Source organism: Paramormyrops kingsleyae, chromosome 18, assembly GCF_048594095.1.
Source record: "Paramormyrops kingsleyae isolate MSU_618 chromosome 18, PKINGS_0.4, whole genome shotgun sequence".
NCBI classification, from domain to species: domain Eukaryota; kingdom Metazoa; phylum Chordata; class Actinopteri; order Osteoglossiformes; family Mormyridae; genus Paramormyrops; species Paramormyrops kingsleyae.
The window spans coordinates 12,334,311-12,388,567 of NC_132814.1; the positions used below are offsets into that span (position 1 = coordinate 12,334,311).

General features: G+C 42.4%; 4 protein-coding genes across 5 annotated transcripts; all 4 read left to right on the plus strand.

Moving 5' to 3' along the window:
• The first annotated feature begins 6,877 nt into the window (after positions 1-6,877).
• Positions 6,878-7,819, plus strand: LOC140579718 (olfactory receptor 52R1-like). The gene has a single exon (XM_072702391.1). It carries the CDS (start codon positions 6,878-6,880, stop codon positions 7,817-7,819), a length of 942 nt encoding a protein of 313 aa, XP_072558492.1.
• Positions 7,820-10,454: 2,635 nt separating this feature from the next.
• LOC111852178 (olfactory receptor 4D1-like) lies at positions 10,455-11,873 on the plus strand. The gene is made up of 3 exons (XM_072702128.1): positions 10,455-10,470; positions 10,591-10,984; positions 11,756-11,873. The coding sequence occupies exons 2-3, from the start codon at positions 10,626-10,628 to the stop codon at positions 11,772-11,774; spliced, it is 378 nt and encodes a 125-aa protein (XP_072558229.1). The 5' UTR covers positions 10,455-10,470; positions 10,591-10,625; the 3' UTR covers positions 11,775-11,873.
• A 2,824-nt stretch (positions 11,874-14,697) lies between these two features.
• Positions 14,698-17,260, plus strand: LOC140579508 (olfactory receptor 10J4-like). Of its 2 annotated transcripts, XM_072702126.1 has the most exons (3): positions 14,698-14,888; positions 15,005-15,133; positions 15,254-17,260. In XM_072702126.1, the coding sequence occupies exon 3, from the start codon at positions 15,287-15,289 to the stop codon at positions 16,316-16,318; it is 1,032 nt and encodes a 343-aa protein (XP_072558227.1). In that variant the 5' UTR covers positions 14,698-14,888; positions 15,005-15,133; positions 15,254-15,286; the 3' UTR covers positions 16,319-17,260. The 2 variants fall into 2 exon arrangements, with proteins under 2 accessions (XP_072558227.1, XP_072558228.1); XM_072702127.1 differs by lacking the exon at positions 14,698-14,888 and having other exon boundaries at positions 14,905-15,133.
• A 14,053-nt stretch (positions 17,261-31,313) lies between these two features.
• On the plus strand, positions 31,314-51,934 carry slco2b1 (solute carrier organic anion transporter family, member 2B1). Its single transcript, XM_023827746.2, has 15 exons — positions 31,314-31,405; positions 33,842-33,940; positions 35,824-35,961; positions 37,666-37,828; positions 39,153-39,383; positions 39,817-39,915; positions 41,669-41,799; positions 45,753-45,846; positions 46,467-46,631; positions 47,401-47,590; positions 48,311-48,455; positions 48,975-49,141; positions 49,364-49,428; positions 50,279-50,399; positions 50,550-51,934. Exons 2-15 carry the CDS (start codon positions 33,860-33,862, stop codon positions 50,749-50,751), a joined length of 1,992 nt encoding a protein of 663 aa, XP_023683514.1. The 5' UTR covers positions 31,314-31,405; positions 33,842-33,859; the 3' UTR covers positions 50,752-51,934.
• The last annotated feature ends 2,323 nt before the right edge of the window (positions 51,935-54,257 follow it).

Genomic DNA, 54,257 nt, shown 5'->3' on the forward strand with positions numbered 1-54,257 from the left:
CTCTTAAATAAAACAGAGAGATGCAATTCAACGAATCAAAGATTCCTTCCATCATCTCCATGGAACCTCTGGGCTTGTCTCCATCAGCAGTCTATCCAATGTTCCTTCTTGGACTGGCAACCTACTGCCTCATACTGGTCTTTAATCTCACCCTCATCCTCACCATCGCCCTAAACAGGCAGCTGCACAAGCCCATGTTCTTGCTGCTCATCAACCTGCCCATCAATGACATCATGGGAGCCACTGCCTTCTACCCTCAGCTGATCACCAGCATCCTGTCCCAGGATCGCACCATCTCCCAGCCAGCGTGTTTCCTCCAGGCACTGTTAGTGCACCTGTATGGAGGTGGTACCTTGCTCATTCTGACTATTATGGCATATGACAGGTATGTCGCCATCTGCCTTCCTCTGAGGTACAATGCAATCATGTCCCTGAATCTTGTGGCAAAGCTTATCACTGTTGCATGGCTTTATAACTTTGCCATGATTGGAATTGTTTTCATCCTGCTTGCACGATTCAGGTTCTGCCGGTCAGCCATCACAGACATGTACTGTAACAATCCTTCTTTGATGAAACTGGTCTGTGAGGATGTAAGCATTAATAACTACTATGGTTTATCCTTTGCTGTTTTAACTCAGAGTGTATCACTGTTTGCAGTGATGGTCACATATGTTCAGATTCTGCTTACTTGTCTTGTCAACAAACGTGCTGATGCCAAGAGTAAGGCCATCAGGACTTGTGCCACACATTTAGTGGTCTTTGTCCTTTATGAGCTCACCACCTTGTTTACTATTGTGTCACATAGATTCAATGAGGTGTCGGCTTTTCTGAGGAAATCTTTCGGAGTTTCATTTTTGGTTTTTCCTCCCATCCTTAACCCCCTTATATATGGCCTCAGCACAAGTGAAATTCGAATGAAAGTAATTAATTATATAAGAAAAAAAGGATCTATTTTACTCCCACAGAGACAAGTAAATGTTTCATAAGTACACACTTTTGCTAATTAATTGAAGCAAGTTGTCACGTCTATATGCAGACAGACTGTCCACAGTTAAGATGAGCGTCACTGTCACATTAATTCATACTTATTGCCTTTGGGTCTGGATTTAGGATCCAGTGGATTGATAAAAATTGTATGGGAATAACCCAGGATGGGGCACCAATCCATCACAGGCCACACACACCATTCATGCCTGTGGGGAATTTGGTGATTCCAATTAACCTTAACATGTTTTTGGACTGTGGGGGGAAACCAGAGAACCCGGAGGAAACCCCATGACAACATGGGGGGGGGGGGGGGGGCACCTGAACCCCGGAGGATTCACTTGATACATTCATGGACGACTGAAGCACAGTCATACCACCCAGCCCTAACCCCACCTGAGCAGGCCTGCCAGTCTGTGAGCGCAGTGCCTCCTCTGTCCATCCACTCAGCCCTAACCCCACCTGAGCAGGCCTGCCAGTCTGTGGGCACAGAGCCTCCTCTGTCCATCCACTCAGCCCTAACCCCACCTGAGCAGGCCTGCCAGTCTGTGGGCACAGTGCCTCCTCTGTCCATCCACTCAGCCCTAACCCCACCTGAGCAGGCCTGCCAGTATGTGAGCGCAGTGCCTCCTCTGTCCATCCACTCAGCTCTAACCCCACCTGAGCAGGCCTGCCATTACAGTATGTGGGCACAGTGCCTCCTCTGTCCATCCACGCAGCTCTAACCCACCTGAGCAGGCCTGCCAGTCTGTGGGCACAGTGCCTCCTCTGTCCATCCACCCAGCTCTAACCCCCCTGAGCAGGCCTGCCAGTCTGTGGGCAGAGTGCCTCCTCTGTCCATCCACGCAGCTCTAACCCACCTGAGCAGGCCTGCCAGTCTGTGGGCACAATGCCTCCTCTGTCCATCCACCCAGCTCTAACCCCCCTGAGCAGGCCTGCCAGTCTGTGGGCACAGTGCCTCCTTTGTCCATCCACGCAGCTCTAACCCCACCTGAGCAGGCCTGCCAGTCTGTGGGCACAGTGCCTCCTTTGTCCATCCACGCAGCTCTAACCCCCCTGAGCAGGCCTGCCAGTATGTGAGCGCAGTGCCTCCTTTGTCCATCCACGCAGCTCTAACCCCCCTGAGCAGGCCTGCCAGTCTGTGGGCACAGTGCCTCCTTTGTCCATCCACTCAGCATCCTCTCTGCCCTGTTGGTTGTGCAAACCAGCAGGTCCCAGGACATTACATGCATGTCTGTGTGACTTGTTTCAATTAATTTGCACAAGAGTGTACACTGTTTTTTCATTATTTGTAGCTAGATTTCAGTATGAATATGTTTATCTGAATGGATCTGGGTGTTATATTTTAAAGTCATACAAGATGTTTGGTAGATAAAGTTAATCTTCATTACAGTTACAGGTTAAGAAGAATGTGGTGATGATTGTTGTGGTGACAACTTTCAGAAATATTTTTCAAAAATACATATTTATAAAATGTACATAAAAATAGAATATTCATGCAATTGTGTTCTAGGTAATAATGTATTATATACAACATTTAGGAACAATTCTTTATAGAAAATTGTATGATGCAAAATGTAAAATATCTCTACTTTCTCTATGAGAAACACCATTAGCATACTGAAAGCTGTCAGTATACATCATTGCAGGTAAATGTATAATGAACCCATTAATTTCTTTCCAAATTACACTGATAATTGTGAGTTGTTTTACACTTTAACTGAATTGCAATGATAAAGTAAAATGTTTGTATTTACACCTGTTTTCGATTCTTGTGACAAACATACCGATTAAAGGTCTTCATTTGGAGATGTATGTCTCCAGCACTGCAGCCTCATGCCTGGGTTTGAATCCCATCTCTGCCGGTGTAAGGCGGAGTTTGTGTAACTTGTATGTTCTGGGTTTGCTTTTCTTCCACAGTCCTAAGTCGTGCTGTGCAGCTGTCTCTAGGTTACCCAAAGTGTGTGAGGGTGTTTGCTTGGCGCTGGACTGACATCCCATCCAGCATGTGCCCCTGTCTTGTTCCCTATGCTGCCTGTATTCGGAGGTGCTGATTCTTATCCTTGCTGGTTCACACTCAGCCACAAAACAAATCAATTTATGTACAGTATCATGTCACTTGACACTTGGTATAGTACAGGTAGAGTGAAAAACAGTGACAAAAAGTGCAAAATATGACTAGAATACATAAGTGATAAATATATAACTTACAGTAGTAATGATAGTTTCCAAATTAGAAACAGATGAATAAAAGAAATACAATGAAGAATAACAGAGCAATTACTTCTGTTGGATGCAGTGTATGACGATTGCAGTGTACAGTATGTCTGGGGGAGAGGGGTAAAACAAGCTCAGTTGAGGTCCATTTTTAGCGGAGGCCCCTGGGCTTCAGCCTGTCTTAGTCCATGCATTAAGGTGCCCCTGGTGGAGTATTTGGGTAGGATGCTCTGAATGGCACAGTTGTAAAATGACCTGAGGATGCAGGGACTCAATCAGAACTCTTTCAGTCACCGGAGGTAGAACAAACACTGCTTCATTTCCTTCACTGTTTTGTAGGTATGAACTGTCCACTAGTGCTAACTTAGGTGAAAAGTGATTGAAACAGTGGAGCAAAAATTGAGCAGATTGAATTATTTTTGCATCCCAGTTACAGTAAAAGTGTTAATGAATACCCTTTTTTGCCCGCCTCTTTCTGCATCAGAACCCTTAGTCGATTACTGACATACTTCTGTCTAACATTGCCATAATGAAGCCAAAGGCTTATGCTCTGTCAGACTAGGAGGCAGACAGTGGTTGAAGCTTTCTTGGGTTGATAAGAATCTGGAGCTGGTGGCTGAGTTTTGTTAGACCTCCGAAGTGGGTATTAGCAGGTGCCACTGTTCTCTGTACTACCAGGGGACTCTGGCAGTTTAAGGTTCTCTGCTTTGGTCTGTGCAATGCGCCTGCTACATTTGAGCATATCTGGATGATCTCCTTGTTCATGGGGCATCCTGGAGCGGCACAGCTGTCATGCCAAATGCTCCAGGTCTCTGAACTGGTGGAGTGGAGAGCTCAGCAATGGCAAGATGATGATCTTCAGCCTGTGATACAGTGCTGGGGAAGGGGCTGAAGGATGTGGTGGACTTTTGTTTTCACTGTGAAGTCTACACAGCCTATAAGGGTCTGCCTGATCAGTCATGGGCTCAGCTCCAACAACATCCTGTGGGGGCCCCTATGGAGAGAGTAGCGGTGGACATTATGGATCCCTTCCCCCGCATTGAGAGAGGCAACCGCTATGTCCTCACAGTAATGGATTAGTTTACCAAGCAACCAGACATGTATGCTCTGCCAGACAGACATGGTAACTGATGCTCTGGCACAGGGTCTGCTTGGTACATTTGGTGTGGCAGAGATGATCCACACAGCACTGTTACACCCACAAAGTAATGGGTCGGTGGAATGTTCAAACAGTACGCTAGTTAGCTATGATGACAGCAGACCATCAGCATGACTGTGACATGCAAGGGTGGTGAGTGACTCAGCAAACTAAGTCTCTGCGCCTGTGTGTGTCTGTTAGCCCTTGAGCAAACCCCTTAACCCCCAGCTCCAGAGGTGCCACATGTTGGCTGTAGAGAGTAAGATGAGGTAGGCAAAGAGAACAATTCCAACACAGTTGTGCAAATGGCAAATAAAAAGGTTTAAATATTTATTTACCCCTCTGTTGTGCTCTTGGCCTATAGGTCGACGGTGCAGGACTCAACACAATACACGCCTACTCTACTCATAGTGGGGCAAGAGCTCCAAACTCCGGCTGAGTTCGCATTTGGCTATTAACCGGACATACCTACTCTCCCACCTGGTCATGATTATGCCAGACAGTTGCAAGACAGCATTGAGTCGGCTCATGCTTCTGCCAGGGCTCAGCTAATGAAAGCTGGCATGAGGTAGAAGTGAAATTATGACCTGAGGAGTGGGGGGGGGGGGCACCTGAAGAGCTAGTCCAGGTATATAGCCCCAGGAGGAAGAATAGCTGCTGTTCCAAGCTGGAGTGCCAGTGGATGGGGCCATGCAGCGTATTGGAGAGGATGGGGAAGGTGGTATGCCAGGTGCAGCTGGTGCAAAAAGGAAGGAAGGTGGCACTGCATAAGGACAGGTAGCTTCATACCGGAATGAGATCACACTCCTCTATAGCCTCCCAGGCTGTGAGCCCTGGGCCACTGAACCCCCTCATCTACCCTCTCTATTGCCTGTTATCAACCTCTTAGTTTCCCCAGATTAGCCACATATGGCAATTTCGCCCCATCCAAGGCCCCCAAGACATTTCAGAGTCTTCTCCTCAAGCATTTCCTGGCATGCTTGTGAGCCATGTAAATAGCCGCTGTGTTTGTGTTATTACAGATACTTGTTGTGTTCCCAGTTGTCTTGTGTGCCTTTGCCTGTGTTATGGTTAATCCTGTCCAATCCTTGCGTGTCTCTATCCATTGCATAACTACCCATCATGTGTGTGCCTTACCGTCCAATGTTTCCCTGTTATATGTGTCGGTCTAGTGGTTAGTGTCTGTGTTTAGTCCTTGAAACCGTCTTGTATCGTTCCTGCCACTGCAACGCCTGGGTCTGCCAGTGTCAGAAGTGGGACACCAGCAGTGGTCCCGCTGGTATTGCTGAAGTGGGCTCTCCACAACATCATTCTGCAGGTCTGCTCCACCAGGCATGGTTTTGGCCAGAAGCCCAGACCAGGGCCGCCAAGATGAGTGGAGAGAGCTGCAGTAAAGGAAGCACCCCCCCCCCCCCCCCCGTCCTTCTGAAGCGCTCTGAACACATACAGTGCATCCTCAAATGGCTCCACATAGTATTTCCTGGCACGCTTGCAAGTTGCATGTCATTTCCGGTGTGAATCTTATGTGATCCTGGTGACTGTCTAGCAATTGTGTAACCGTGTGTGGGCCTTACCATCTGGCGTCTGACTTTCCTGTATTTCCCTGTTATATGTGTTGGTGTAGTGGCTGGTGTCTATGTTTAGTCTTTGTAAGGGCTACAATAAAAGAACCTGTGTTTTTGAACCTGTTTGAAATTGTCTCGCTTCTTCTGCCACTGCGATGCCTGGATCTGCAAAGTGCCACAATATATTATATATTAACGATTACTCAATTAATTGTCAAATTAGGCTACTCGATTATTAATATATTCAATAGTGACAGCCCTAATTTTGATATGCCTGAACCTGAGAAATATTACATAAGCAAGTAATGGTAGTCGTGGTATTGGTGGCTATGATAAGCACATAAAGAGATGTTAGAGCCCTGCTCTTCTGTGGCCTGCATCCATGTGACGGCTGAACAGCAAACAGCATGTAACAGCAGATTGCCTTTACATTGGAGAAGTGGCTATTCTTGCTTCAGGAAACTTCATGAAACACTGAGGTGCAAAAGTAACAATTACAGAAGCGCCAGTTATATAAACTACACTGCAAAACAAGCCTCCACCGAGAACAAAGATGATGCTACACTAGATTTTCATCTTTTCTCCCTGGAATATAGCAGATTGGCGTGTAACTAGGAACAGGAACATGTCAGTTCTCTATTGGCTCAAGTGCCCTCTTAGGATCAACGAGTGACGCTCTACTGTTGATGAGATGAAATATAAGACACTGCATCATCATCTAAACTTAGGAGATGAATCAGATCTTGTGGACATGTGTAACTGACTGAACAAACAGAGGGAGCCTCTCTAAATTTTTTGTGTTATTATAACTAGGTAATGTATTAATCACCAAATGTGGCTTACGAAAGCATGAGTGTTTATGTCTGCTTTTATGATATGTTACGGCATAATTAATACGTTAATTTTATTGATCTTCTTTGCAACAGGGGTAATCATTTACACTACATCAACAACTCTTAAATAAAACAGAGAGATGCAATTCAACGAATCAAAGATTCCTTCCATCATCTCCATGGAACCTCTGGGCTTGTCTCCATCAGCAGTCTATCCAATGTTCCTTCTTGGACTGGCAACCTACTGCCTCATACTGGTCTTCAATCTCACCCTCATCCTCACCATCGCCCTCAACAGGCAGCTGCACAAACCCATGTTCTTGCTGCTCATCAACCTGCCCATCAATGACATCATGGGAGCCACTGCCTTCTACCCTCAGTTGATTGACAGCATCCTCTCCCAGGATCGCACCATCTCCCAGCCAGCGTGTTTCCTCCAGGCAGTGATAGTGCACCTGTATGGAGGTGGTACCTTGCTCATTCTGACTATTATGGCATATGACAGGTATGTCGCCATCTGCCTTCCTCTGAGGTACAGTGCAATCATGTCCCTGAATCTTGTGGCAAAGCTTATCACTGTTGCATGGCTTTATAACTTTGCCACGATTGGAACTCTTTTCATCCTGCTTGCACGATTCAGGTTCTGCCGGTCAGCCATCACAGACATGTACTGCAACAACCCTTCTTTGATGAAACTGGTCTGTGAGGATGCAAGCATTAATAACTACTACGGTTTATTTCTTGCTGTTTTAATTCAGAGTGTGTCATTATTTGTAGTGATGGTCACTTATGTTCAGATTCTGCTTACCTGTCTTGTCAACAAACGTGCTGATGCCAAGAGTAAGGCCATCAGGACTTGTGCCACACATTTAGTGGTCTTTGTCCTTTATGGGCTCACCACCTTGTTTACTATTGTGTCGCATCGATTCAATGAGGTGTCGGCTTTTCTGAGGAGATCTTTCGGAGTTTCATTTTTGGTTTTTCCTCCCATCCTTAACCCCCTTATATATGGCCTCAGCACACGTGAAATTCGAACAAAAGTAATGAAAAAAATCTCCTACATTTCCACAGCTGAGGCATGACAAGTAAATGTTTGAAAAATTGATATTGATTTTATTATTTATATATGAATTGTGTTTATGTGAAGGGGTTTAGGGGACTTTTTTAAGTTATACATTTTGTAATAAAGTGAATCTATTACAGTTGTATTTCAGTAAAATTAAGGTGATGAATGCTGTGCTGACAACTTTCAGAAATGATTTTCAAAAATACATATTTATAAAATGCGAATAAACCTGAATAAATATGGCAAGAGTGTATATGAAATGTATATAAAATATTATAGAACAATTCTTTATACAATATTGTCTGAACCAATGGTAAAATATTAATGCTTTCTCTATGAGAAACACTATAAATATACTGAAATATCCTTCAGTATACATCCGGACTGTATAATCTATAATTTGGCCTCTTTTTTAACCTACTTCCCCTCAAATTTCACTAATAACTTTATTACATTTTCATTGCATTGCAGTCAAAGTTAAATTCTCGCATTATGAGACATTCAAAGGTTTATAAAAACTCCCTGTCCATTTATTCTGGAAACAAACATACACATTAAAGGTCATGAGTTTGAGATGTATGTCCCCCAGCACTGCTGCCTCATGCCTGCAGGGGTGGGGTTTGAATCTCGTCTCTGCCCCTGTATGTGGGGTTGATATGTTCTCTGCATGTCACAGATGTCCCCTCTGGATGTTCTGGTTTTCTTCTACAGCCCAAAGACATGCCGTTCGCTTGTCTTTATGATGCCTACAGTGTGAGTGTGTGTGCTCTGCAATGGACTGGCGTCCCCCCCAGGCTGTGCCTCTGCCTTTTGCCCTATGCTGCCTGGGATAAGCCCCAGTCACCTCTCCCCTCTCAGGACAAGATGTGCCCAGAACTGCTCTCTTGGCAGCTGACCAAGTTCCATCTCTTTAAGATTCCTGAATCAACTTGTCTGACTCCTTGAGCAGAGGCTCGATGCAAGATCCCTCCAGATCTCTCAGTGTCTCACCCAGTGAAGGAAGGTCAGCCTGCAACGTGTCCCTCTCGTACCAGGCTAGGCCTTGTCTCAGAACACCTGGAATTTAAGCTCTGTGATATGTGCATGTGTGATCCTACAGTCGTTACAAAAAAAATAACAGGTTGGCTATACAAAAATATTTAAAAATGAAGCGACCCTAGTCACAACACACGTCCAACAGGCAAAACACAACCAAGTGTTTAACGACATGCTATTTTGTTTGACGGATCCTTGGAAGGCATCCGACATTCACCAAACATAATTAAAGTTCATAGTCACATTACAAGCAAACACAACAATAACAACTTACCTGTTTCCTCCAAACTGGTCGCGGAGATCAATGCTCCAGTCACCTGGTTAGCAGGTCTGCTTCCAAACACCAAGTCCATGATATTTGTTTTTAGGACAGCCAGCACCATTTTTATTTAGCTCTCTTTTCAACTCTTTCATTAAAAAAAATCTTGTTTGCAACTTGCTCTGTTATTCTGATAACCCCTGTCTTCTCCAATTCACTCCGCATTTCCGCTCTGACGACTCTAACTCCGTCTCCTGACGTCACACACTCTTAATTCTGGCCCAGCAGTCTTTTGGGGCTGGAAGAATGAGCCCCAGCCCAGATATATCAGCCCAGCGCCGCTGTTCCTTTTGGTGTGAATGCAAAGCCCGGCTTATGAGTCCTAGCAGTCCTGACTGTCCTAGCAGTGCACTTCACACCACTTAATGTTTCCCATTATTTTTGAAGGTCACTTGAGGTCATCCTCCGATTCATGAGGCACTGCCGGATAAGTTAACAATCATCTCTGGCATTAGAAAGTTGCTTCTGCCCTCTACCTGGCTGGTTTTAGTCATTGCCAGTGTCTCCTGCTTCACCTTGTTTTTATGTGCTGCTGTCTTAGAAACTTTGAGCCTGAAAGCAACCTGCCTCACAGCTCAGCCTTCTGCCAGCAGAACCAGGATTGGACCAGAATTTAAGAATGCAGATTCTTAAAATATATATTGTGGTCTCTTAATTTATTCCAGAGCTGCAGTTTAGAGCACAGGTAATGTGGATGCGTTGTGGGGCTCAGTGGGTTAGGATGCAGTCCCTGTGATGGGAAGGTTGCCAGTTCAAATCCCTGGGTTGGTGGAGTGGTTTCACCATCGAGCCCCTGAATGAGGCCCTTGATCCTTGATGGCTTCAGGGGTAGCTAATTAAAATGTAGATTGTTGTAAAGAAAACTATCTGCTAACAAAGTCTGATGTAAATAATCAAGGTGAATATGATGACAGCATGACTTTGAAATGGTCTGTTGTGGAGAATTACTGTGATGAAAGAGTCAGGCTTTTGTATGACTTCCATTCATGTGCCTGCAGGCCAGCTATGGTGACGATACAGTTCTGTACAACAGGTATAGAGAAATAACTTCAGCAAACACATAGTGCCAAGATTCAGACAATTACACAACTGTGAGCTGAGTAAACAACACTGGGTACGGCAGTAATGCAGGACTGCGTGTAGCTTGTTCTCTGTTTACCTGAGCACCCTCTAAGACCAGTGAGTGACACTCCACTGCTGAGGAGATGAAATAAAAGACACTGTCCTCTGCAGTGAGGAGACACTGAGTGTAGACGCATCTTGCATTTGATGGAAGGAATGGAATCTTTTCTAATATTTCCTTTTTATTAAGAGTGGGTGATGTATTCAGCAGTGAAACATGTTTTGTGTAGAATAATGTGAAGATTGTCATATTATATATTATGATAAAAGTTTTCTTGCTTATCATTTATTATTCTTTGTCTCTGTTTCAGCAAGGCATTAGCAGAACTGAAATATATCTGGACAGATGCAGTTTAATGGGCCAAAACTACCGTTCTTCTTGACCATGGAACCTCTGGGCTTGTCTCCTGTCTATCCAATGTTCCTTCTTGGACTAGCAACCTACTGCCTGATACTGGTCTTCAATCTCACCCTCATCCTCACCATCGCCCTCAACAGGCAGCTGCACAAGCCCATGTTCTTGCTGCTCATCAACCTGCCCATCTATGATGTCATGGGAGCCACTGCCTTCTACCCTCAGCTGATCACCAGCCTCCTCTCCCAGGATGGCACCATCTCCCAGCCAGCGTGTTTCCTCCAGGCACTGTTAGTGCACCTGTATGGAGGTGGTACCTTGCTCATTCTGACTGCCATGGCATACGACAGGTATGTCGCCCTCTGCTGTCCGTTCAGGTACAGTGTGATCATGTCTTCTGGTAAAGTGGCCAGGATCATTGCTGCTGTGTGGCTGACAGATATTATTGTGATTGGAACTATCTTCTGTTTGTTTGTGAAGTTAAGGTTCTGCCGGTCAGCCATTACAGACATGTACTGCAACAATCCCTCTTTGATGAAACTGATGTGTGAGGACCTAAGTGTCAATAACTATTATAGCTGTTCAGTGCCTTTTTCTAGCAGGGAATAGAGCTGTTTGCCACGTTTTTCCCACATACTCATATGACCGTTTGTGTAAATAAATACGTCGATGCTAAGAGCCAGACATTTCCTGGTTTTTATTCTCTATGAGCTGCCTGCCTTATTCTCTGTCATCCCACAGCGACTCACCAGTGTGTCACCTTTTCTGAAGAAATCACTCGGGTCACAGATTTTACGTTCCCTCCCATCCTTAATCCTCTAATATAGGGTGTCAACACAAATGAGATTAGGAGCACAGTAATTTTGAGGTGTCCTGGGAAGTAAATATTTGACTTGCACTTTAATATTTAGATTTTCAATTTATTTTAACAAGGTATACATATGGTGTCTACACTGACATATTTGGAAGATGTTATAATCAGAACACTGTACAAAAAATTAGTTCCTTCACTTGATTAAACCAGAACAACATGATGATGTGTCGGACTGTTGCTTCACACTTGCTGGGGTTTCCTGTTCTCCCCATGTTAAATGGGTCTCCTCTGGCTGCTCTGCCCACAGTCCAAAGCCATGCAGTTAGGTGACACACGGAACCAGGACCGCAAGACATTAACACAACCGAGGAAACTGGAAAGACAAGGACAAGACTTCGACCCATAGGGGAAACAGAACCGATCAGTGGAACATAAGACACCATGACAGGGCAGACAGAAAAGGGAACATAACAGAGGACAGGACCAGAGGACTGGGACAGTACAGAGTACTGATAGGGAACCAGGGAGAACGAACCACGGGGATTCCACTAGGGGAAGTGATTGGAGACATGGAGAACGTAAGATTGACACGGGTAAGGGAAGGAAAGAGGTATGAAGGGATATCGAGACATAAACCCTGGAACAAAAGAAGGGGGTGCAGAACCAAAAGATTGTCCACAGACGCTCAGGAAGCAAACGAAGGCCAGAGAGTGCGTGCCACTGTGGGTCAAACAAGTGTGGACGGTAGGAGGTGGATGGAGTAGATGATACTGGTACCTTTGCGTCCTTTAAAGGACTAGCAGATGTGGATGAGCTGGACCAAAGGGAGCTGGAGGGAACCATGAACGAGGTCTGGGTCTCTGACGAGTTCCCTTGGGTACAGAGAGCCTTCTCTATCCTCTCTGACACCATCCCCGAGGCTGCTGGCTGCCCCTGGACCGGGTGATGTGGGACTTGAGCAGGGTTATGTGTCCAAGGTAGCTGTTGGTGAGATAGGTGCTGACGAAGAGGCCAGGGTACCAGGGTCCGGAAATACTGCGGGAAACCAGGTTCTGGAGATGCTGCAGGGTAACTGAGTTCTGGCAAGCCAGCCAGAGAACCAGGCTCTGGCAAAGCAAGTGGGACAACAGAAACTAGGGACCTGGGCTCTGGAGACCCCAGAGCTGGCAAAGTGGCAGCAGGCAGGACAGGCGCTGGTCAGTCTGGCACTGGAGGCTCGGAGACCAGGGAGTCAAGAACCATGGACAAGACGACAGGAGACCCAGGAAGCCAGGGGCTGGCAGATCAGCCAGGAATTCAGTGGGGTGCCAGGGGATTCTGGTGCTGGTTTACCAGGCACTGGACAAGTGACTGGTGTGGTAGGTGCTGAAGAAAAGGCTAGTGGAGCAGGAGTTGGAGAAGCAACCTCCTCTGGACTGGGTGCTGGAGACTCAGTCAATGAGACCACCTTGGGGCCTGGAGTTTGGGACTCTGGCGAGACTCACTCTGGGCGTAGAACTTTGGACTCAAGTGAGGCCTCTGCTGAGGAGTTACATGTTTTTGATATGGCAGCCAAAGAGGAGGACACTGATGGCAGAGCGGCAGTGGACGAATCAGACGCTGGCAACAGAGCAGCCTCGAAGACAGGTACTGGAGAAGAGGCCTCTTATACACCTAAGAATATAAACACAGATGGGATGAGACACGGACGAAGCTTCCTAGGCACCTGGAGCAAGTGACGCAGCCTCCTCAGGACCTGGAGTGGACAACGCAGCAGCAGAGTCAGACGCTGGTAGTGGGGCAGCAGCGGATGGGTCTGATGCTGGAGGTAGAGAGGCAGTGGAAGGGTCTGATGCTGTTAGTGCAGCAACAACAGACGAGGCTGAAGCTCACGCCAGAGCAGCAGCAGGTAGGAAAGAAGCTGTTTGCTTGGCGGCAGCAGGCAAGTCAGGCACTAGCTGCAGAGCGGCAGCTAACGAGACAATCGCACAGGTGGGTACTTGTATAGAGGGAAAAAGTTGGGGCACATGGGGCTCAGTGGGCTAAGCGTCTGGGCCTCTGACCAGATGATGGCTGGTTCAGGCCCGACCTTAGCACATCTGCAGTTTCTTGAGCAAGGCCCTTCGCAGCCAGCTTGTTCTCACTTACAGAGAGTAAGTCAGGGGAGGCATAACAGAGAATTTCCCCAATGCGGATCAATGAAGTATCAATTATTATTATAACGAGGACCAGAAGAGGGACTGATGTGAGTGATTAGGAGCCAAAGTGGAAGATGACAGGAAAGACAAAGGCAGACTATGACAACAATGCAACAAGGAGTCTGGCATCCAGAAGTCACGCCATGTGCGTTTTTAACAGGCATCTGAGGTCAAGACAAATACCCCTGGCTGTGCATAGTGACCTTGCATTCCTGTTTCTTTGTTGTTTAATGCTATGTATTTTAGATATTTGTCAGTAGTGACATAGAAAAACCTAGTGTGGGTTTTTAAATGTTTTTCATTGACTAATCCAAGCCTGTTCTCATTTGTTAGGTTGACAATGCTGGAGGTTAATAAATGGTCATCCTCCGGCTGCAGAACTAGACAAGTAACCTTGTAATTGCAGAGAACAATTCTGCTGCATTCCCAAATGATTCTGGGTCAGAGGATAGTGAGGGCAGCTGGTATCTTCTCTCTTTAACAAAGTATTACATTTTTCATGCATTGTTACTATAATTATTACTAGGCATATCAAAGGAGCACTTTTGAGGCAGACAGGAAAATTATAGACAAACAAGGTATTGTGTACGTGCACTGACAACACGTCATGTTTTAAGGGGACGGTGCATGGGATGTGAGGAGGAGTTTGGGAAGAAAATGGCCTTTGTTTGTAACCTGTCTGGTGTCTTAAGTGTGTCTGAGAATGATGCAACTTATTGATCTGCCCAAATCCGTGTGATGCAACAGAAGCAAGTAGCAGTTGTTAAGGTGGGTGTGATGGCAGCATGACCTCGGAATGGTTTGGAAAGACACAAAAATGACATGCATCCATGTGATGACAGTGTGCATATTTTAACAGCAGATCAACTATGGTAGATTTATAGTTGTCCTTGCAACAGGCATAGAACAAAAATTTTAAGAAAGAGTTGCATTAGTCAGCAAATTACAGAATTGTGAGCTGAATAAACTGTATGCACGGTAAAAAAAAAAGCCAACCCCACCCCCCCACCCCCCCGAGCAGAAAGATCACGTCACACCATGTTTACGTCCTTTAATCCATGGGTACAGCAGTAATGCAGAACTGCGTGTAGCTTGTTCTCTATTGACCTGAACACCCTCTAAGGACTAATGAGTGACATTCCACTGTTGAGGAGATAAAATAAAAGACACTGTTCTCTGCAGTGAGGAGACAAATCACATCTTGTGAACAGATACCTTTGATTGAAGAAACGGGACCTTCTCTAACATTTCCTTTTTAATGAGGTGGCATGTATTCAGCTGTGAAACTTTGAGCATAAGAACATGTGTTTTGTATAAAGTTATGTGTTTTGTCATATTTTCCTTGCTTATTGTCATTAATTGTTCTTCATCTGTTTTAGGGAGTGTCACACAAAAGACATTAACAGACCTGGAATACATCATCAATTGAGGAGACCAACCGATCCTTCTTAATACTTGTATTTTACTGATCGAAAAAGCACTTCTCTAGAATTTCCATTTTACTACGGGTGAGTGGTGTATTTACCCACAAAATGTTGCATATGAGAGCATGACTGTTTATGTGCTGATATATGCTTTACAATAAATGGTTAATTTGTTCATTTTATTGTTCTTTCTCTTTGCTTAAGGGGACGTATAAACTGTGTCAAAAAACAGGACAGATGCAATTCAACACATCAAAACTAACATCCATCTTGAACATGGAACCTCTGGGCTTGTCTCCATCAACCGTCTATCCAATGTTCCTTCTTGGACTGGCAACCTACTGCCTCATACTGGTCTTTAATCTCACCCTCATCCTCACCATCGCCCTAAACAGGCAGCTGCACAAGCCCATGTTCTTGCTGCTCATCAACCTGCCCATCAATGACATCATGGGAGCTACTGCCTTCTACCCTCAGCTGATCACCAGCCTCCTCTCCCAGGATCGCACCATCTCCCAGCCAGCGTGTTTCCTCCAGGCAGTGTTAGTGCACCTGTATGGAGGTGGTACCTTGCTCATTCTGACTGCCATGGCATACGACAGGTATGTCGCCATCTGCTGTCCGTTCAGGTACAGTGTGATCATGTCTTCTGGTAAAGTGGCCAGGATCATTGCTGCTGTGTGGCTGACAGATATTATTGTGATTGGAACTATCTTCTGTTTGTTTGTGAAGTTAAGGTTCTGCCGGTCAGCCATTACAGACATGTACTGCAACAATCCCTCTTTGATGAAACTGATGTGTGAGGATACTAGCATTAATAACTATTATGGCCTGTTCACTGCCTTTTTGTTGCAGAGCATTGCATTGTTTGCAATGTTCTTCACCTATATACATATTCTGCTCACTTGTCTTCTCAACAAACGTGCCGATACCAAGAGTAAGGCCATCAGGACTTGTGTCACACATCTAATGGTGTTTTTTCTCTTTGAGCTCACTACTCTGTTTACTGTTGTGTCTCATCGATTTGATGAGGTGTCACCCTTTCTGAGGAGATCTATAGGAGTCTCCTTTTTGGTTTTCCCTCCCATCCTTAACCCCCTTATTTATGGCCTCAACACACGTGAAATTCGAACAAAAGTACTGCATTTGTTACTCAATAAGGTTTCTCCCTTCATTCTAACAAGGGGTCCTGGCAAGCAGACATTTAACACAAACACGCACAAATCATTTCTTCACTCAAGCAGTGAGATTTTCATTTTGAGTAATTAGAAAACTTTTAAATTTTGAGCCTAATTCACCAAGTATTGAATTTATGGAAAGGAAAAACAAAATGGAAAAAAGCAAAATCTAAAAAGATAATGAACTTAAAACTATTCATTTTTCCAATATGCCTACATAGAAATTATAATCCATAAGGTAGCCAAAAATAAGCCACGCTAATTCCATCCATTGGTTTATAACACGAGACAAATATTCAAACTATTCAAATAAATGACAGATTACAATACAACATGTAATGATAAAAGCAGAGCCCTGTAATTGTCTTCATGTTACAAGTCTTTATGCCTCAGGGTATAAGTACTTAAATTACTGTTTTGTCTGAAAACATCTAAGAAATACCATAACCTACAACCAAAGGGTGTAATATAGAAAAAATATATACAAAAGTGTTATATAGCTATAAGACTTTTTAATGCTGTACAGATCAGTGTCTCAGTTTTACAAACACAAGTTGATACTACATTTTATATATGAAGAGGTTGCTTTAACGGTGTTGAAGGCATTTTTCCCTCTCTTCTGATTTTGATATTTGTGTTATTTGTGATATTTCAGTGCACTGCAGGTAGGTGTTTTGGCAAAGCTTTATATTAACTGAACCTGCACAATACATTCATTTTGCAGGCATTGTGAAGGTGCAGTAAAGCATTACCAGTGATTTTTTTTAGTAAAGTATCCAAATGAGAAATTAAATGATTTAATTTTTATTAAGTATAATAATGCTAATAAATCAATAACATGTTTTGGCCTACAAGTTTCACTCTACTTTTTAATAGTGGGAGTTCTAAAATTTAATTAAAGGTACGTTACACTATGATTTTAGTAAGTATAATTTTATAAGTTTATGCAGAATAATCCAATTAGCTATAACATTAATTCCACTAGTCTAATATTGTGTAGATCCCTTTTATGTTGCCAAAATAGCTCTGACCCATCAAGGCATGGACTCTGAAGACCTCTGAAGGTATCCTGTGGTATCTGGCACCAATCTGTTAACAACAGATCCCTTAAGCCCTGAAAATTGCAAGGTGGGGCCTCTATGGATCGGATTTGTCTCTCCAACACATCCCATAAATGCTCAATTGGATTGAGATCTGGGAAACTGAACTCTTGAACTCTTTTTCATGGTCCTCAAACTATTCCTGAACAATCTTTGCATCCAGTCGTCTAGCCATCATAATTTTGGCCCTTGTCAAAGTCAGTCAGACCCTTAGACTTGCCCATTTTTTCTGCTTCCAATACATCAAATTCAAGACTGTTCACATCCCTAAAATATAATGTCACCTTTGACAGGTGCCACTGAAATGAGATAATCAATGTTATTCTCTTCACCTGTCAGTGGTTTTAATGTTATGGCTGATCAGTGTGTGTATTTGTTATAATGGGTTATACAGCTTTGTCGCGGAGTCACCAAAGGCTCCACCTTCTGTTAACAAAAGAAACATGAGCCTGAGCACTATACGACGATCACGTAAAGGCATAAACTAAGAGGTACAACTCAGAAAAATAACAATACAAACAATTTTTAAACCTCACAAACTATTGAGACCAGTTCGGAGGCAGATGGGGGGCTAACTTAACTGCGGAGTCACGTGACTATGTAAATAAGCATATCTCTGCACGGAAGCAGCACAAAGGACACTTTTAACGGCACAAACCAGCACAAATGCAGCACACACGATTGCGATCGGGCTGGTGGAAATCAGACGAAAATGGGAGGGGGGGGGCAACCTTACAAACATTAATATCTCGGAAACTAAAGCAGCACAAAGGACACTTTTAACGGCACAAACCAGCACAAACTCAGCACACACGATTGCGATCGGGCTGGTGGAAATCAGACGCAAATGGGGGGCCAACTTCACGCTGATGACGTCACCATGTAAACAAACATTTATATCTCAGAAACTAAAACAGCACAAACAAAAATTTTAACGGCACAATCCGGCACAAACGCGGCACAAACGCGGCGCATACGATTGAGACCAGTTTGGTTGAAATCTGAAACATATGGGGGGGCCAACTTCACGCAGGTCAATAACCTATTGTGCTCCAGCTACCTAAACATCATCACACAAATAACGTGGATCCAGGCTGATATCTGACCTCATTGAACTCAAGCCACAACAAACTTAATTGCCAACAAAAATAATACAACTTAATTCTTACACCCTAAATGAGAACGAATCAAGACTTGTTCTCACACTTGGCTCTTCTCCCACCCTGTCTGATGACAGTTTTAATCATCAGTCATTTTCCCCTCTTTGCAGCTGTCTCTGTTTATGAAACGGTAAATTCAACCAGTCAGCACCCGCTCCCTGAAGAAACATTGTGTTCCTATTTTTTTTTTTTTAGTTCGACTGGGGAGTGTGTTTTCACGAGGGGGACCATTGAAAGGGAGGTTGTGTGTACTTCAGTGGGTCAGGACCCTTTGCCTGAGGTCAGAAGGTCATTGGTTTATATCCCATGGTCAGTAGAGTGTTTTCTCTGTTGGATTCTTGAACAAGGCCCTCAACCCCCAATTGCTCAAGGGACTGTTTTACCTAGTTTTTAGCTAAATAAAAATATATGATAATTCTGTGCTTGTAAGGTCACTGGCTGACCTTACAAGCGGCAGAGTGATGTCAACATTAGACTCTAGAGCAGTTTTCTTAAACAGGAATTGGCTGATCCTGCCTTGTCAGTCATACGTTGCTTTGGATAAAAGCATCAGATAATAAATGTAATAATTCCTTCATGGAGGGATGAAAAGCTTGCTCCGACCCAGCCCTTGGAAACTTGACAGGTGACTGCGTGAGCCTGGTAGCGTAACTGCCAGTTACAGCTGTGCAGCTGAGGGACCTGCATGCCATGTGCATGCAAGTGCGTCAGCAAAGGAGGATCCGCTTACATAGACGTTCCCAACGCCTTTATAAAAACCAGAGCGGTAAAATGTGATGGATTGATTGGCGGGCCAGGTCGCATAAATTCAGCCATTTCCCTTTTTTGCTGACGTTGGTCAGAACGTATGAACGGCAGAGATCGTAATACAAAAGGCACGACTATAAGATTTGTTATTGACTTCCTGAATTCTGCAGGCTGGTGGAATACTGGACCAGGGGTTGGGAACCACTGGATTAACACTGGGGATGCAATAACTGCTTTTAGGGTTCCCCACTTGCACAAATTCTAAGAAAAACAAACCTGAAATGTTTCTCTTTTTAAGCACTTTGGAGGAAGAGGATTGGGTATAGAATTCACATTTGTCAGAAAAAATATACTATGTCTAAATACAACCAAATAAATATGAGTGTGATTCACTGTTACAAACAAAAACTACAGATTTATAAAAAGGTAATCCACAAAACTTTCCAAGAGGGCTTAAAACAAAAATGTATATCTTCCTCTTCACCAGAGATCACTTAACCCCTCTTAAAAGATTCATTTACTTCCAGACACTGTATAACAAACGGTAGCTTATTTACTTTTATATAGAAAGGATATACAAACGTTTTGTTAGTGCTAGCATCACAATGGGTAGCTAGAGCATTTGTGGCTACATGAAACCACCCTGAAGTAAAAACAGCGAGAGCTCAAATCGCACAGCTGCATCAGACACGGTATTTTGTACAGCTCAATGCTACGTTAGCGAATGATCCGAATCTTTTCAACAGCTCTTTAGTATGAATGAGGGGAACCAGATCACACTATAGAGACATTCTTGTCATTGCCGTGTCCAAATTTCACGGCCTGTCCTAAATCTACAGCATGCTCCTTTGCCTGACAGTGAGGTTAAGAAGTAGACATTGTCATATTTGGTTTCTTATTTAAAGACAGAATGAGAAGGATTTGTGTCATAAAGGTTCTGTAATGCTAGGCGTTGCAAGAATTGCATTCAAAACAAGGCAATTTTATTTACATAACACACTTCATACAAAGGGCAAATTCCAATGACGTATATTTACATGACAAGTCTCCAGCTACAGGCCAAGCATCACAGAGTGACACCATCTCGAAGAAGTTACTCCATCTGTTGTTTGTATGTAAAACAATATAAGTGACATTTTCCTTGCAAATATCATATAAATGACACCACATGCAGTTATGATTATTAGGTTATATCTGGAATATGATTTAGAAATCACTGGACATTAGTATTGAAAAATAACCAAAACATGGGCCCACATTGATATAAACGCACATATGCATATTTAGTTGTCTGGACCATTGTTGTTGAGGTATTTGAATTCATTTTAAGAGTTGCGTGTTCACATAATATTTGATTTTTTGTAGTAATTTTCATGTTGCAAGTTGTGAATTAGCTTTAAGTACTTAATTTCAAATATTATAGTGTTTCTGCATGCTGAAGGAAAACATTCGATAGACTTGAAATATCACTTTGTAAAATGAAGCTTGACAGAATGCCATTTTGTAAAAAAGTATTTTGGAATATAATGTATGTGCTAATGTAAGAAATCAGGTTTGATGGTCTTGCATTTTTATTGCCTATTTGTGAAGTTTCACAAGTCTTATTATTTAGTAATTTACGTAATTTCATATCAAATGTTTGGCCACAAAGAGATAGAATGAATGAAACACAAAGAAGAATATTCTTATTTCATTATACCCACAATCACAGCTATCATTTCAGCTAGGCTACGATATGGCATTATGTTTAAAAATTCATACAGTACAGGAAATTATGACCGCCATACCAGATGGACGGTTACACAGCCCAGCCCTATTCTGAAAATTGCAAAAACGTATGTTTGGAAGGGAATATCACATGACTGTCAATACAAAAATGCAATGATCAGTAAACACACTAATTGGTAGAAGGTTATGTCACTGAAGCAGGATCTGTGTCTCAGCTAAAAGGATCGCTTTCACTTCTCCAATATGGCAGTCAAGTCGTTGCACTTACAGTCATGTGACAGCAGGTCTAATAAATCCGCTTGTTAAGTCATGACATTTGAATTATTGATAATACTGTTTCCGGGCCCAACCTAATTACAAGCCATTATGCCGCAGTGTTGTGTCTCAGTGTTTTAATCGATGTGAAACAAAAAAAAACTAAAGAATTCTCCTTCTACCACTTTCCATGCGACGAGAAAGTCAATAAGAAGTGGCTGTGTAAAATAAATAACCATTTTTACAATTTTCCATGTTTAGTATTGGGATGTAACGGTAGACAAAATTCATGGCCAAGTACAACGCTGGGTTTTGGGCTTGGGTGCAATTACGGTACAGCAGGGAAAACAGAATTTGTTCTGAGATTATTTATTATTAAAACCGCATAAACAATTAGGAGAAGTTGTTTAGGAGATGTTGTAAACAATGTGTTCTGAATAACAAGGTATGCTTATTTGCAAAAATATGAACACATTTAAAAATCACAAATCATGTCAAATAACATCATGAAGATCATAATAAACTAAATCCTGTGTTCTCTGCTGCTCAGTTTCCTTAAATACCATGGAGATATTGATATGCAGAGGCAGTTTCTGCTCCGATTTGGTCGTACGCATACTTGGGTGATGTCCTCTCTTGTTCTCAGCAATATATTTGAATATGATATAAGAGCCAGACAACCCTGGTTTTAACTACCCTCTCTGCATTGTTGGTGTAATTTATTAGAAAACCAAAACATTCTCAAGCTGCTGATTATGATGGACTGTAACGAGGATTAGCCATAGCAAACCCACAACTGCAATTAACGATGTTTTTTTTCTGGAATTTAGGTTCCGCCACTGTCAAGAAGTGTGTTCATTCATTTCATTGTATGTACCGAACTGAAAGTGTACCGATAATTCCTCCTGACAGAACAGCTACACTCAACACTGAAGGGATTTAACCTCATTTTTACCTTCAATGATGCGTTGCTAAATAAAGGAGTAATGGTGAATGTAACTGGCTCCGACTCTATGGTGCTTGGCCTGTTTGGCCTCGGAAACCGTTTTACATCATCAGACATAACAAGGAGATAGAGGGAGCAAGTCTGACCTCATTTTGTAGGCGGTTTCGCAGCATTTTCGAACATCCGGTTTCCTTGGCATAAAGCCTATAAGAAAAGTGAATGGGATTTTAGAAAATCAGTGATAATAATGTCTGTTGTTATGGTGTGGCATGGCGTGGATGGAAAATAGGTGAAGATCCATGGAGCAACTCCAAGACAAAAAGTGTTTTATTAATAAACAGAACTGAACACAAAAGGGGAAAAAAACACAAAATAAATGTACCACAAGAGGTCAGAACTAAATGGGGGAAAAAACTCAAAACAAACATAAATATAGATAGCAGGAAAACTAGGGGCCTGTTTCATGAGAAAGGACTTCTTGTTTAGCCAGATAACTTGTTGGATTTAAGGTAATCTGGGCTAAATGTGTGTGAACAAAGATAAAGTCCATCTAGGTCAGATTACCTTACATTTGATAAGTTGTCCGGCTAAGCAAGAAATCCTGCTTTGTGGAACACCCCCCAGGCAACACAGGGAGCAGTACAAGAAAAACAAGCCAAGCTACAATATGCAGAAACAAGTATAAAGCACAACATCTACCTACCTAACAAACGCAATGACTCAGCAAGGTACAGAACTAGGGCAATCACTTAAATGCATAGATAATGAGGGCTAACAAAGGCAGAGGTGAAAATTTCAGGTCCAGAAAGTACAAATTCAGACCAAGATTTTGTTTCAACCAACCAGTTGAGTACTCTGTGACTGTGCCTCTTTATGGTTGGTTGAAAGTAAATCATGGTCTGGATTTTTACTTTCTGGACCTGAAATTGCCACCTCTGAACAAAGGGCAGGTGTGGAACATTACAAAATCAGCCAATCAACAGAGGAGTAGGACAGCAGGCAACAGGTGGTATAAATACAGTTAAGAAATACAGGAACTAAGAAACATTGGCAACACTGAGGGCTACCACTAAGGAAGACTAGGAGCAAGCAGAACCAAAATAAAACAGGACAGATGCAGAATAAACCAAAACAGGAACACAAAGATAAACCATAACAGACATGGAAAACCATACTAAACACTTAAGAAATATAAAACCAAATATAAATCAACCAAAGGGTGAGACTGGCCGCTGGCCAGAGTTGAACTCATAACCGAAGGGTGACAGCTTCACAGTCTCTCACTCAACCCCTCGAAACGTGGCAGCCCGGGGGACCAGGGAAATACACTAGGGACCAGGGCTACAAGACAGGGTGAGGAAGCAGGGTGACCAGCGATGCCTGCTGGTCAAATGGGACAAGACACGTAGGGGAGGGGCAGACAGACACCACCCCTGAGAATTTGTGGTTAAAACGAGCATTAAAAACATTCATTGGTTTTACATAATACCTTTTATTGAATCACTTAAAAATAAAAGGACACAATAAATAATTGAAATATTTTTTTCTTATTTATTTATAGATGTATTTCTTTATTTCATTGTGCGTATTTTCATTGTGAGATATCACTAGAGCATTTTAATACAAAAATTGAAGGACAGTATTTGTTGAAAAGCAATGGCACTGAAATAACTTTCTTTCCATACTGGCACTGCTACTGGCTTTGGACCTAAGGGCTAATTTGTCATAGCTGGCAGCGACTCTTACACTCTCTTACAGCGACTCTAATTACAGCCTATTTGAGCTCTAGACATCCCTACATCTCTTGCATTCTGTGCCTTTTGCCTAATATGTATTGCTGTTACTTTGTTTCTGTTGCCTTCCGCTGCGCCGTCGTGCTTCGCTGTCCTTGCCTATACTGTTTGTTTAGTGTCTGTCTTTTGGTTGCTGTTTTCTTAGCTTTGGTTATCTCATTCAGGCTGCCACTTCCTCTGTACCTTGTGTAATGCTGCCAGTTTCAGTTTTGTCTTTGACCTTCATTTATATTTGAGTTGCTGCTCCTTAGTCTTGCTTTTCTGTGCTCTACCCTTGTTATATATTGTTCCCTTGATTAAACCCCAGTACAGTGGAATCCTTGCTCCTGACTCCCTTCCCTGCCGTAACTCATATGTTTCACATAAAAAAGACACACTATACACACCATACCTTACTTGAAACGGTTACACAGAGGAACTTATATACCATTTTAACAACCAAATAAGTGTCACATGAGTGGTAGTGTGGTTCAGTGGATAGCACTGCAGGCTCAAACCTCTAGGGTAGGTGATTCAAAACGCCCCCTGTGTGTGTTTTTGTAATTACATTGCAGGGACCAGATTTCCCCATAATGTGATTAAAACCTGTACATTTTTACCTTGTAGGCAGTTGTTTTGGTCCCCAGACGGATAACCTTAATGTTATGAAAATCTGTGAATGTGATCAAAAAACTTATGTTTGGTTACTTATGGTTAATGTTAAGGGCTGGGTAGGGGTTCGAGTTTCATAGTTGAAAGAAGAGTACCCATAAAGTTATGAATACTTGGACTGTGGGTGTGTGTGTCTGTGTGTGCGAGCGAGTTTACCTATCCTTATGGGGACATAATGTATACACACCATACACACCATGGGTAGGGGTTAAGGTTGTCATAGTTAGCCTTAGCATTTTTCCCATTGAAATGAATGAGCTGTCCCCATAAGGAAATACCCTACATGTGCGTGTGTGTGTGTGTGTGTGTGGGTATGGAATTTTCATGTTCTTTCCATGTGAGTTTTCTCATGGTACTCCTATTTCCTCCCACACTAAAAAGATATGCAGTTAAGGGAACTGACCTCTCTATATTTCCCATGCATATGCCTTGTGCCCTTTGCTGGCTGTGATGGGTTGCATCACATAAGTCTGTGTTGGGTGTATTGGGTAAGCAGTTGTAAGATGGATGAATGGAATGAATCCACAGATTCAACCAACCAAGGATCAAAAATATTAAGGAAAAAAAAAATCCAGAATGTTCCATTCAGTCACTTACTGTTGTGATCAGTGGTGATCGCAGGGAAGGATGAGGCAAGACGGCTAGAATCCACAGGCAAAACGGGTTTATTTTAGAGAACACGGGGCAGACGACGACTAACACCAACGAACATCACGAAACTTCAATGACAGATCTCACGCATACGGACTTAGACACGGACTAAATGAACCAGACAGGCTGAACTGAACAAGCAACAGGTGATCACAATCAGGAATTAACACAAGGTAATGAGGGGGGCGTGGCACACACGAGGATCGTACGAGCTGGATGTGACACTTACTAAGTTTATTACATTTCTTGTACTTCATGGAATACGTATGGTTTTAGCAATGGTCCACCACCACAGACACTTGTTAAGACCATAACTCAAAAACTGTTTGATGGATTTTTTTCATTTTTTTTTTATTTTTTTATTTTTTTTTTATATTCCCTCCTCCACCCCCCCTCTGCGGGGGACTACTTTATCTGTATCTATTTATTTATTTATTTATTTTATTATTATTATTATTATTATTATTATTATTTAATTATTATTTATTAATTAAATTTTTTTTTTATTTTATATTTTTATTTACTTCCTCAAAAGAAGGAGAGGGAGGGGGGGGACAAAGGAGAAGGAGGGAAGAGAGAGAGAGGGAGAGAGAGGAATGGAAAGAAAACAGAAAAAAAAACAAAAGAAAAAAAAAAACAAGAAAAAAACAAAACAGATAATCTGCTTCCATGTCTGTTGAAAAGAGAAAGACAACATACAACATCTGTACTAATCACAACAACCATCAAACGTTAAATGTTGTTGAACAGCACACACAACCAGCATTACAACCCATGCCCAGAAACAACAGCCGATCAAGACAGAGTGTGTCCGTGAGCATGTGTCCGTGAGCACCTGTGTGTACACCTGTGTGTCAGCGCGCTGGTGTTCCTAAGGTTTCTCCATGTAATTGTCTAGTAGTGTGTGTGGGGAGCCACAGCCCCGCCCACCCAGGACATGAAGTCGACACGGAGGAGACCCGGGCCCCAGATATCCAGAGGCCCCCCTATGATGGATTTTTTTCAAACTTTCCAGGCATATTGTAGGACTGACAATGTCATAAAATTTTTGAGATAGATCACCCCATGATTGAGGCAGTGCTGCTTAGGCCTGTCACAATAATTACGTTATCAATTTAACGTATGATATATGGACATAACCTCAATAATTTTTTCTGACCAAACATTTTAGCAAGTCATGCTGCCTCTGCCCTCCTGTCTGCTGCCTGTGCTGCATGTGCCATGTGAAAAGCTGCATGCCTGTAGCTGCATGCCTGTAGCTGCATGCCTGTAGCTGCATGCCTGTAGCTGCATGCTATTATTTTATCATTATATCAGTGGTATATCATGATTTTAAAATGACATTAATTATTTTTGGGATAATATGTCATACAACAGAAGTGGTTATCGTGACAGGCCTAGCACCGCTTCACTTCACACATGAGCAGATCCATTTCCTTTGCAGAGAGAAGTTGTTTTCTACCACCTTGCAAATCCACCATGGTAAGAACAATCCACCAAGGTGCAAGGTGCACCTGGCATTTAAAGAGAATGTAAGATGAGAACCAAGAGTTAAAAATACTTTGATTTGTAAGTACTGTTCTTGTTGATTGTAGCTAATCCCATGTACTGTATCCCTTCTTTAAATAAGAACATAAATTTTTTAACAACCAAATAATTTTTTTTGTTTTGTGCAAAAGGAATATGTCACTGCAGTTATGATAATTGGACGATTACAATTTGCACCTGTCCTGCATATTGCGTGATCTCCACGTATTGAAAAATAAAATGATTTTGTACCAATATGCAACATGATTTGTCTCATATTTTTGGACTGTGGACCGGGGGAGGTGGGGCTGGCCCTCCCTAAAAGGAATACCATGGTACACCATATATTTTGCAATGCACTCAAAACTCTTTTTACGAATAGGATCTGAATGTGAGATGTGCAAATGAGATAATGTTGCTTTCGTTTCTACATGTCAGTGATTTATCTTTTTAGGTGAAGATTATATCTCTAGTAAATTGCGTCTTATTGGCAAAATAATCAGGGAAAAGAAAGTTTCATGGGAGAATGTTATCAGGGCATAGTCCATGTCCACAGATGTCTAGGAGGAGAGACCAACATATCAGAAACAGCGCCATGATCAGGGTGACTTTGAGAAGTTACACGTTGGCAGTGATGTTGGCTGAGCTGTTGGGTACATGATTACATTGTAGCTCAGTGGGAAACAGTTGGCAACATCCCTGTGTGACATCAGAATGGTCAGAATGACCTTGGCCTTTTCCCCCCATAGAGGATGACCAACAGTGCCTGTAGGAACCATGCTGGTTGAGAGATGGTCTGATCCTGGAACAGGATCCACATCATTGATGAGCAAGCTGATGAGTGGCAAGGACATTGGCTTGTGCAGCTGCCTGTGGGGGGGGGGGGGGGGTTGCCGAAATCAAAGGCCACCATAAAGTAACAGGCAGGAATCAATGAGGGGAAGATAGGGAGATATGACCAGGAGCATTATGGAGGCAAGTCAGATGACTTTTTGTCTTGTTCTGGTTAGTGCATATTTATAATAACCTTGACAATCACAAGACAAAAAAGGTTTTGGGGCAGTGGTCAGGACTTGTTTTGCAAGAGTTTTGAAATCCATTCATAGCTGCATGGTGGCAATCCATAAAAAACACTCAAGTGGTTGATGTTCGTCTGCGATGTGTGACATTACTTGGTGTTCATTACGTTGAATGTTTGCTCACACATGCATGTAGATCCCAATAACACAATAACCTATTGTGCTGCTTGGCGACTGCAGGGAAACTTTACCTCACTCAGTGAGGCATAGAACTCATTCAGTGTTACAGAAATAAACTTTCAGCATTATGTCACATTGCAGATCAATCAGTTACAGTTGTGATTCTTCCTTTGCTGTCTCATAATCAAAAGTAAAAGGATATTATATCAGCATCAAGGCCTCTCAATTCAATCAAAACAAACACATTGACAAAATAAATTCCATGTGAAACTGTGAGAGGTTTGTGGTACCGTTGTCTCTGAGTGTGTGACACATTGACTGCCCCAAGTGTGTCTGTTTCGTAAATACGATGATCTTTGCTCTGAATCCTTTATGTTTGAATGTAATTCCAGAACATTTGAATGTAATTCACAAGCACTACAACAGTCTTAATTTGGGGGCAGCATGTGGCTGTAATTTAAAGGTGGCTAGTTCAAACCCAGCCTCAGCACATCTGCAGGTCTGGCTGTCCTTCACAGACAACTTACTCTACAAAAAAGAGCAAGTTGAGGGAGGTGTAAAGACAATTTCCCCATGGGGATCAATAAAGTATCTATTATTAAAGACATACTTGAGGCCCAAAACATTCTTGCACTGTGATTCCTGTTATATTATGCAATGAAGAAATATTACACATTTTATTACCCATGATCATCTTCTTTCACTTTGTTGTGTATTTAGTTCAACAATCCAACAACTCATCTACAAAGAATCGGTGTCAATTTTACGAACAGCTTCCTCATCAAGCAAATACCAACCAATGTCTTTGGTCGCCCCTAAATTTCAGGTCTTCTCCAATTGTGTGTGGTCTCTTACCACAGGCAATGCAACATGACAGCAAAAAAGACCCCTGAGAGCCCGCTCTGAAACCATCACTCGCTGTGAGAAAATGTTCTCTTGTTCCACCAGCAGTGCTGGTTCCCTGTTGTGAAAGTCAATATGTTTCTCGGCATGAGCTGGATGTTTTTGATCCAAGTGTGTTTTCAATGTAGACGGTTAAACACATTAGTTTGGCAGAAATTCCTGAAAAAGATAACATTTGGGGTAATGAAAAACACATTTTTTCGTTTTTTGCCAGCACAAATTACAACTCTCTATATGAAACTTTCCAGATTCAGATTCTGCTTTAGAAAACAGCTCATTTGACGCAGCATCTCAGGCTTTGTTTCTGACACTCAGCTTCTTTTACTTTGCTTACTTTCTACAACAAAGACTGTAAAACTAAAAGCGGCTGCTGTCCACATTTGCACTGTCAATCCACCATATTTGTACCGCCTTGTTGTCTTTTGCACCAAGTATTTAATTTAGTTTAACTTTTGTTAAACTAGTGTTAGTGGATGTTTACAATTCCGGCAGGAATGTAAATTACATACAACAGGCCTGATTCACTAACTCAGGACGCTGGAGAGATAATTTCTCTTGGCTATTCTGGGACCACCTGGGTATCCCACTGGAGGAGATAAGGAGGTGGCTGGGAAGTGGAAGGTCTGGGAGGCTCTGCTCAGACTGCTGCCCTCGTGATCCAGACCTGAATCCTTTTTCTATTGCTTGAATATGCCCAGGGATTCCACAGTTCTTTTCTCCATCCATCCATCCATCCATCCATTTAGTTAGCCTAAATTTTTTATTCAGGTGAATATCTAGCTTCAAATTTTGTTTTACCTCTTAAAAAATGACAGAGGTTCGAACTTCGGTGACCTGATAGCTGGCTACGGCCCTGGTCACACCCACAGTACTCTCTGTACTGTGGCCCACGTTTGGCAATTACACTCCATGAACTTCATTTCATCACACCCTTTGTAGGAGCTTTTAAGTGTTAATTGATTCAAGGCAGTCAAGTGCAGTAAAATATACGCAGAACAGTCTGTATGTTTTCATGCACACTAAGAAAATTTAATCATTGTGTTACTCTGACTAAAACCCAAATTTGAAAGTGCATGTAAAACAAATGAGATCCCACTAAACTGATTTTCTCGTAGTGGGACTAAGACACCCAGATAATGCGATTGGAGATCAATTTACGTTCCATCAGACTCAAACTGGCCTAGGCATTCTGCGCATGCTCCACAGTCACCCCTCAAAGGATATGACTGTCACAGGGAAAAAAAACCTAGCAAGTTTTGCAATTTTAATGATTAGTTATTTTCAAGAATATCTAGTACATGTTTAAAAATCAGTTTGTTTACTTCTGCTGCTTTTGCATGAGCGCTGCGTGCGTTCTCCGAGACAATCATAATCATTTTCATCCTTAATATTTAAATAACTCCTAGGGGTTCGTGAGAAATTTGTTGGACTTATTTGTTTCATAAATACCCAGATATTTATTGTAACAAAATCACATTGCAATATTTATATATAATTTCCAAAACCGTGCTATCATAGTATATTACACAAAATACTTTATTTCATGTTATGCTATCCAGAATTTGTTGTATCTGTTTTTCTGACCAGTTCGCAATTAAAGTTTGTGTCACTTCATTTGCACACGCATCCATTATTACTTTTTACATTTATTTTTTACGACTGTGACGTAATAGGTCAACCGGAAAAAGCCCAGTATTAGCAAGCTGAAAGGAGCCATACTGCCACGTATCGTAGCGGAGTCGGACATACTTTGCTCAATAATTCGATTCCCTTCTCAGGCTGGGACAAGGGCAGCAGTCCGATTAAACAGCGTAGACGGGCTATAACCGTAGCTCGACTGAGCTGTGCATATGCAAACCTAGTAACTAATTCTGTCATACGTTTCTAGACAGTGATGGTGCACCACCTAGTGGTAGATGCTTGGTACAGTTTAGGTTTCAGTAATACTGCAAAAACGTGGGTTAACCAAGGCTGCAAATTTAAATTATGATTATTTTAATTCTTTTTAATGAAATTGATAACAGTCCTTTATTTTACAATTATCAGACACTTTTTATTACTCAGTTACCATAGTTTGCACCAATGAACAGCACCATCGATTGTAGGTATATTTAATCTAGAATGCAACAGATGATATCGCCATTAACATTGTTTTTATTTGCAGTACCGTTGCTCATTATTTTAAAACAAATGTACTTTACGATATAACTATTGTCAGCTTAATTGAATAGAACATGGAATATAATATTTATTATTATGTTGCATATGTTGCAAGTAAAATCTTATTTACTGTTGTTTCAATTTGCTCGTTTGTTTATGCTTTAAGCCATGAATCCAGGTGATTAAGAGTATACTGCACATTACCATTTTAACATTTTAAATCTGCTGCTGCTTACTGTTAAATTTATTGGCAGCAAATCCTTGCACAAACTCCGCCTATTTCCTTGGCTGGAAAGATAGCTAGATTTTCACTTTTAAAACCATAGACAGAGTCCTTCAGGGTGCTTGCATATCAAGAGTAAGTATCTAACGTTACTTTTTTTTTCTTACAGAATTTTCACAGAAACTTGTTCATTTTTAGGTGAGCAATCACTGCAGTTGTAACAACAACAATTTAATAATTGTAAAGGAAATTAAGTATTGTGTTCACTGTATGTAATATGTATATGTCTATGGAAGTGTTTATAAAAGGGACATAGACGGTAATTGTATTTATAGTCAATGCGATCATCTAGTCTGTATCATAAAGTCGCGCTTGTTCTCAAAGACAGCTAGAGGGAGTAATGATTGTGTGACTAGTATTATAATTAGAACTTTGCCAGCTCCGATCTGCTTTTCGTCTTGGTTTGGAATGCTCAGACCTGTTTGGTATGGTGTTCTGTTTTTTTGTCTTTAAACATGCCTCGGTGTGTGTGTGTCTGTGTGTCTGTGTGCATGCACAGTTTGCTTGTCTGTCTCTGTTAGAAAGTTTTTACTGCTTACTAATTGGCAAGGCTGTGCATAAATGCTCTGAAAGTTGCCTAAACTGGACAGTTAAGTCACAGATCTTTGAAGCAAAGAAGTGTGATTTTTGTTTGACAGATACCAATTAAAATATCTTTAAGAATCTAGTACACTTCAATCAGTTGATGGTTCTGAGGCTTTCGAACCCCAGGGAATGGGATTGTTACATGCTGTTACCTGACTCAATCTCAAACTGTAAAGCAGGAACAGTGATGTAAACAAAAAAACAATGTTTTGGAAAAAATCAAATTTAATCACTCAAAATGAAATACCCAGTGCAATTGTGCTTAAATATTCACAACTACAGTTGGCACAAAAAAATGTGTCACCCATTCGAGATAGGGAGAAAAGACCCATAAATGTTGGTTGAAAATCTGTGAAATCGTGGGTTAAACACCAATAATCAGGGGAATAATCGGAAAAGTCTAAGTCTCAATTTTGGGTCAGTAGGTCAATGTGTTTTGATGTTATCACCTTGCCTGTAAACAGGAGGTTGCTGGTTTAAATCCCGTGGCTGGCAGAATGGTTTCACTATCAGCCTGTGTTGCTCCTAGAACTGATTGACAGTTTTCACAATTTTATGTTTCTTTGGATAAAAGGGCTAGCTGGAAATGCAAACCCACATTTTGTAATGTATTACTCATTACTAGTCACAGCTAAAACAACAACACCAAACAAAAGCTGACAGAAATGATCCATTGAAGGTTTCTGGCAATAGCCTTCACTCCCCAACTTGGCACAGAACTGTGTTTTATGGCTTGTTTTGAAGCTTCCCGACACTATATCAGGTAGTGAAAAGCACTGTCTACCTTTAGGGGCAAAAGGGGGCTTCCTGCAGATACTTCCAACAGTGAGAGTCTGTCGGTGCACAGCCACCTCAGGATATCTGGATTGGCCTCAGCATAATTCCCCTACATTGTTCTCCATTTTCTGTTTTTTTTTGTTTGTTTGTTTTTTTTCCCCTCTCAACATTCCTCTGGTTTGATTTCACAGCAGCTAGCTATCTAGGCATATCAGATCTCTCTCCTCATTTAACCTTCAAACATCAGCCTTCCAAGACACCCACTAGGCTCTTGATCCTGCGATAAATGCTGACTAATTAACTGTCATTCCCTTAGTGATGCAATCTTACCCTATTTGGGGTCGCGGGGGGTCTGAAGCCTATCACAGAAGCTACAGGCAGAAGAAAGGGAATAACCCTGGACGGGCCCAACCCATTATAGGGCACAGACACACCCTTCATACAACCATGCATACCTGTAGGGAATTTGGTAACTCTAATTAACCTCAGCATGTTTTTGGACTGTGGGCAGGGGCGGATTAAGGTGCACAGAGGCCCCTAGGCTACAGTAGTCTGTGGGCCCCCCAACCCCGCCCCCCTCCGCGCCAATGGGGGCCCCCTTGCAGGTTGGCACACGTGGGGCCCCTAGGCTTAAGCCATATCTAGCCTGTGCGTTAATCCGCCCCTGACTGTGGGGGAAGCCAGAGAACCTTGAGGAAATCCCAGAGTGACACGGGGAGATCATGCAAACCGCACATGCATGGAACCCTGGCAAAAATCCCAGTCCCAGAGGTGGGAGGCGACTGTGTACCGTCACACCACCCGTGAGGCGATTTTCTAGTGTGCATTTTATTTTCCACTTATTTACTTAGTTTTTTTTAATACCATTTAGGGCGTGCATCCATCAATAGAGAAAAACCTGAGTGTTCACACATCGCCTTTCAACATATGGCGCTGGTTTGCTGAAACAAAGTGTGAGACTACGCCTTAGCTTGGATTCAAAGTTCACTTTTGTGAGCATTGTACCTTTAACGCAGTGGTATTCCCCGCTGGGAGGCTGCTGCCGTCCAAGAGACGGAGTAGAAAGTTCTAAGACGGCAAAAAAAACAAAAAACAATAAGAATGAGGCACTGAATGGCTGGTTTGTTTTTATGAAATGCTTCATTCTAGAGTGACGAAAAGGCCAACATGACTGCTGACACGCCCAGAAGGTCTTCGCCAGTGACCGGACGCCATGCTCGATATTTCAGCCTTCTCAGCAACATTAAGGTACAGTATGATGCCCCTTTTCTTGCCGCCCTCAGAACTCATTGGACAGAGACACCTTTTCAGTTCCCAAACAGCAGCCCCTAGTTAAATTATAACACACCTGTGCTCTGCCCGTCATGCTGCAATAGGGCTTTAGATGTAGCTTAGCACTTCTGCTTCCTAAACTTAATCTGAACTGCTTCACCAGATGATGAAAGAGCAGTGTATCCGCTGTGGTGAGGGGTGTCGTGAGGTGCAAAAGACTCCCAGGAAAGTCATGGGAGAGTAGTCAAACACTGAAGGGCTGCAACACGATCCTGCCGATTAGCCCCAGAACCAGTTTCTGGTATAAAAAAATTGACACAACCAGTGAAATGTTTTTGCATCCTACAAGGTTTTACTACTTTTCCATTTATTTTATAAACTGCAATTGTTTATCCTTGTTAAGAACTACGAATGAAAATATAACTTAAATAAAACAAGTTAACAGTGCATGTCTGACATCCTACTAACTGGTTGTGTGGTGATGGCATAGTCAAATTCTAGGCTGTCTTTCAACTTTAAATGCACTAGTTTACCATTTCATTTCATGAAACAGAGCAGTATTTAATGTCCCTTGTAGAAAGAATGCCTTGAATTTTCTCTGCTGTTATAACTGCTAGAGGAGGTTACTTTGATGAATCAAAGATCGACATTTTCATGCTAACAAAAATACTCAAATGGTGAACATACTGTAAATTTATTTGTTAATAAAGAATATTGAGTGTAGTTTTAGTGAATGTTAAGTGAGTAACATGCAAATGTAGAAAATCTCGGTGCGTGCAAAATCTTTCGACTGGTACTGTACCTCATGGTTTCCCTTTTTTCATTGGTATTACCAGCATCACTGACTAAAGCACTATTTTTCAATTTCAAAACTGTGCTGATGTAGTTCAAGTCAAAAGCATACATGAAACAGATGAAACTGCAATTTCTTTTCAGTTTGGTTCATGGTTGAAAGGGAATCTCCAAATACAATGCCATCCCCTGACAGTTTGACTGCTCATTTTTAATTAACATAGGAAAGGACCTGAATGGCACCAGCTTCTTATAAATTAGTGTTTCACTGACCCCACAGAAACAATGTTAGTCAAAGAAAAATATTTTTTTTTCCCTTTTGAATGAAGCAACACTATCAGTTAGTGGTCATAACATCTGTAACAACTCTAACTGAAATGTCAGACAGGATCGTAGTCAGCAAACCTGCAAAGCCTGATTGTTTTCTAGTTCTCGCTTACAGAAATGCTGTCTGTGCAATTGAACCTGCAGAAAGGGGGAGAAAATTACACCACTGCATTCAAACATCTGCATACTATTAGTCAGCATATAAGACAGCTTGTAAAATTGCAGAATTTCATGTTTTTACGTAGGATAAACTTGGGGGAATTTGTTGTGGCAAAAAAAAAAAAAAAAAAAACTCAAAAACATTTTCAAAGTAATCCCAGTGATTCAGCCAGTAAGCAAAAGTAGATATTTACAGACTTCTGCTTTTGTCAGGATCAAATCCCTTTCTTCGTCATACTTTTATCATTCTTTTTGCCACACATGAACCTGCAAAAACCTTGTGCATGAAGCAAACACCTTATGCTTATATGAGCGTCTTTCCATTCCATGCACGTGCCTCAGAGAGCCATGGATATCTTGGATTCAGGGGACCCAACACTTTATAATCTACCATTGGAGGTGCCACACTCTCTACTGAGGGGCAAGCCCCCCCCCCCTGCATTTCTTCAAGTTTAAAGTTTCATGGCGTGTGGCTCAGTGACAAAGTGGCTAACCTCAGTTGTATGTTGCTTTGGATAAAGGCATCTGCTGGGCAGACAACAAATAGACTAGCTGTTGACCTTACTCTTACTGGTTTGCAGTTCTTCGTCTTCTGTCAAGGGCTGCTCCAGCTCGCCCAGCTCCTGGTATCAGGCTACCTGAAGGGTTCCATCACCACCATCGAGAAGAGATATGGCTTGTCCAGTCAAATGTCAGGCCTCATCGCCAGTTTCAATGAGGTATGGCGAGGTGCTCACTGGAAGTTCATGATTACCTTCCCTCAAGACCAGTGTCTCTCAGCCCAGTCCTCAGGGGCCCCCAGTCAGTCCATGTTTTTGCTCCCTCCAAACTCCCAGCAACTAAACAATCAAATACCTGGTACAGGTGTGTTCTAGATCATCAGTTACCAATCAGGTAGGAATGTCTTGTTGAAACTTGCTTTGAGTGTTTAATAAGTGAAAAATGGTTTAATAAAAGATATGAAAACTATCCAGTTTTTCTTTTGTTGGTGATACAAATCCAGCCCAACCAGTTGATGAATTTAACGACGTTGATTCAAAAGATGATGCTCCAGTGAATACAGTATATTGTTGTGCTACTTAACATTTCCCTCTTAAATAAAAAACAATGTAACCCAGTCAGTAAACAGGAGAATGACGTGTTCTGACACAGATATTTTAGCAGTCTTAATAACTAGGTGAATGTAACAGGGTTATTTCAGTATTCATTTTTTTTTTTTTTTACTGAATTTCTAATCTCTTCTATGTTTTTAGATCCTGTACAGCTGAAAAATAATATTAGTTTTAGTTTATGTTTTAAACTCAGTTTTTGTTTTATGAATAAACATTGTATCGTTATAATAATTCCTGTAATAATGCAAATATTACAACAATTATTATAACGATTAAACATAACCAGACATCACAAGAAGTTTATTCAAGACCTTTTATTCATTATTAAGAGCAAATTATGAGCTCATAACCAGGTATGGGGGGGTGTTTGTGGCTCTGTGGGTTATGTCCATGGCCAGAAAGTCACGGGTTCAAATGCTGTGGCTGGCAGAGTGATGTCACCATTGTGCCCTTGAGCAGGACTTTTAACTGCAGTTGCTCCAGGGACTGGGGCTGGTCCTACTCTGTCAAAAAAAACGTCTGTCAAATAAATAAATGTAAATGTTTATCCTGGGCTTCTGGGGGAAACAGCCTGCACAGGGAGATGTTGTATTCAATCTATGACAAAGGAAAACACTACCTTCCTGTTTCGCCAGAGTATTTAGAGTGTCCTGGAGTAAACCTACTGGGCAGCCGCTCAAAATATGGGGATTAGGGTTTGAGAAAGCTGGGGCAAGAGCCATAAAATTCTGTCCCAGACATACTTCTTTACATTTGCCGTTAGTGTTACTAGGCTCTGTATACTGTATATCTCTCAAGCAAGAGGTTGTGGTGCTATTTTCTGTAATTTCTTTAATGTCTGAACAAGAGAGACTACAAACCTTGAGAAGGCTCATGCAGCTATACAAAAAAGTAACAAATGAGGGCTGAAAGAAAAGAAAAGCTGAGCCTTTATGGACATCTGCTGAAATTCATAATGTATAGAATCACACGCCTCCCTTTAGTGGCCCAAAAGCCACAGGAGGAAAATTTTTAGCAGATGTGGAAAGTTCAGATGCAGAAAGTACAAATCCAGACCAAGGTTTGTTCCATTTTCTTTTGCAACAAAATACAAGTAAGCAGAATATTTGGTCTTTGACTACAGATTATAGACTAACTATGATTTCATTAGCAGATTTAATCAAACAAAACCTTGGTCTGGATTTGTACTTTTTGGACCTGAACTTTCCACCTCTGCTGAAAACCTTATAAACCAAATGGCCTGTATAATCGGGATTGGTGGACTTGCTCGGCATGGTATTAACATTCCACGATGCGTGTGTCACTTTCCAGGTGGGGAACACGGTCCTGATCGTGTTTGTCAGTTACTTCGGGAGCCGGGTACACCGGCCACGCTGCATCGGAGTGGGCGGCCTGATCGCCAGTGGGGCAGTCCTTCTCATGGCCCTCCCACACTTCATCAACGGGCCATACGAGTACAGCAGCTCCATAAGCAGTGAGTTGGCACCGCGTCTCCCAACCCACCACCCAGCAGTCAGACCGTCTTCGTACTTCGCCCAATGTTGCCAATGTTCAGACTGCTTGCTAACAGGCATGAAAACTGGCTGTGACAGATGGTTTACAGTGTGCACCTGGACTATGGGGGTGACACAGTGTCTCAGCAACTGGCACTGTTGACTCATATCTCTGAGGGTGGGACTTAAATCGTACCTCCACCCTGTGTATGAATCAGGGGCGTCAGACGCATTTTGAATGTGGGGGAGGGGGGGGGCACACTGGCATAAAACACATTTTTTATGTTAAATGTGGGGGGGTTCAGACTAATAATTATGAGATGTGAGGGGGACGCGTTAAGATTCAGTTAAGATAACTGGCATCTATAAGTTGTGAATATGTCTGTATGTTTCTTGCGATGATCTGGCAACCCATCACGGTGTGTCCCTCTGTACCTTATGCTTTGTGGGATACCCCCCAGCCTCCCCCCCATCAACCAGCCAGGTAGAGAGCAGAAGTGACTTTCTAATGCCAGAGATGACCGTCAACTAAGTGGCGGTCTTCAAAAAAAAAAAGGGCAACATTAAGTGGTGTAAAGTGCACTGCTAGGATAATTCATAACAGGCTCCTAGAAGCAGGACAGAAGTCCCATAAAACAAGAAAGAAGCGCTTCATTAATGAAAAGCAGGGAAGAGCCAGGCTGAAGTTTGCAAAAAAAATGGACATTTTACACATACTCAAGAACTGAGAAATAAGTTAAACAGAAAACTTTGCTGTGGTCTCTGATTTTTTTTCCAGAGCTATATGTGTTTCCAGTGCACACTATAATATTGTTGGGCTCCTGTAAAATGGGGTTCCTGTGGTTTGTTTTCATTCCAAATAAATGTACTTATAAATAGCGATTTAATGGCAGGACCGACGCAGTCACTCGCCGCTTACTTATTCCTGTGGCTGTTTGAGGGCCCGGCCCATGTGGAGTTTCCAAGCTTAAATCCTGCTGTGGGATGACTTAGCTGACTTTGTCCACTGAATTTTGTTTTCCCCAACTTTTCATAGCACAGTCTGAAACGCCTGAAACACTTCCTGTGCTTTCACTTTTGCTTATCGACAGTCTTTGGAGTTTTGAGATCCTTCTGAAATCACAGCAAAGTAGTTTAGTATCATAACATTCAGCTGTAACTGCTTGTGGACAATGACAGAAATGGGGAATGTGGATTTTTATAAAGAAACTTGAATTCATTCCTGGTCTGGAAAAAGAAACAATTCTGAAGCCATCAGCAGCAGCTTCTGCTTCCTGTGTGCTTGACTTCCCCTCTTCTATTTAGATGCAGCGGACAACAGGTCTAGCTCTGACCTGTGCTCTGCGTCAAATCAGTCGTACGGGACTTCGCAACTGCAGAACCAGACGGAGACGGGGAACCCCGATCACTGGGCCGTGATTCCCATTCTGCTCCTGGGCCAGCTGCTGCTTGGCATTGGCGGAGTGCCTATCCAACCTTTCGGCATCTCCTACATCGACGATTACGCCAGCAGGAAGAACTCGCCCTTGTACCTCGGTACGGACATCGCAAAGCATTATGGGCATTTACTATCACTCTCATATCACACCCTGAATACCACATTAATAACCGACTTAATTCTCCTAATCAGTGCCTTGATGATTAATTGCTTGGCAAAATTTGATGGGCTGATGATGCAATAGAGAAATATGGGTCTATAATGTCAGCCACATGTTAAAATGAACAAAAGTGTCTGTCAGTGATTGTTCCATTTGTACCTTGTATTGACTGACAAATGACTAAACATTATTTGGTAAGCCATTTATAAGAATATACTAAACTAGAGATTTATAGTTGTTCGAAGAAGGTAAACCCACGATAAATAAAAGCTCCAGTCACTGTGAATAACTTAGAACATATATGTAGAACATACATGTTTTTGCACCATTCAGGGAAACTATACGTGTGTGGTGGCTTCTTTACCCTCCAGGTATAATGTTTGCTGTATCAGTGATTGGCCCGGCCTTTGGATTCCTGTTGGGCTCCCTCTTGCTCAGGTTCTACGTGGACTTTGACAAGCTGCCCAAGGGTACGTTGGCCCTCGTCTCAGTTTTTGCCACTCTCATTTGTTGTTATCTAGGTGCATGGTAGAACCTTCCGTCTGGAACAGATTAGAGCGTTGAAAGCTGGACCTCCTATGGTGTCCATCTGGACAGCTCAAAAGAGCATGTGAACTCTCTTAACTTAGCAATGGGATCACAAATAATTAACACAGCATTTTCTGTAGACTCCCTTTGATTGATCATGTATTTTTACAGCTACTGGCAGCAGTCCAAGAGAATTATCCTGAATCAGAAGTCCCTCTGTTGTTCTGTGTTTCATGGGAGGTTCTAGCCTTATACAGCTGACCCATCTGCATTGCAACTTTCTCCATCGTGGTTTTGATAAGAAGTTTTGCAATGTGATAAAAAAGTTTAGTAACTTATAACGCACAGTGCTGGTTTGGTGGATGCCAAGTGTGTTTACGGCAGCCTCTCTCATGATATCTCACGGTGATCGCTGTATCTCATATTTCTCGTGTCTTTTTGCTCTGCACTGCTCTGCTCACATGCTCTCTTCGCTCGCCAAGGGGACCAAAACATTTTATGCAGTTTTTTGAGAGCGTAAATAAAAAAGACAGTTTTATAACTTTACTAGCTAGTTTGTTCCAACAATTTAGCCCTAACACCAACTTAGCATTTTACTACATGAAAGTCCATATATACAGTCTGTGTTTCGTCCAGTTTGACCGAAATGTCATAATATCAGGATAACAGATGGATGACAGCTGTAAACAGGCTTCAGAGTGCGGCATTAGCTTGAGTGTGAGTCCTGGGTAAATTTCATCGCAGTTTGTCAGATGTCTCTGCTTTAGGTTGATGTCACAACTCTCGCTGACCTTTGAGAACCAATAAGAGGGCAGGGTGAAATGCTTCTGTTTATCATGAACAGTTAAGTGACCAAAGGCAAGCATTCCAGTTGCTGCATCTGAGCACAATATGCCAAGACCTTGAAAATTGTCGTGACCCCTGAAGTAATTCTAACGGAGGTGGGAGGGAAAAGATATCGTTTTAGAGACTGTTTGCTCAGAAACAATCAAGGCTAAACACTCCGACAGGGTTAAGCAAAGCAAAAAAAACCCTGGAACAAGGAAGGGGGGGAGGGAGAGAGAAAGAAAGTGAAAGCGAGTGACTTATAATCTCAAGAAAACCAAAACGGCTGCATTTCACCGTTTCTCTCACCTTCCCAGGGATACTAACACAAGCACAACAATGTTCATGTTCAGCAACAGTTTCCTTTTGGTTTTTCAAGTTACAGGGTTTTCACCCAAAGAACCTAAACAAAGATAGAGAAACATAATAAGCGACTGAAGCAGAAAGCAGAGTCATTCCACTCGGTGACGGTTAGCTGTTTGCTGATTATGTCTGCTAATGAAAACATAGTTTGTGTTTAATCATTAACCAAATATTCTGCTTCCTTGTATTTTGCTGCCAAAGAAAATGAAAGATTGTATACTCCTGGCTTAAAGTTTCGCCTTCTGTTTTAATAATACCCACATTTTAAATGAATCCCTATATGGTACTGGAAAAGAGAATTAAGATGTCTGGGCGTGTTGTGACTGGCAAGAGAATGTTGATTATATTGATGATTATATTTGTTTGTAAATAGATAAGGCACTGGCATTTGTCCTTTTCCAACCCTTGAGTGTAGAGTATAAATACTATACACAGCTGTATAAATGATGAGTAATTTTAATAATGGTATTCAGCTTGGCCATTATGTGTATGTTTGCTTCTTCCTAGATAAAATAGAGCTGACCAATGGGGATCCCAGATGGATCGGGGCATGGTGGCTTGGTTTCCTGCTGGCAGCTGGCTTACTTTTCCTAACCTCGCTGCCATACCTGTTTTTCCCGGCCAAGATGCCAAAAGAGGTAGGTCCACACGCAGCAGAGACACGGAGGCACACTCGGCCGCATGCCGACTTGGTCGCAAACCGCAGCATCATCAAAGCTCATCAGCACCCTGCCACTGGTTATGGATTCATCGGCAACTACTGAAAAGTTTGATCTCACAATCCTCTATGGACGAGATCTGTTGGGGGTCACAGGCACCACGGTTAAACTAAAAGAAAACAAGCGGACAACCTGAGATCAGGCTTGTCTGAACGTGCCAAGAATGAAACGCTTGCAGAGAATCTCCAAGAATGAATTAACTCATTGCTGCCCAAATAGGATGACTGGACTCTGTCTGTGTCCTTGGTGCAGCCTTGTCGTTTTTCTTAATTTCTCAATAAGATACTTTCTGGATTCTTGGACGATGTATGAACTGCAGTACGTGCAAATTCTTACCACTGCTGTCCTCCAGTGCTGGACCTGGCATATCACACACTGCAGGGTCTCCCCAAACAAATCCAGTGCAGGATCTCAGTGAGTCTGAAGCAGTGTTTCCCAATCCAGACCTCAGGGACCCAAAGTCGGTCCATATTTCTGCTCCCTCCGAGCTCCCTACCAGACAGTCCAGATTTTATCTCCATTACAAGGCACTCTCTCGACAGAAAACTTCGGGACATGATGTCACTATAATTACGTCGTTAGACTGCTAGAATGTAACTGAATGCCATTCAAACTGAACACTGGGGCTTTTTGTCACGCTTTTCACTTTGCTTTATATATCCTGGGATCGATACGTCATATTCTTATAAATGGCTTACCAAATAAAAGGAAGTCTAAAGCTATATTTTTATTCATTACATTTTCAGGTCTTACTTCAGAAGTGAGGTATAGGAAGTTAAATAGCTAGTGTGCACTTGTGTGAATGTGCCCCATCAGTGGTTAAGTTGTCACACTATGCAGAGGAAGATATCACACTGGAGATTGCAAGAAATAAAAACACAACAAATTTAAGTCCTGACAGAACAGCTGCATTTCAACTTTCATGTAGCACATTTCAAATATTTTGAAATAAAACTATTATGCTATCTTTGTTTTTATTCTAGTACAGACCTAATTGACTAATCAGACTGATTGTCAGAAATGCAGTTCTGGCAGTGGTTGGCCTCAGGTGCACTCTTCAGTGGCCCACTGCTTGTGCTTCTTGCACTGGACCCAAACTTTACTGGGACGGCTATTAGAAAATGGGTCCTTGCAAATAAGGTACAACAACACATCTGACAGTTGTATAGAGTCTTGCTTTTTGTAGCTGCCTTCCATTTTTTCATTTCCTCTCTTATGGAACATATTTTTTCTTTGGGTAATACCTGCTTTTCACCTCCCAGTTCTTCCTTCACTGGTGTTTGAGCTATTTTTCTGGGACCAACTTTTGGATAAGACCAAATAGTCTGCGGAGGTGGTTGGTGGTTAGAGTTGGCATTCCTGGGCAAGGGTGAGGTGGTGTGATGACTTGCCCTAAAATCAAAGAGACACCTTGTCCCAACTGCCATCTCCGCTAAGGCTCGCTAAATCTTAGATTAACTTCGTGCGTCAAATTAGTAAAAAGTCTTCTATAAAGTACAAATACATAATTGTGAATATTCGTTACTACAAAAAAACTACATACAATGTAGTTTTTTTTACTTTAGATCAGTGGTAGGCAAGGGTAGGTAGGAAGGATAGAAAACATACTCCATACCAGCACTCCAGGGTCAGGGTCACCTACTCCTGCTGTTGAGTATGAAAAAAAGTAAATCTGTGCTCGCCTCAGCTCACAGCACTGCTGGCATCTCCCATACTCAACATCACATCAGATTAATTAGATGCACTAGCCCTGCTAGTGCATCTAATGCACCAGAATCCTGGCAGTGCAAGACCATAGGCAGGATTTTCCACCTCTCTGTAAATCACTATCAGCCTTAGGGTCGAAAGCAAAATCTGAACTGGTTCATTTGACTAGTGATAGATTAAGTCAATGTCAATGACTGAGTGTTAATGTAGACTACAAAACTGCATTCACTACAAAACACTTGAGCTGAAAAGATACTGTATTCCATGCTGTCAGACTGAGCCAAATGTTTCAATTACTACAGCATATTTTTCCCTCCGACAGCATCTTGCGCAAGTTCCCGTAAGTATGGCCTAATTATCTGTAGGCAACTCTACATTGAAGGAGTGTCAGGATTAGAAACAGATGGTTATATTGGAAGGACCTTAAATGGGAAACCTCAGAGGAAAAAAGTTATAGTCGTATATTATTTTAAATCACTTTTTGATGTCAAGCTACAAGAGAAGAAGAAAGTAGCAGTGAGAACTTGAGACCCATCGAGGCATGGACTCCACAAGACCTCTGAAGGTATCCTGTGCTATTTGGCACCAAGACGTTATCAGCAGATCCTTTAAGTCCTGACAGTTACAAGGTGGGGCCTCTATGGATTGGACTTGTTTGTCCAACACATCTCACAGATGCTCGATCAGATTAAGATCTGGGGAATTTGGAGGCAAAGTCAACACCATGAACACTTTCTCCTGTCCTCAAACCAATTTTTGCATTGTGGCAGAGCGCGCTGTCCAGCTGAAAGAGGCCACTACCTTTGAGGAATACCATTGCCATGAAGAGGTGTTAGCTGGTATGTGTCAATCTAACATCCACATGAATGCCAGGACCCAAGGCTTCCCAGCAGAACACTGGCTAGTATGTCTCCTCCAACTTGCCTTCTTCCCATAGTGCACCTGGCCGTCCACATGATGTAACACATAATGCGACTCATCAAACCAGGCCACCTTCTTCCATTGCTCCATGGACCAGCTCTGATGCTCATGTGCCCCTTGTAGGCACTTTCTGCACTGGACATGGGTCAGCATGAAAACTCTGAGAGGTCTATGGCAACGCTGCCGCATACACAGCAAGCTGCATTGCACTGTGTGTCAAGACACTTTTCTATCATAGCCAGTATTCATTTTTTCAGCAATTTATGCTACAGTAGCTCTCCTTTGAGGTCAGACCAGACAGACTGGCCTTCACAAATGCACATGCATCAATGAGCCTTCGGTGCCCGTGACCACATTGGCCTTCCTTGGACCACTATTGGTAGATACTGATCACCGCATACCAGAAACACCCAAGAAGACAAACTGTTTTGGAGATGTGCTGTCTAGCCATCACAATTTGGCCCTCGTGAAAGATTCTTATATTAGCCCATTTTCCTGCTTCGAGAACTGACTGTTCACCTGCCTAATATTTAATGGGATCGTTGACCAATGTAATGAGATGAAATAATCAATGTTATTCTCTTCACCCATCAGTGATTTTAATGTTGTGGCTAATCGGTGTATATAGTGTTTGGCAGTTTGCAGCATCGATGCTGTACTTCCGCAACATTCTACAGATAAATGATATTGTCTAATGACGGGAATTGTTCCATTTGGTCATAAGCCAGTCTTGATAATGATCAGTTTCCTTTTTCCATAGCAATTTATTCAGTGTGTGGTCACAGTGAGCTTATGGCAGGATGTATGAAGCATTAGGCACGGAGCGGCACCGGCAGGATGCGGGTCCATCCTAACGCACAACACATCAGGCAACAAAGGCCGCTTAGAAGCAGACGTCAAGCTCAGCTTAACACAAGAAACCTACGAGTCGGGGGAAGGGTGACAGACATATTGTATTTTTCACGGAAATATCACTGAAGGTGCTGGCAGTTACATTTCCGGAAAAAGGACCTTATTTCCCAGATATAACATCTTACAGGTAAAATAAAAGCGATGACTTAAGAACTTTAAAAAGAAATGAATTTGTCAAACGGAGATTTAAATATAACTCATGAATGTAGCTTTTGAATATGGCATAGAGTTTCGGTTCTCGTTGTGACGTCAAACGTGAACTTTATTTCATAAGCTGTCACTGATACAATCTCCCATAAGCTTAGACACTGATACTCATCTTCCAAACACAGGACCCTACAGAGGCTGGTACAGAACTCGAACCTGAAACCCTGATCAGCGAGACTACACCTACTGAAGAACCTACACTGCTGGAATTCCTTAAAGGTAATGATGTTTGAAAGTAAACTGCCCACATCTCCATAAAAAAGCCTGAATACATGCCTAGACAGTGTAATGAGCAATAAGACAAAACCAATGAATCAGCAGTGTGTGGCTCAGTAGGCTAAGCCTGTGTGCTTGTAATCACACGGTCGCCGGTTCAAACCCAGCCTCAGCACGTCTGTGGGTCATTGAGCAAGGTCCTTAACCCCCAGCTCCCTGGGCGCTGCTACAGGTGGCTACCCTTCACAGACAGCTTGTTCTACAAAGAGCAAGTTGATGGAGGCGTAAAAAGAATTTCCCCATGAGGGACAATAAAGGTTAAATTATTATTATATGACCTCAAATGGTGAGTGCATTCTCAGTTATTTAACTCTCCCTGGTCATAAACTAGTAAGTTTTAGAAGATTAAATAGTTGAACAGTTCATGCACCCAGCAAAGAGCCGCTGTTGTCTACCTGAGGAAAATATATATTCCAAATTTCTCCATTGAATATCCAGTGTTGAAACTGGCAGAATATGAATGAAATGCAAAATTTTAAATAGCTATCTTCCTGCAATATGATCCTATTCTGGATAAATGGTGTGGGCAATTAATGGATGGATGGAATATTCCTTCTTTGCAGCTTTTCCAAGGATTGTAGTGAGAACTCTGAAAAATCCCATCTTCCTGCTGGTGGTGTTGGCCCAGGTCAATCTGGCTGCCATGGTAGCTGGACTCGCCACCTTCATGAACAAGTTCATCGAGCAGCAGTTCTCGAAGGCGCCCTGGCTGTCAAACATGATTATCGGTGAGTCAGTGGTGCTTAACTCCTCTGCAACCTACCCCAGCTCCACATGCCTGTGCCTTGCAAAAGAGAAGAGAATCTTAGATGGAGTAGAAGAGACTGGTTGGACAATTACGGACCACTAAGAAATTGATTAATCACTCACAATTTTGTATTTACATTACAATTATTTACCAAATGTTTTAATCCAAAGTGACGTACAATTCAGAAAGCAGGGTTAGAAAATCCCTGGATCAACTGGGCTTAAGGAGTTTCACTCAAGGGCCTGAATGGGATTTGAACCAGTGACCACCTGATCAGGGGTATGAGTTTTAACCTGGAGGGTCATATACCCTTTATATTGCGGCACCCTGCAGACACCGCAGCAAAAACAACCAAGAGGCAGTTTTAGCAGCACAACATTGTTCTTTTATTATAGCCCTTAAAAGGACTCTTTATTGCCCACAATTGAGCAAGAGCAATTCTCAGTATACCAGCACAGCCAAGAAGTAAGATTAGATCACACCACTCAGATCTTCTCCAGTGGGGAAATGGAGGGGCAATCATGTTGCACATAATACTTCGCACATGTAGTAAGCAGCATTTACAAAACACAACACGGGTAAGATACAGGGGCTATTTAAACATCGTGCAGAGCCCGCTGGGAGTATGCGACTGAGATCCGCTACACAGAACACAGTCCACCAACATTACAATATTATATTAACACAAATATGCCCTGCTTGCTTTCTGCGCCATCCCCGCCCCCCCTCCTCCCCCAACCCCGTCCTAGGTGGTATCAACATCCCTATGGCTATGGTGGGAATCATGGCTGGTGGGGCAATCATGAGAAAACTGCACATGTCGGTGAGGAGCTCCGCCCTGCTCTGCACTGTCGTGGTCTTCGCCTCTGTCCTCATCGCCATGCCACTCCTTTTACTTGGGTGCCCCACCCAAGAGGTTGCAGGCATCTTCTCCTCCAGGTGCGTGTCATTCTCATGGACGACCCCCTCAGCATGTGCAGCGGTCCGCCGCGCGCTTTAATCGCAGCCCCTCCTGCTGTGTCTGTAGGAGGGTTTCCAGTTATTATTTATCTGTTGAGACTCATCTGTTTTGTCTGTGAAATCACATTCAACCCACACTCTGCCGTTTGCCGACGATGTTGGGCTGCATATTGCCACAATTTCAACTAATTGTTTGCAGATGTTCAAATCATATCGAAAGCAAGGCGTTTGGCCTTTGGGAGTCTCTGCCACATTCCCACCCACCCAGGGCATGCAGCTGGACATTCCCTTAACAATCGTCAAAGCAAAACCAAGTTCCTAGAATTCTAGCCGCCTATGATGGGACTCAAAAGAGATAGGGGGGGGGGGGGTGGCTTCTCTCCTGTTGTCTCTCAGCTCCATCAATAACATTCAACAAGCTGCAGCTGGTTTAGAGCTGCGTTGGACATCTCATTTAATGTCAGCTGCTCATAAAAAGTCAAAGCATGTGTAACATATATCTGTGATATCATCCTCAGAGTAGGGCATCCAGAACACCCTACTGAGGATTGTGTGACTTTCTGGAATCTTCTCTTTAAAGCTTTTTTTCCCTCTAAGATAATTACCATTCTTGTCATCCGTCTTTCCTCTGTCATGCTTTTGTAAGCTTACTCTTGCGGCCTTTTTTGTGGCTTAGTCGAATGTGTTGTTCTTTCGAAGCCCTCAGAGGCAGGTCACGTCGACTGCATGCAGCCTGGAGTGTTCCTGCGACCCGCAGGCCTACAATCCTGTATGCGGCTCCAACGGCGTGGAGTTCCAGTCGCCTTGCCACGCTGGCTGCAAGGATTGGGACTTTGACAAGAAGGTTCGGATAAGTTCACCACCATTTACCCACAGGAAGAACAACCCCCCCCAACACCCAGTCACACTTCCCCATCACAAAAGCTGACCTTGAAATCATAATAACAACCAGAACTGCAGTTACTCTGAGGCTAAGAAGCCAGTTCTGTGTGCTCATCTGTACATCACACAGTGTATTTGCACAGGATCAGGAGAATACATCAATTTTGTTGGCCTTTAATGTAATAATATATTGGCAGTAAGTACCATGAATGACAATATGCTGTTCTAATGGTTTGGTACAATTAACCATACAGTCAACATGGAATAAAGTCATATAAGCTGATGTCTTCCTGATGATCCTTCAGGAATCACTTCAGTCCATAAATATTGCTTTTTTGCAGACTTCCAGCTACATGTTCTCCCCTGAAGCAACCAGGCCTATTAAGCAATGTTCTTCAGATCATCAGCCAAGTTGGAAAGAAGGGCTTCTGCTTTTGACTAAGTGCTAACCTGCCTCATTTCACTGCCTCTATCCCCACAGAACTATACGGCTTGCAGATGCATTGGGGAGGATGGTGCCGGATCTGCCCGAGGCGGTTCCTGCGGCACGCGCTGCACCCACCTTTTCTTCCCCTTCTTGATCCTCTGTGCCCTGGCAGGTCTTATGGCATCCCTCTCCCAGACACCTTCCTTCATGATGATCCTCAGGTAGGTGGAGGGGGGGGGGGAAGGGGGGGCGTAACCCCGATGTCGCACAGTAGTGGGAGGGATGTGACCAAGTAGTTGAATGTGGGATTTGGCCAAACACACATAAAATATCTGATTCGCACCAATCAGACACAAATTTTTGAGATATCGGACAAGGGGAATTACATATCTACTGAATAGAACCAGTTTTGTAATCTTTTGCCCCCTAATTATCTTATTTAGGACAGTAACACCAGAAGACAAGTCATTTGCCCTGGGGATACAATTCATGATTTTTAGAGTATTAGGTGAGTATGGGAACCACCAATTATCTCATGATGTGGTAAAGTACTGTAGCTCCTTAATGTATTAAACATACAGATACTTTGTATATTTTCTGTTAAGTAGTATAATTTTCATAAACAGACATGAGTGATATCTGCCTTGAGAAAACTCCTTAAAATGAATTACGTGCATTTTTGATAAGTACAAAAGGCAATGTATATCCCGCGCATTACTGACAATAATGTTCACGAGCCTCCTTTGAATTTCTCTTGTGAAATGTCATTTCCTGCATCTTTGGTAATCACAATGTTTTCCTTCTGGAACACATGGTGGGCAAATGGCGTTGTAATTGTACTCATCATTTACTAACAATTGGAGGATCTCAGCATTTCTTAGTTTTGCCAGCACTGGCAATTTGCGCTACAGATACTGTCCCCAAGCCGAGCTGACACCTTAGGCCTGGGAAGATGTTTTGAGCTCAGGCTGCTGAAAGTTGGAACAACCAATAAACTTTACCGAAGTCTATCATTATCATCGGTAGCTATTTACATAACAAGCATGAAAGCCAGACTTTTTGGTTTTAAAGCAGGAGCTGGGAGGGAGCAAATACGTGAACTGTTTGGCAGGGAGCTGGGAGGGAGCAAAAATATGAGCCTTCTGGGGGTCCCCAAGGACTGGTTTTAGAAATACTGCCCTACAGTATTCTGACACTGCATTACCACCAACAACCAGAGGGGGTGCCGAAGTACCCTCAGTACCTATACTTCCAGCACTACAGCCCGATACCTCTTGGTTCTTGTATGTCTCCGTGAGGCCTGGGGCACAGCACACATGAAAAGTCTGTGAAAATCACAGCTGTCTTTTGTCCCAAAGCCTTCATGCCAGGCCCAGTCATATACGGAAGTGCCATTGACACAACCTGCATCTTCTGGGGGGCAAAAGGCAACAAAAGAACGTCTTGTCGCTACTACAACTTGGACCTGTTCCGCCAAAGGTATGTGCCGTACAGAGAACAGAACAGGGTGAAACTGACACCTTTACCTTAAAGGCCTTCATATTTTGCTGTGTGTATTGAAATTAGCCCAAGAACATAAACAGACAGAGAAGTGGTTTCCATTAAACATCTGTCATTTCTGACCTTCAGGTTCCTGGGCCTTCAGGTGTTTTTCTTGTTCGGTGGTTTCATCTGCTTCCTGATGACCCTCATAATCCTCCGAAGAATAAAACGTCCATCACCTCCCAACAGCCAGGAGAAAGGTGACCTGGACTCTGGGATTAAGCCGAACGACCTGCAGCATGACGGAAAATCAGGGGAGATTATGAAAATGTGTCCTCCAGAAGTCTGAGGGCTCTGACTCCCTTGGGTGCCCCTGTAGGTGGGATCCTTAATTGGCTTAAATTCCAGCTTACCATGGGACTCTGTCTGTCCCCTTCTGCATACTGAACAATGGTGCCACAATACTGGCAGAAGTCTGAGGTTTTTGGTTGGATCTTTCCGCTGTTGTGTGGCATTACTTTAGACGGGGCCTTTCCTGCTGGAGATGGTCAGACTATAATATCGAATTTTAACATGAAGTGAGACACGCATGTTATCTGGAGGAACTGAAATGTGGCTCCCATGTGATCAGGTCAGGTGATACTTTCAATGACCCAACGTGTAAAGAATGTGATATGCAGTAACGTGTTTTGTGATTAATCATTTCACGGGAGCCGGTTTATGTCTTCTGTTTTCATTACGGCAATGTGTCTTTTGTGAAAAATAGACCTCCTCTCTACTGTTTAAATCAACACTACTTGGAAGAACATGATGTGAATCTGTGTATATTACATTGCTTCAGTGGAGGTGACTTACATTAATCCTCCCAAACATTTGTGATGAAGTTCTTTTATATATATATATATAGTTTACAAGCTTTAATTCTGAATGCAACGAATTCTATGTAAATTCAGAAATCCAGTGCACGGACTTTATCACAATTCATCACTTTTTCACTCTACGTAGCCAAATGTGGACTGCAACATTTCATGTTATGAAATTAACACTAAAGCCTTCATACCAAACAGCATTCAAAGGTAAGAGATTCATCCACATATATAGCTTGTGTAATGTGTGTGTGTGTGTGTGTGTGTCAGCGTGTATACCTTACCTTATGGGGACAAAATTTAATACAAATCTACAACTGCAACGAAAAAACGAAAAATGCAAAAACTCTTGTTTATTGCTTGGTTACTTATAGTTATGGTTAGGGCTGGGTAGGGGTTAAGGTTGTCATAGTTAGCATTGGCATTTTTCCCATAGAAATGAATGAGCGGTCCCCATAAAGATATGTTTACCCGACATGCGTGTGCGTGTATGTGTGTGTAGCTACTGTATAATGGCCAGTCTTAACAAAGTGCAATCACTGTATTGTAAATAAATTAACCAAAATAGTACTCCAACTTAAAAAACAGAAGCATGTACTTTTATACCAACATTAGAGGTAATTCATGTGTTTTACAACTACCAAAGAATTAAAAGTATATTCATGAGGTTGGGTTCTGTGTTGTATTTTGAGTCTTATGCGTCCTGATCACTAAAAGACTAGCATGAGCTAGTTTGTGTCCTAGTCATGACACTGCTAATGCCGCTCACTGTGGTTTGGGCTGCAACTTGGCAGTCAAGCAAGGGGGTCCCTATTTAAAAAACATTACTCTCTGACGCATTTTCTTATAATATCAATAAGGAGAATTACACAATGACAGGGAACCACCGCATCTCTTCACCAAAGGTCACATGGGGTGGTGACCGTATGTTGACTGAGTGAGCTGGGAGCCCTTTTTAAGCTGGGACTTTAGCTTGGGTTAGCCCCTGTTTTTTTATGAAAGCAGAGGATAGGTAATAATAAGATATTAACATCTGATTTTTTAAATAAAATTATTGCTGGAAAAAATCTGATAATAAGTAGGCAGGAGATGTCGTTTTACTTTATAAGTCTCTGTTTACTCTTTAATCTGGTTTAATCAATTGGGACCAAAACGTTAGAAAAGGAACAGATTTCCGAGAACCAGAAGTTTCACGGTAATACTAAAGGCAAGAAGAAACTGAAATGAAAGTTTTAAGATTTGATACCGCTGTCCTCATTCGTAACAGACAGCTTACAGCCGCGCTGGAGAGACGGGAAATGTAAGTCAAGCAGACGATTTCCAAATCAAACATTATCCCCTGAAGATTCTGCAACATCCTGCAACTTCTGGCAGGAGTCTGCGCCGCGATTGAATATAGCAAACATCCACTTTCGTTTCCATATTAGTATGTTGTGAAACATCCGGTCGGTGCTCCCGAGACGAGGACGCTGAACCAGAAATCCTCACCTCCCCACATTGCAATTGAACGCGAGATTTACGGCAACGTTATTTTTTTCGTAATAATGCATATTGTGTATGTACTGTGTGTATAATACCTTTTTATTTATTATTAATGTGGTTAAGAAACAGAGATGCAAAGTATGTGCTTTAAAGCTGATAGTATATAAATCCCGGGCATGCACGCCTGAGACGACTTGTAGCGCTTTGATTTGTTTAATTGAAAGACTCATGATCCAGCTGTTTCACATTAAAGGAGACTGACCTACCAGCACACAGCAAGATCTTAGCACTTAAGTGAAATCCAGCGCCTTTTGATTGAAATGTTAGTTTACAAATCCTGTCCTAGCTCAAAGTGTCCACCCTGACATGGATTATTTGGTCTTGAATTCAGTTGTTTACCGTAAAGGCTGTGTAAATCCATGCTGTGAGGTTGTGTAACCTCTGTGAGGTTATGATTGTGTTCTATGCTGGCATTTCCACCTTAGCACAAGAGGTCTTTTGCTATTTTTCTTGCACCCCACCCCCCAAGTGCAAACATCAAACTCCGCCTATGATCCTGGCAGCAAAGCCGCGTAATGTAATCCCCCCGTAACGGCGGCTGATACGCTCCAAGAGCTAGACAGCGGTTATATAAACCATCCGAGAACCTCATGCATACCTAAGGCGATTTTCGTAAACATTTATACATATGGTAAAGTTAAATCGCAACAACTAACAGTATGACATTGCCAATATTAAATACAGTAATAAGAAAGTACGTTGTATACAGCACTGTAGTCCTACTGTCTTGAATGAAATGGATTCTAACGTTTTAGCCTAATTCTCAAGAAACGATACAGCAATGAAAAAATATCATACAGCCTATCAAGGGATAACGGAACAACGAAAACCATGCTTTTTATACTCCTCAAAGGACGAAAGAACAAGGAAAAGGCATATGGTACTCATACATTCTGCAATGAAAATATTGCACCATGTACTGTACCTCTACAAAGCCTGTAATGAGAGAAAAAAAATCTGTTTTAAAATATCTTAGCCTGTTGTAGGTACCCACCAGTTTGAAACTTAGGAACCGTCTCTAGATCGTTTTAAATAACCTTTTTTGGACTGCGGATAAATATAACCGCGGTTATTGAAACCGTAGATACTGGGGTCCCACTGTATTGTGCAAACAATAATCCCTGCATCCCGGTTTCTAAAGGCCCACTAGATGCCAGTGTAGCATCGTTGAGATCAGAAGTGGGCAGTCCTATCTGCAAAGGGCCAATGCATATGCAGGTTTTTGGGATAATCTTTAGGTCAGCTGTTCAAACCCAGGTGTGAGGACTCTTTAGCCAATTAGTAATGAAATTAGGGAGTTGCAGCAAAAACTCACATACCCAACGGCCCTTGCTGGATAAGATTGGCCACCTCTGGAAGGTTTAGATGTTAGGAAGGCCAAAAACAGGAAGTCCATGTTTCACTTTCTGTGCAGTGCCCATGTGGCCTCGGTGGTCTGCTTTGCCGA

Coding starts and splice junctions, on each gene's coding strand:
- LOC140579718 (XM_072702391.1), top strand. CDS start 6,878: ATGCAATTCAACGAATCAAAGATTCCTTCCATCATCTCCATGGAACCT.
- LOC111852178 (XM_072702128.1), top strand. CDS start 10,626: ATGCAGTTTAATGGGCCAAAACTACCGTTCTTCTTGACCATGGAACCT.
- slco2b1 (XM_023827746.2), top strand. CDS start 33,860: ATGACTGCTGACACGCCCAGAAGGTCTTCGCCAGTGACCGGACGCCAT. Junction 37,829..39,152: donor GTACAGCAGCTCCATAAGCA/GTGAGTTGGCAC, acceptor TCTTCTATTTAG/ATGCAGCGGACAACAGGTCT. Junction 49,429..50,278: donor CATGATTTTTAGAGTATTAG/GTGAGTATGGGA, acceptor TTTGTCCCAAAG/CCTTCATGCCAGGCCCAGTC.
- LOC140579508 (XM_072702126.1), top strand. CDS start 15,287: ATGCAATTCAACACATCAAAACTAACATCCATCTTGAACATGGAACCT.